The sequence below is a fragment of the Lepus europaeus genome, chromosome X (assembly GCF_033115175.1).
Source record: "Lepus europaeus isolate LE1 chromosome X, mLepTim1.pri, whole genome shotgun sequence".
NCBI lineage: Eukaryota > Metazoa > Chordata > Mammalia > Lagomorpha > Leporidae > Lepus > Lepus europaeus.
This window is the reverse complement of record NC_084850.1, coordinates 34,805,451-34,877,539: the sequence shown is the minus strand read 5'-3', so window position 1 is coordinate 34,877,539 and position 72,089 is coordinate 34,805,451. Positions and strand designations below refer to the sequence as shown.

At 36.5% G+C, this 72,089-nt stretch overlaps 1 pseudogene; it reads right to left on the bottom strand.

The window, feature by feature from the left end:
• Window positions 1–28,551: 28,551 nt before the first annotated feature.
• Window positions 28,552–57,931, bottom strand: LOC133752550 (large ribosomal subunit protein eL34-like; annotated as a pseudogene).
• Between the last annotated feature and the right edge of the window lie 14,158 nt (window positions 57,932–72,089).

Below are 72,089 nucleotides of genomic sequence, written 5' to 3'. Positions count from 1 at the left end.
AAAGTATTGACTTTATTTGTGACTGGTTGGAAATGCGAGGTTGTGAACATATGCCAGATCTACTAAACCAGAATATGCATTTTAACTAGATTCTCAGTTTAAAGAGAACTGCTTTAAATCACCACTTGATAGTAATAGAGTCTAGTTATCCAACACACGGATTATTGTATAACAATTCAAATGAACAGTGAAATATAACCTCAGAAAAAAGCATACCTAACAAAATGAAATAAGCAAAATTTTCATATGACTAAGAGCTAAAATAAATGTCTACTAGTTAAAGTATAGAACAGACTACATTGAGAATATGCACTTAGCACTTCAGTTCCTATTGAGATTGAAAATTATTTGCTAGCATAAATTAAGACAAAGTTATAGACAATCTACTCTGTTCTCAATGATATCCAAGAAAACATGGATTGTATATTTTTTTAAGAATGGGAAAATGAACTAGAAACTAACCTTCCCTCCTACTATAATGAAATATAAAAGGCTGATATTTTATAAAGAATGGAGGTTTATTTAGTTTACACTTCTGGAGGTTCAAGGGTTTGGTGCTTGCATTGGGTCAGACCTGGTGATGTCCTCATGGATGGCATCACAATGACTGGAGCATGTGTTTAAAGAGAATAAAACACATGGCAAGATATGAAGCTAGAGTACGGGGAGGGGCCACAGTTACTCTTTATATAACAATCCTCTTAGGAGATCTAACCATAATCTAATGAGAATTATATCAGCTTCTCCAGGGGTAGCGGTCCATGGTGATCTTCCACTAGGTGCCATCTCTTAACATTTTAAAAGGTAAACATCTTTAAAGATCACTACACTGAGAACCAAGCTTTCAGCACATCAACTCTTGTGGGACAAACCACATACAATCTTTATCAGGTTTATATACCCATTGGGAAACCAGTTGAGGAAATCAACTGTGGCTCTTGTTGGTGGAGAGGTAGAATTCAAATGAGGACACTCAACTTCATTCTCCGAGATAATTACGGTCTGCTTAAGCCCATTCCAGGGGTAGTGATATCTATACACATGAAAGTCTCATTTACCTGAAGACAGAGACACTCTAGTTTGCAGAAAGGCAGTTACTGATTAAAGAGAGAATTTTTCTGAAGGGTGATGTTTCTCTAGGGAAGACCAGCAAGGGTCTAGACTCAGGAACATGAAAGAAGGCCTGTGATAGCAATAAATAGCTATTGAAGGAAGAGATAATGAACAGAATTTAATGGAAATAGAAGGTTTACATGGGATGTCTTTGGAATTTGGAAGGCCTTTCCCTTGTGTGGTACAATAGAATGATGAAGTCTTATAAACTTACAATTTCTTTCTGCTCCCACACTGTGTTATTATTTTTAGATATATGTAACATGTAAGTTAAGAATTTTATATAAAAATAGTTTTAAAGGCATGAGGCATCAATGATGATTATAATGTGAGGTCCTAGTTTATTATAATTGGTATGCTACCCACTTATGAGAAGTCCCTGAGGAGCTAGCTGTATGACTGAGTTGCCTTGAGGGCTTACCAAATGCAGATTATTTAGACATTAAAAATAATTGCAATAACCAATATTTTTGCTTATATCCCAAAATTCATTCTATGCATTATATAGATATACATGTCATTTTATGCCAGAGAGAGGGAGAACATGTGCTTTTTCCACTGTTTTTTTCTTTTGAAAATGTGTTTACTCGAGAATTAAATATACACAGAAATGTGCCCAACTCCTAAATACACAGGTCTATTAATTTATGTGAAGTGTAAACTTATGTTTAACCACCTAAGTCAAAATAAAACATAAGGAGCCATTGCCATGGCACAGTAGGTTAATCCTCCACCTGCGGCGCTGGCATCCCACATGGGCACTGGATTTAGGACTGGCTGCTCCTCTTCCAATCCAGCTTTCTGTTGTGGCCTGGGAAAGCAGTAGAAGATGGCCCAAGTGAAAGCGATAGAATATGGCCCAAGTGCTTGGGCCCCTGCACCCACATGGAAGACCAGGAAGAAAAACCTGTCTCCTGGCTTTGGATCGGTGCAGCTCCGGCCATTGCAGCCTTTTAGGGAGTGAACCAATGGAAGGAAGACCTTTCTTTCTCCCTCTCACTGTCTGTAACTCTACATCTCAAATAAACAAATAAAATCTTAAAAAAGATATAGACCACAACCAGAATTGCAGAAGACTCTTACTACAGCTCCTCCCCTATAATCATTATGTTTCTAAAAGATAATCATTATTCTATGAGCCTATATTAATGTTGCCAATTTTAGAATTTTAATATTAATTGAACAATATAGTATGTGCTCTTCTTATTCTGCTTTTGTTAAATTTATTGTTATAAATTTATTTATTTTGTTATATATAACCATTTTTAATTCTTTTCCACTGTTCTTCCTAAAGTATTTCATGTATGGATGTATTACTCTCACATGGGAAGGATCTTCAAAAAGTTCGTGGAAGATGTATTTCTGAAAAAAATACATGAATTTCAAAATGTTTGGAACAAAATAAGCTTATGTCTTTAAAAAATGTTCTTTATTTGAGAGAGAGAGGAACTTTCATCTGCTGCTTCACTCTCCATATGCACACAATGGGTTGGGGAAGCCAGGAGCTGGGAACACAATCCAGATTTTCCATTTAAGTGGCAGAAACTCAGCCGCTTGATCCCTCACTACTTTCCTCCAGGGCCCACATTAGCAAGAAGCTGGGATGAGGAGCCAGAATCATATTGAACTCAGGCACTGCAGTGTGGGACACAGACACCATAACTGGTGCCTTGCTGCTAGGCCAAATACCTATAACAAATTTAGCATTAAATTCCATTTTCCAAGAACTTTTTGAAATCCCCTCATATAGGTTAGGGGCTCCTGAGTAACTGTGTTCTAAACAGTGGCTCTAGCTAGGGTTGACTCCTTAATCTGGCCTGTTCCATTTGTTGTTATTACAGGGCACAACCAGAATATGGGCAGATAGCATTTACATAGGAGAAGTTCTCATGGCAGTGGCAAAAGTTCACGAGGGCTAACAAAAACAACTAATGTACTTAAATCTTGGACTCAGAAATGTGGCAACATTATTTCTGACTCATTCAAGTCACATGGACACACTGATTTTTTTTTTTTTTTTTTGACAGGCAGAGTAGACAGAGAGACAGAGAGAAAGGTCTTCCTTTTCCATTGGTTCACCCCCCAATGGCCACTGCGGCCAGTGCGCTGTTGCTGGCGCATTGCGCTGATCTGAAGCCAGGAGCCAGGTGCTTCTCCTGGACTCCCATGCAGGTGCAGGGCCCAAGGACTTGGACCATCCTCCACTGCCTTCCCGGGCCACAGCAGAGAGCTGGACTGGAAGAGGAGCAACTGGGAGAGAATCTGGCGCCCCAACCGGGACTAGAACCCGTGGTGCTGGTGCCGCAGGAGGAGGATTAGCCTATTGAGCCGCGGCGCCAGCCCAAAAATCTTTAATGCAGCCATTAGAGCCATTATTGCAATATATTACAATATTTTTTTCTTCTTTTTTTTCATTTTTTGGTCATTCTGACTGGGATGTAATAGTAGTACATTGTGGGTTTTGTGTGTCTTTTAAAATTTTATTATATGAGAAAGAGAGAGAGATTGAGATTAAAATGCTGTCATTTGGGCCGGCACCGCGGCTCACTAGGCTAATCCTCCGCCTTGCGGCGCCGGCATACCGGGTTCTAGTCCCGGTCGGGGCGCCGGATTCTGTCCCGGTTGCCACTCTTCCAGGCCAGCTCTCTGCTGTGGCCAGGGAGTGCAGTGAAGGATGGCCCTAGTGCTTGGGCCCTACACCCCATGGGAGACCAGGAGAAGCACCTGGCTCCTGCCATAGGATCAGCGCGGTGCGCCGGCCGCAGCACGCCAACCGTGGCGGCCATTGGAGGGTGAACCAACGGCAAAGGAAGACCTTTCTCTCTGTCTCTCTCTCTCTCACTGTCCACTCTGCCTGTCAAAAAAAAATGCTGTCATTTGTTGGTTCACTTCCCAAACACCCATAATATCCACGATGCAGGGACAAAGTTGGGAGCTGAAAACTCATTCTAGATCTCCCCTTGTGGGTGTCTGGAACCTAACAACTGGAGCCATCATTGTTGCTTCCTCAGCTCTGCTTTAGCTGGAACCTGGAATCAGGAGCTGGATCCACAAATTAAACCTAGATAGTCTGTTATGGGATGTGGGTAGCCTAACCCATGACTTAATATCTAGGTCAAACTTTATCCTGCCTCATACTATGTTTTTGGTATCTTCTTTGTGGCTTTTCTATACCTATTGTCTACTTTAAAAGTATCTACATTGTCCTTATTTATATGTGGGTTTTTTTTTTATTCTGGATAGGAACCCTTCATCAGATTATCTATCTATCTATCTATCTATCTATCTATCTATCTCCATCTATATCTATCTATCTATTTATCTATCTATCTATCTATCATCAATGTATCTCCCAAATATCTCATCTCACATAGTTGATTATTTTAATATTGTCTTATTTGGTTTATTTGGATAAACAACAGTTCTTAAATTTTGATAAAATATAATTTATCAACTTTTGATGATTTTATGGTTAGTGCATTAATACCCTATTTAAGAAATCTTTGCTTACTGGAAATAAAGATATTTTCCTTTGTTATCTTGTATATGGTTTACCATTTTAATTTCAGTCAATGAAATTGAATTTTGTATCTGGGATGTTTTTTTTTTTTCATTTCAGTAGGTAACTTGAATAACCTCATTTATTGAAAATAAAATATTTTTCTGCAGTTTTATAAGTAGCTCTTATGTTTTGTGGAATATTGTAAGGCCCTATATCTATGAATTTGTTTGGCAGACAGTTTCAAAATGGTGCAACACATCAATGGATGCCTAACACCAATCCCTCATATCTGTGAATACACTCCCATAATTATGACATAGTAGACATATAATATTTGTATGGACTTGTTCTAATCCAATGAGTTCTTAAATTCAGAGCACTTTCTCCTACTGGTTGCAAAAGGAACACTAGGGAGATTCAAGTGTAAGAATGACTCAACATATCATTGCTATCATTGCTATTTTAATAATAGAAGGGACCACATGAGAAAGCACTGATGTAGCCTTGAACAGAGAAAAAAAAAGCAGCTCTCAGCTGATAACCAATAAGAGAACAAGTACTTCAGAACTATACCATAAGAAATTAGATTTTAACAACAACCTGAATGATCTTGGAAGCAGATTCTTGCACAAAGCCTCCAGATAAGTTTCCAGTCAAGCTAATATATTAATTCCAATCTCATGTGAACTTGAGTAGACAATTAGGTAAAACCCACCTTAGCTACAGAGCTATAAGATATTAAGTACATATTTAATGCTATGTCTGTGATCGACTGATGTACAATATTAAAAAACTAGCACAGTCTGCTTCTGGATTCAATAGTCTGTCCCATAAACTATTTTTTTCTTTTTTCGATGTGATAACAATATGAAGTACCTCAGTTACTGTAACTTTCATAGTATGCCTTTATTTATTTTTTTAAAAGTATTTGTATTTATTTTATTGATTTTAGGGAGAGAAACTGACTTCCGTCTTCTGATTCACTCCCCAAATACTGAAAACAGCTCGAGGCTTGGTCAAATTAAAGCTAGGAGCCAGGAACTCATTCTGGGTTTCCCACACGGGTGACAGGGACTCAAGTATTTGAACTATCAGCTGCTGCTTCCCAGGATGCACTATGTAGGAAGCTAGAATTGGAAGCAGAGTGGGTCCTCAAACCTAGGCCCTCAATATTGGTTGCAGATAACCCAAGCAGTGTCTTAAATTCTGTGACAAATTCCCATCAAAAGTAGACTTTGATTTCTGATAGTGTCATTGTATCTTCTTCTTCAAGATTATCTTCATTCTTCCTGATCTTGAATTTCACATAAATTTTGGGATCACTTTATAAATTTCAAAAAAATAAAATATAGCTATAATTTTATCTGAAATTATGTTGAAGATAGTTATCTTTAAAATTTGAGTTTTTCAGTTCATGAACATGATACATGCCCCATTAAATGATGTCTTTAATATTTCTCAGTAATGTTTTCTTACAGCTTCATTGCGGTATAATTTATATGCCATAAAATTCACTCATTTTAATTGTACAATTTGAAATTTAATTTATACAATTAAACAATTATCATGACACTTCAGATTTAGAACATTTCCATCACTTCAAAACATTTCCTCATGCCTGTTTGTAGGACATATTTACTACTACCCCCAAACCCAGCCAATCCTTCATATGCTTTCTGTGTACATGTTTTTGCCATTTCTTTTTTTTTAATTTTCTTAAATTTATTATTTGTTTTAAAGACAGAGTTACAGAGAGAGGAGAAGAGATGAGGAGAAAGAGAGAGAGAGAGAGAGAGAGAGAGAGAGAGAGAGAGAGAGAGAGAGGAGAGAGATCTACAATCCACTGGTTTACCCCCCAAAAATGGCTGCAATGGTCAAGGCTGGGCCAGGCCAAGCCAGGAGCTCAGAACTTCTGGGTCTCCCACATGGGTGGCAGAGGCCCAAGCATTTGGGCCATCTTACATCTGCTGCTTTCCTAGATACATTAGCAGGGAGCTGGATCAAAAGTGGAGCAGTGAGATCTGGCAGTAGCCCCCATAAGAAATGCTGGCATTACAGGAAGAGGCTTAATCTGCTATGGCACAACTCTGCCCCTGGTTTTGCCATTTATAAAAATTTAATATACTGTAGTCATCCCTATGAAGTCTTTTGTTTCTAGCATGTTTTTACTTAGAATGATGTCCCTTATATCTATGTTGTTTGTTTCCATCTATAGCTATTATGAGTTATATGACTATAAACATTTGTATGTATGTAATTTGTGGACATAGATTTTCATTTCTCTAGGATAGATACCAAGGGTAGGAATTTCTGAGTCATATAGTAAGTTTATATTTAACCTTTAAGAAGCTGAAAAATTGTTTTATAATATGACAGTACCATTTTACATTTCCACCAACAATATATGAGATTGTTTTTCCTCACATCCTTATTAACAATTCTACTGGTTGTATCATGGCAGTTCATTGCGATTTAATTATCACTTCCCAAATGGCTAATGATTGCAAGCAGTTTTTGAGCTGTCTACTTGCTCATTTGATTATCTTCTAAGATTAAGTGACTATTAGTTTTTGTTGGTTTGATTCATTATAAAGTTGGAAGAGTTGTTAATGTAGTCTGAATACAAGTACTTTATTATATGTATGTTTTACAAGTATTATTTCCCATTCTGTGATTTGATTTTTTTTCATTCCATCACTAGTCTTTTGCAGAGGAAAAATTTTCATTTTGATGCAGTCTAATTCTATTCAAAATTCTTACTTTATTTAATTATAATTCATGTTGTGTGACATTTTGAAAATATTTTATTAACCCAAGGTCCCAAATACTTTTTTCCTATGAAATTTATAGAAAGTTCATTATTTGGGATCTTATATATCTGACGCACTTTTTTTTACTTATTTATTTATTTATTTATTTATATTTAATGAATATAAATTTCCAAAGTACAGCTTATGGGTTACAATGGCTTCCCCCCTCCCATAACTTCCCTCCCGCCCGCAACCCTCCCCTTTCCCGCTCCCTCTCCCCTTCCATTCACATCAAGATTCATTTTCAATTCTCTTTATATACAGAAGATCAGTTTAGTATATATTAGGTAACGATTTCAACATTTTGTCCCATATAGCAACATAAAGTGAAAAAACTACTGTTGGAATACTAGTTATAGCATTAAATAACAGTGTACAGCACATTAAAGACAGAGATCCTACATAATATTTTTTTAAAATTGATTAATTTTCTATGCAATGTCCAATTTAACACCAAGGGTTTTTTTTTTTTTTCATTTCCAATTATCTTTATATACAGAAGATCGATTCAGTATATAATTAGTAAAGACCTCATCAGTTTGTACCCACACAGAAACACAAAGTGCAAAAATACTGTTTCAGTACTAGTTATAACATCACTGCACATTAGACAACACATTAAGGACAGATCCCACATGGGATGTAAGTACACAGTGACTCCTGTTGCTGACATAACAATTTGACACTCCTGTTCATGGCGTCAGTAATCTCCCTAGGCTCTAGTCATGAGTTGCCAGGGCTATGGAAGCCTTTAGAGTTCGCTGACTTTGATCTTATTCCGATAGGGTCATAGTCAAAGTGGAAGTTCTCTCCTCCCTTCAGAGAAAGGTACCTCCTTCTTTGATGGCCCCGTTCTTTCCACTGGAATCTCACTCACAGAGATCTTTCATTTAGGTCTTTTTTCTTTTTTTTCTTTTCCATGGTATCTTGGCTATCCATGCCTACAATACTCTCATGGGCTCTTCAGCCAGATCCGAATGCCTTAAGAGCTGATTCTGAGGCCAGAATGTTGTTTAGGACATCTGCCATTCTATGAGTCTGCTGTGTCTCCCGCTTCCCATGTTGGATCCTTCTCTCCCTTTTTTATTCCATCAGTTAGTATTAGCAGACACTTGTCTTGTTTGTGTGATCCCTTTGACTCTTAGACCTATCAGAGCCATCAATTGTGAACTGAAATTGATCACTTGGACTAGTGAGATGTCATTGGTACATGCCACCTTGATGGGATTGTATTGGAATCCCCTGGCACATTTCTAACTCCACCATTTGGGGCAAGTCCGATTGAGCATGTCCCAAATTGTACATCTCCTCCCTCTCTTTTTCCACTCTTAAATTTAACAGGGATCACTTTTCAGTTAAAATTTAAACACCTAAGAATAATTGTGTGTTAATTATAGAGTTCAACCACTAGTACTAGAACAACAACAACAACAAATACTAAAAAGGATAAAGTATTACATTGTACATCTAGAGTCAGGACAAGAGCTGATCAGGTCACTGTTTCTTATAGTGTCCATTTCACTTAATAGGTTTCCCCTTTGGTGCTCAGTTGTCACCGATCAGGGAAAACAAATGATATTTGTCTCTTTGGGACTGGCTTAATTCACTCAGCATGATGTTAATTTTGTATATAGTACAATGTAAGGTTTGAAGTTCCTTGTCTTTTTTAAATTGATATACAATATTTTAGTGCTACTTGTTGAAATGGCTATCTTTTTCTCATTTAGTTACTTTGGCATCTTTGTCACAAATCAACTGACTATTTATGTAAGGGCCTACTTACGAACCACCTACTTGTAATGGCAAGGCTGAACTTTATTAATTACTCTGGATATATTAGGAAGCCATGAAATCATGTGGTATGACTTCTCTAACATTTTCCTTTCTGTTTGTTTTGGTTATTCTAGGTAGCTATTCTACATGATGTTTCATATTAGCTTTTTAATGTCTATAAACACACCTTGGAACTATTTTTGGAATTGTGTTGAGTATATAATCCATTTGGGAGTAATGTTAAATCTTCTAAACTGTGGACTTGGAACACTTCTCTTGAAAACATGTTTCAATTTCCCTTGTATAGCTCTTACACTTTTGTTAAATTTAAATACTTTATTCTTTTTCATACTATGAAGAATGGGTTTTTAATTTTGTGAAATACCTTTTTTGTATCTGTTGAGATGGTGATTATAGTAACATTTTACAATTTCTGAGAAAAGTTCATGGATATCTTTCCTTCTTACTATGTTTCTTAAAGTGGTTTTCTGACTTTATTATATTTGCAGTACAATTATAAATAATACTGATTTTAAATTTTATATCCTTTTTTACTTTATTTTTTCAATTTTATTTAAGTTATACAAGTTTCATGTATTTTATATACAGACTTAGGAACATAGTCATGCTTCCCACCCTACCCTACCTCCCAACCATGCTCCAACCCTTCTTCCTCCTCTCTGTCTCATTTCCACTCTTAATTTTTACAAAGATCTAGTTTCAATTTACTTAATGATCATAGGGTTAATTGTTGGTAAATGCATTCTTTGTGAACTGATCTTCTGTCTAATGAACTTAATAAACACACGTAATTCTGTGTAGTGTTTTATTTGTAGATCCTTTTGAGTTTTATATGCATATAATCTTATTATATGTGAAATTACATTATAAATCATGCAAGTTTCTTCATTTGCATTCCTAAGTGTTTAATTCTCTTTTTTCATATTGCTCTGTAGAAGACTACCAAGATAATGTTGTATAGAAGATTTAGTATTAAATGAATTTTTCTTTATTTTTTTCATATAGCTAACTCACAACATTTCACCATCAGGTCTCTTATTTACTGCAATTCGCAGATCTCATTATTGTAGGGAAAATTCTTTCTTTTCCCAGCTTGTTCACAATTGCTGTCATGAATGGATTCCTGATTTTCTTATATTGGTTTTCTGCATCTGTTGAGCTGTCCTTGAATGTGATGAATTATAGTGATTGATTTTTTAATATTAAGGAAACATGGTGTACCTGAGGTAAATTCAAATTGATTATGAAATAGTATCCTCTTATTAATTTGGTTTAGTTTGATAATATCTTCTTAAGAGTGTTGTTACTATGTTCATAACAGTGACCATGATTTATTTTAAATTATATCAGCTTTTGGCAGCAAGGTTATTATGGCCGCATAAATATTTAGGGATTTATTTTTCTTTTGTATTTTTTAAAAAAGTGAATTTGTATTGTTTTTATCACATTTATTTTCTAAATACTTGGAAGATTTCACTACAGAAGATCTATGGAAATAAAAATTTCTTTTTGGAGGTAATTTTTTCTTAATGATGTATTTTATTTATTTTGGTGGGTTGTGTTTTAAAAATCATTTTTTCATTTTATATTAATATTCAAATATGTTGGAAAAGTTTTTTAATATCCCATTAACCTTTTCATGATTGAGGATCTGTTGTTATATCTCTTTTTTCTGATATTGGTAATTTATCTGATCCATCTTTATTTCTTGGTCATCTTATTTAACCTTTAGAATATTATTAGTGTTTTCAATGAACTGACTTTGTGTTGTTTATTTTCATTGGATTATTTTATTTTCTATTGTGTTTTTTTCTTCTATATTCCTTGGAATTAGATTACTCTTTTATATATAAGTTGAAATCATAATTATTGGCTATTTTCCACCAAAAGAGGTAGCTAAGGTTATATATTCCTTCTCTTTTAAAAATAATTTGTTTATTGTTATTTTTATATTACACAAGTGTTTATGATTAATTGACCACATGGTTTATTTAGTTTTCTGTTGGTTAATTTATATGCTGCTTAATTTTCAAACAGGAAATTTCTACTTAAAATTTTTAATTTATTTCAAGATTTTATTGTTGTAAATGTGTACAGTTTTTTAAATTTATTTAATTTATTTGAAAGGCAGAATTGCACGGAGAGAGGAAGAGACAAAGAGAAAGAGAGGAAATGAGAGAGAAAAAGAAAGATTTTTCCATCCAGTGATTCATTCCCCCAAACAGCCACAATGGCCCAGCCTGGGACAGGCCAAAGCTGGCCTGGAGCTTCTTCCAGGTCTGCCTCAGGGATGCAGGAGTCCAAGTACTTGGGCCATCTTCTGCTGCTTTCCCAGATGTATTAACAGGGAGCTGGATTGGGAGTGAAGCAGCCTGGACTCAAACCAATGCCCATGTGAGATGGCTGTGTCACGGGCAGCAGTTTAACCTCTAAGCCGCAATGCCGGCCCCAATATTATAGTCCTAATTTTGTAAATATTATGTTTTTAAAAGGATTTATTTATTTATTTGAGTGACTGTGTCAGAAAGTATGGGTTGTTAGTGTTGTTTCGTATCAGAAAAAAATCAAATACTACTCTGATGAATTCTTTCTAAATTTGAAAAATAAATTAATAATGATAAATTGTATTGTGCTAAATACAACATGCAGATTGTAGGAAAATATGCTTTCCTTCATTGGAAACATTCTCTACCGACAAAGGATTTAAAAGAAGTGGCTTAATTTTATGCATGACTAAAATCAGAAAATACTGGCTTGAGAATCTCTTTTTGTGAGAAAACTTAAAAATAAGTTTATATAAAAAAGGCAGCAAATGTTAGCTTCATTATACTGCTTCTGTTAATATTAAGTGTTTGTCTATTACCTCAATTGGAAAAAATGAGTTTAGCTGCATGCTGGCCATGCTTCTGTGCACACAAATAGCTTGTGAAAAATGTCCACTGGATTTTGGAGACCTGGGCCTCTTAGTCACTTAGGAATTCTAAAGCCTTCCTAAATCATGTTCTAATGAATACCCCAGCCTTTAGAGAGCTGGACTTGTTAAAGAGCTTGCTGTTAATAGTACCCCTACCAGATGTTTGTTAAGTTGGGATAAACTAATTGACTACTGACCTTTGGGCATGGTATTAAAATAAAGTGGTAGAAAGTAACAACGAATGGGATGGACTCTTAAAAACAATCAAAGAGCATTTATCATTAGTTCCTTGAATGTAGAACTTGTTTTTATTTCTATAATTTCTGTTAAGCAAACTTGACAGTTAAAATGGTATGTGTGCATGTGTATGTATAATATTAAAATTCCATTTTATATTTTTTTATTCTAAGGTGAAATAGTGCATTCAATAATGTGACATTTGGGAATGTTTAATTGGAATTTTTGTCTGGTATGAGCTTTCCAAAATTAAAATAATTCTGTTTTGAAAGAGATCTGGTTTTTAAACTCCTGAAACTCAGTGTTATTTAAATTTCCAATAAATTCTTTAATCTGTAAATTAGAATTGCCAATACCTCGGCCTTTGAGAATGATTTATTAGGAATAGATTCTATATTTAAACTTTTTTTCTCATAATCATGGTGTTGGATGTTAACTTTTACTTCTTTCTGTTCATTGTTAATATCTGGGAAGTACTTTGAAAGATCAATGGAAAGCTAAACATTCTAAGTTTATCATGAATACACTTCTCTGATTTAGGAAATAAATCAGGTTTTTCAAATTAAGGAAAAAGGAAAGAGAGAGAGAGAGAGAGAAAGAGAGAGAATGCTCCTTCCACTGGTTCACTCCCCAAATACCAACAAGAACCAGGATTGGGCCAGGCTGATATATGGTGTTTTTATTTCTTCCATTTTATATGTGATATGTATATACTTATGTTCTCTCTCTAATATATGTTTCATATAGTGCATAGATTATACATATATGTTATATATATATATATATATATCACAGATATACTGAGAAAATAATTATACAATTGCCAGATAGATATGATTACTGATAAAGATATGATGTTTTGGTATATCCAACCTGAGAATTTTTATATCTCCAGTAAATTGATACTTTCATAATTAGGAAATTCTATTTTATATTTCTATTGATTATCACCATTCCATCTTTCCTGTTCCCCTAAACAGATTTACTATTACAAAAGTATATTAAAGCAAATGAAATAGAAAGCCACAGAATGGGATAAAATATTGTAAAATGTGTATCTGACAAAGGACTTGTATCAACAATAATAAAGAACACTTACAAGTCAAGAATAAGAAGACAGATAAACCAACTTAAAAACAGGAAAAAGATTTGAATGGGTACATCATCATGTAAAAGATGGTAAACATATAACAATAAGCTCAAGCATTAGTCATTGGAAAGATAAAAATTAAAATCATAGTGAGATATTACTATGTACCTATTCAAATGGCTCATATTATAAACTCTTACCTTACTGATAGTGTTAGTAAGGATTTGGGGCACTGGAACTCACATATATTACTGGTGGGAGAGTAAAATTATACAACCACTTTAGAAAACATTTTTGCAGTTTCCTGAGATGATAGACACACATTCCATATGGACACACATCATTGCACTGCCAGTTTTTTCCAAAAGAGAAAAAGAAATCATACTTCCAAAGACCTGTACATTGTTGCTCATATAGAAACGATGCTAAAATCTATAAACAACAGAAATGTCTATCAACATGTTAATAGATATGTAAAATATGGTATATATGCAAAATAGAATACAGTTGAACAAAAGAGGGTGCACTAGTGATGATTGAAATAACATGGAAAATTGTCCAAATAGTTATGCGGTAAAAGAAGCAAGACAATAAAGAAGTTTATACTGTAAAATTTCATAATACAAATCACTAGTAAATGCAAATTAATCTATAGTGAGAGAAAGTGTATCAGTAGTGGCCTCCAGATAGGACTAGGGCAGAATGTACATTGACATGGGAGTAAGGGATTTACCAAGGGACACTCTGAACTGTTGAGGGGTAAGTACACAATCTGATTTTTGATTTTTTAAAATTTTTTTATTTTTTTTTAAATTTTATTTAATGAATATAAATTTCCAGTGTACAGCTTATGCATTACAATGGCTTCCCCCTCCCATAACTTCCCTCCCACCCACAACCCTCCCCTCTCCCGCTCCCTCTCCCCTTCCATTTGCATCAAGATTCATTTTCAATTTTCTTTAGATACAGAAGATCAATTTAGTATAAAGATTTCAACAGTTTGCACCCACATACAAACGCAAAGTGAAACATACTGTTTGAGTACTAGTTATAGCATTAAATCACAATGTACAGCACATTAAGGACAGAAATCCCACATGAGGAGCAAGTGCACAGTGGCTCCTGTTGTTGACCCAACAAATTGACACTCTAGTTTATGGCGCCAGTAACCACCCTAGGCTCTCGTCATGAGTTGCCAAGGCTATGACAGCCTTCCAAGTTTGCCGACTCTAATCATATTTAGACAAGGTCATAAAAGACAGAGTGAGGATAGTAACCAATGATCCTAAGAGTGGCATTTACCAGGTTTGAACAATTATACAGCATTAAGTGGGGAAGAGGACCATCAGTACACACAGGTTGGGAGTAGAGCCATTGGTGGTAGAGTAGAGGTTATGATTACAAAGGAATGAGGCCAAGTGTGCTAGACCGGGTCTAGAACAAAGGACAGAGTCATTATTAGAGGAGCTAAGAAAGGTGCTGTCTAAGCTACAATTAAGTTTTCTGATTGAGAGGCAAATAGAACCTGATAGAAGGGGCTTGATAATAATCTGGTGGGCTTTAGGCCTTGTAAGTTAAGAGGCCCAGACCTATCTATCTCTTCACATGGGGTATATCCTAAGGGAGGTGTGAACCTCCTAGGGGAAGGCCCTCTGTTGACTTTCATTACTTGGCTGGCCTGGGAGGAGAGCTGGCCAGGTAAAGGCAGGTGCCTGCAATGTTGCTGACCCTACTTGGCCGTCCCCTCAGCTGCAGTGGTCACTTTGGAAGTTGGGCTGAGTGAAGGGCTTTTCAGCTTAGAGCCAATAAGATCTGTGGCTCTGACCTGGGCATCCTTCGACTCCAGGGCAGGTCCATTTCCAGTGATCCAACTCTTGGCTGGCAGAGCTGCCAGGGCTCTTCACAAGCTGACTTCTGCTGAAGCCCAGGCTTACCACATTGAAAGCCACTGCAGTGGACTGGCCTGTTGGGTCTCCTTGAGGGCAGATCACTGTACAGATCAGCCATTAATAGGCCTGCCACCCATTGCTTCCGATGCCTAGCTTTCTTTTCCTCCTGGTTTGTGTTCAAGCAGACCAGAGGATGCAAGTCAAGGGAGTGCCCATGTCCCATCTCTAATCTTCTGTGGCCTGAACTACAAGTCTATAGTCACAGGCATGTTCTGTAGTAGTTTTTCTAAGGTAGACAATGCCCATGAGGAAAATTATATTCTCACTTTAAAACTTTCTTTCCCTTTGGTCTGAAAGGGAGGTTTTTTTCTACTTACTGTATACTTCACTGATGGCGAAGTAAATCTAGCTATGAGATTATAATTTAAGCTCTTATTTTGCTATGCTATTACAGAAAAATGTTAGCCATCTTTTTTATAAGGTCTAAAGATTAAATTGTGCGTCCTACAGATTCCTTCATAATAGAATTAGTTTCCTACCTTGAGGAGAATAGAGAAAAGAAAGAACAAGTTGGGCTTAGAATAGAGAAATGGAGCAAGTCCTAGATCGCTTGCTGACAATAGCAATATTACATGAATACTTAGCAAACAGTTTCAACCATTAGATAACAACTTAAGAAAACATTTACCAGAAGGTCCAATGCCTTCTATAAATTTTAAGAATCATGTGTTTGGAAACACCTCTTAAATATCTAACATGGTGTAGTTTGTTTAACCAGTAAACTTAAGCGCAACCATGTAAAATGTTTTTATTTTCTTTCTACCAACGAGTATAAAACATATGATGCATAGATTCAGGTCACACAAATTAAAATGTATCTTTGATTGATTTTAGCAGCTTAAATTTATGGACAATCTTATCTATAAGCCATTTAAAATAAAACTCTTAATAAAATTTGTTTTGTGGACATACAATATGTACACACATATAACATAGCATAGTAGACCAATATAGCAATTTTAATAATAGCTTTTAAAATCTTTAACTCTTTTTGTAGATTGCCAATTGATTTGAATTGCTTTTTCTTTTTAGTAACCTCAGTGAACCATACTTTCTCTCAGTTGGTACTCTTAATACATTATTGGCTTCATCTGTTTACAGAGCCATCCCAAAGTACTGAATACAATAGAAGTGGCTGGAATAAGTCCATAGGAACCTATAGGAGGACAGCAAAACACAGAACCAACAATGCTTTAGTTTTATGAGCAGCAAATCATATATAACTGTGGATGACAAAAGACTTTAAGTCGCCATTTTTAAAATGATAAACTCATCAACCAACAAGAGGCACTTGCTTACGTCACAGTATTTTTGAAAGCACCTGTAGGATTTTACAAGTATTTAACCCTTTAGGCCTCTGGGGCTTTCTCATTAAGATAACTATCATGTCTAGTAACACAATACCATTAGACTTTTTAATTCTCAAACATTTGTATTAATAGCATTTTCCATTATAGAAACTTAAAATTTAGTACCACATCACATCTTGACAGTACTTCTAATATAATCCAAATAGCCTGATTAGTTGGTGTCTCTATAAGATGACAGACATAGGTCCTTTGATTTTTTCAGTTGGGCCCAAAGTTGAAAAACCAAAGTCCAAGATTGACTGGAAATTTTAGAGACCAGATTGTTTGAAACTTTTATTTTATTTTTTTTTTTGAATGCCTTTGAAGAACGCCAAGAAGGCTCAAAATCCAAAATATCTGGTTGAAATAAGATTCCTTAAAATCATGACATAACATAGACCCAATTTGATCATTGGTACAAGGTGATTATTCAAATCCTTGAAAATAAGCACATATTTAAATAACCCATAGCTCTTAATAAAAATTCAGCTGTTTTTGAACAATTAGAATTTAACAGACATCAAGAGAACATAATAGATTACTTTAACACATTGCTTTAACAGAGAATCAGATTTTAATTCTATGTCAAAGAGAAATTGAGCTTCCTGTGATCTTTTGCTGTGAGGTTTCCTTCCTTTATCTTCTTTCATGTTGAGGACCATGTTTCTGTGTTTCTGTGTGTAACACATCTTTAAGCATCTTTTGCAGGGCAGGATGAGTGGCAACATATTCTTTTAATTTCTGTTTGTTATGAAAAGTCTTAATTTCACCTTCATTCACAAATGAGAGCTTTGCAGGTTATAATATTCTAACTGGCAGTTTTTCTCTCTTAGTACCTGGGCTATGTCTCGCCATTCCCTTCTAGCTTGTAGGGCTTCTGATGAGAAGTCAGCTGTGAGTCTAATTGGAGATCCTCTGAGAGTAATCTGGCGTTTCTCTCTTGCACATTTTAGGATCTTTTCTTTATGTTTCACTGTGGTGAGTTTGATTACGACATGTCCTGGTGAGGATCTCTTTTGGTCATGATTACTAGGGGTTCTATGAGCTTCCTGTACTAGGATAGCTCTGTCCTTCTCCAGACCCGGGAAGTTCTCTGCAAGTATCTTACTAAAAAGGCCTTCTAATCCTTTCTCTCTCTCCATGCTTTCAGGAACTCCTAGAACCCGAATATTAGGTTTTTTAATAGTATCCTGTAGATTACTGACAATATTTTTTAGATTTCTAATTTCCTCTTCTTTTTTTTGGTTTGACTGTATACATTCCTCTGCTCTGTCTTCTAAGTCCGATATTCTCTCTTCTGTTTCCCTGACTCTGTTTTTAAGGCTGTCTAATGTGTTTGTCATTTGATCTATTGAATTCTTCATTTCATTATGATTTCTCGTCACTACCACAGTTTCTTGTTCTACTAGTTGTTTCATTTCATTTTGATTCCTCCTTAATATTTCATTTTCACGGGAGAGATTTTCTATCTTGTCCATTAAGGATTTCTGTAGTTCAAGAATTTGTTTTTGAGAACTTTTTAATGTTCTTATTAATTTTTTGAGATCCACTTCTTTCATTTCTTCTATCTCATCATCTTCATAATCTTGAATTGGGGTGTCTTTTTCATTTGGGGACGTCATAGTGTCTTCCTTGTTCTTGTTTCCACGATTTTTGCGTTTGTTTTGCATATTGGAGATATTCTTTGATTACTTCACTGTGGTGTTTTTTTCTTTTTATACTATGACTCTAGATTAAGTGGACCCTTAGAGGCTTGAGATGGGTTTGGCCTGAGTGCTCTGTTTGGTTCCTCAGGGTTGAGGGTGTGCCAAAAATGACACTCCCAGATTAGGTGTGGTAAATCTCTCTTTTTTTCCTTCTTTTTTTTTTTTTTGATTCAAAGGGAAAATAATTAAGCACAGCTGAACTGAATTGGAGGTAGTTAGCAGGGGAATGATATACCCACAGGAGCCAGAGATCAGAAGCTCTTTCCCAAGGACCATACAGGGAATCTCTGCTGCCCTCAGTGTGGGCTCAAATTCTCCTGCAGTCTCCCACTGGGTTGCCAAGGCTACCGAACTGTAGTGTCTCTGGAGAGCACTCAGGTGAATTCCGTGAGTTATCTCCCCCACCGTCTCCTTCTTCACAGTCTCAGTTCACTAGCACCACACATTCACCAGGTCCTAATGTAAGACCCCTGCTAAAAGTAAATATTAAAATAATATTATAGTAAAAGGTTAAAAAGTTTAGCTGCTGGCAGTAGATATCCCTTAAGATATCTGTGTCTCCACCTGCCTGCAGAATAACCTTGGGAAACTGCCTTGTGTAACTGCTCTTTGTAACTGTCTCACTCAATAATGCTTGCAGATGTCCGAAAAGAGCTGCAATATGTTTCTGTAACTTAGTGACCATTGTATAAACCTACCCCCTCCCAACACGGGTGCAAATGTACCCTAGATTAGCGAGCAGAACATTTTGAGGCTTTTCCAGGAAAGACCATCACCCCTTCCCTTGCCCTTCAAAATAGCTAATCACCAAATGCTCCGCATACATATGTTAATCAGGTGGCTATTGTCTTTAAAAACTGCCTGTAACCCCTGCTCCTGGTACTCTCTCTCGACTGCCTGTGGTGCTGAGGAGCCCATTTGCACAAACATTCAATAAACCCAATAAACAGCCTCCTGTTCTTTGCATCGTCTGGTCTGAGGTCTGGGTCTCTGGGGTCGCCATCCTGATGACCACGAAATTGGGGTCGTTCACTAATTTCCTGTTATTTCACCGCCCCCCCCCAGAGTCAGGCTCAGGGTCGGTGCAGACCTGAGGTCGCCCTGCTTATGACGTATGTCCAACATGGTGCCTGCTCTTTGTCTTGCTCGCCTTTGAGGGGTGAGTGGAGAGAGAGAAACTCTGTCTGTATCGGTCACTTTTTTTTTCCTCTCTCTCTTCTAGTTAGCCTGGTGAATTTTCCCCACGGAGTTTCAAGCCTCGTTCCCTCTAGTCTCCTCTTTCCGCTTGCCCACTGGTGTCTCAGGCTATTGAGGTTCGGCTCACCTCGCGTTCCAGTGCTGGTGTGTTGAGTCTGCCGCTGGTGTCCCGAACTTGGGCTCCCACGCTTCCACCCAGGTCCACTGTGATTCACTATTTCCGGAAGAGTTTCCTCTGCTGTTTCTTCACCTACTCTTCCTTGACCCTGCAGTATCTCCACTTTTATTAAACTGTCTCTTCCCAGACTATCAGTGTGCTCCTTCCTATTCCACCATCTTGCCACTCCGAGTAATCAACTTTCTAAGAAGTAAACAGTCCCATGTAGCTTTACAGGTGAATTATAACAACATTCAAGCAAAATGTTTAGCAAACACACATAGAAAGAGCAACTTCTAGGGTTCCACAGCACAGAGGGGTGACTATAGTCCACAATAAACAATTATATATTTTATGAACAAATATAAGAGAGGAGATTAAAAAAAGAATTGAATAGGTAAAGTCCACATGGGGATTTTTAAGGAGGTGAAACTGTTGTGCATGATATTTTAACAGCAGATATTTGGTCTGTACATTTGTCAAAAGCCATAGAACTGTACAGCACAACTTATACAATAGTGTAAGTGCAAATTATGAACTTAGTAAAAATATACAATTTGGGTTTGTTAATTGTAACAAATGTACCACACTAAACAGAATGTTAATAACAGAGGAAATTATGGTTAATGTATATGAGTGCTATTATCTGCTCATTTTTCTCTAATGAATAAATTAAAAAACTGAACAAGTTTTTAAATGAATAGCCATAAGATTATAAGGGTTGCCGACGCCGTGGCTCAACAGGCTAATCCTCCGCCTAGTGGCGCCGGCACACCGGGTTCTAGTCCCGGTTGGGGCGCCGGATTCTGTCCTGGTTGCCCCTCTTCCAGGCCAGCTCTCTGCTATGGCCCAGGAAGGCAGTGGAGGATGGCCTAAGTGCTTGGGCCCTGCACCCCATGGGAGACCAGGAGAAGCACCTGGCTCCTGCCTTCGGATTAGCACGGTGCACCGGCCACAGCATGCCGGCTGTGGCAGCCATTGGAGGGTGAACCAATGGCAAAGGAAGACCTTTCTCTCTGTCTCTCTCTCACTGTCCACTCTGCCTGTCAAATAAATAAATAAATAAATAAATTTTAAAAGAAGTTTATAAAAAAAGATTATAAGGGTTAGTAAGCTTGTCATTTTTCTCTGAATGAAGGAGAAAGAGAAACTTTATAATATGACTATCATATCTATAAAATCATGACAGAAAATTATTGAAATGTGATATAATTAATAAATTAAAAGAAATGTTCAGAATTTCATGTGTCTTGGAGACCAGAAATAGATAGCTTGACCATTTTCCTTTTTGTCTTTCAGGGCTCTAATTTTTGTTTTCTGAAATGTGGGGTATGATATACATGATCACAATGATACTAGGGAATATGGTCAGTTTTGCTTCCACTGACATTAGTCCAAGCTGTTTCTTTCATTTTCCCCTTCTATGTAAAATTTATCTGTAAAGTGAGCCAGTGGGTCTACTCTAGATAATTGAAGAGAACCTGCTAAACCTGAGTTCTAAAATTTATATGTAGTCAATTCAATATTTTTAAAGCAAGCTACTGTGATTCCCCAGAAAAGCACTTAGAAATCACATAAGGGGTAATTACATAATATTGGTTGAGTTTATTTACTCCAGACTGCTTGGTAATATGAATACACTAAATATAATTGTTTACCTAAAAACTTTAGTGGGAACCAACTAATTAGGAAATTGAATTAACTTTTATTTTTAAATCTCTGGTAGTTGTAGGAGGAAGTAAAATATAAAAAAAACTCATAGGAGAGTTTTATTTAATTTGAGGAAAATAAAGGTAAGTATATTGTATTTGTATTTTTACTCCAAAACATAATGCTACTACCTCAATTTCCACTTATAATCCTGCTAATATTGAAAAGGACTTTCAAATGATCTTGTAATTCAGTAAAATTTCTGAACTGCAAGGAAAGTTTTAATTATGTTCACTTGACTATTTATTATGGCAAGTTAACATATTAATGAGTTTATTTTAGCATCTATAATTAAAGAAATAGCCTTTCAATTTAATATGCTATTCTTTACAACATGAATTTACCTGGGTAGTTTTTGTGTTTTAAAATTAATCTCACCATTTGAATGGCTCCAATGACCCTTATAGAATACTCCTTGGCATGAAATGTGTTTGAATATTTTCATACATATTTAAAGTTTAAACACTAGAAAATCTCAGGCATATAACTTCTGAGTCATGTGTAAGTATACACTCAAATGCAAAAAGATGCATATTTGGGCTTAATTATTTTAATTACATATATACTTTTATTTACTAGTACAATGTTTATGAGATGAATATATACATTTTAAGGAGTCTTTTACTTCCTATGTTCAAACTTTTAAGATAAATTCATAAATAACCATCCCAAGATTTTTTTTTCTTTTAAAGGTTTATTTTATTTACTTGAAAGGCAGATCTACAGAGAGAGAGAGAGCGAGAGAGCGAGTGAGCGAGCTTGCATCCAATGGCTCACTCCCCAAGTAGGCACAAAGGCCAGGGCTGGGCCAGGCTGAAGCCAGGAGCCTGGAGCTCTGTCAGGGTCTCCCACGTGGGTGGTGGGAGCCCAGATACCAAGGCCATCTTCTGCTGCTTTCCCCATGTACGATAGCAGGTTCACAGGCAGAAGCTTAACCCACTGTGCCACAATGCTGGCCCCTGGACCATTTAATTTTGAATGACCCATTTTCTTCTGAATTCATTTATGTTCTTTGTTGGTTTGCATTTCTAATTAGAACGTACTTTTAGATTCAAATTTCCATGTAGAACTTTTGGTCTCATAATATGAAATGAATATTCCATTTTTGCTCATGTGTCATAATTGTAACCATTTCCCCATTGTTGGACACCTGGAGGAGTTACTTAGTTTTGCTGTATTATAACTAGTGTTGCTGGGAGCAGTCATTGAATAATTTTTTTTTTTGACAGGCAGAGTTAGACAGTGAGAGAGAGAGAGACAGAGAGAAAGCTCTTCCTTCTGTTGGTTCACCCCCAAATGGCTGCTATGGCCAGCACACTGCGGCCGGCGTGCTATACCGATTCAAAGCCAGGAATTCTAAGGATACTTTATATTATCACCTAATTTCATGTTCTGAAATTGATTTCTGCAAGTGCTTCTGATACCTGTATTCATGAAAGCAAAAAATGTAAATTGGAAACTCGATTCACCATCTAATTAATTGCAGGCACTTTTAACAGACTACTGTTGACCTTGACTATGGTCATGTGAGAGCCTTTTCTGATAGAGTAAGGGACACTCTGATTCAGTTATCTTGTGATTTAATTCTGCTCTGATAAGCAGAAATTGCTAAATACTATCAAATTCTGCTAATGTTTCATCTCCTGAGGCAGGCCTGTTCATCTTACATCACTTGGTGGGAACATGGTATCAATTGTTCATGAAGCTCAGGTTGTAGCTTTCCTTCAACCAATATTTATGGTTATCATGTAAAGAGGAAAAAGTAATCTGTTCTAGAGATGAGTGAACTCTTCTTTCACTGCCCTTTTATATTTTATGGAACTAAGTGAATATCATGTGAATATCTCCATAAAACTATTTCATCATTACTATTTCATCATTAAAAGCATTTTTTAACTTTAATGAGGTAGTAGAAACATCTATAGACATGATGCTTATCTGAGAGAAATAAACAACAGGGGAGAGGTCACATCTTTGTGTTAGTCATTAAGGGTCAACAGGAATTTTAAGCTGCAATTACTCAATTAATTAGGTTTTTATTACTACAATGAAATATCTAAGACAAGGTACTTATGGAGGAAGTCTGATTCAGGTCAGTTTTGAAGGTTCACAATCCAAGATTGGATGGGTCCCATTGGTTTATCTATTTGATGAGGTCAGAGGATGGACGTGTTACACTGTATGTGGAGGAAGGATTACATACTAAGCGAGGTAGCATGGAGAGATACAGGACATGCACTCTGGTTTTGTAAAGGACACTCTCATAAGAACTCCCTTTCAAGGGCAAGCATCCAATGAGCTTAAGACTTCCCACTAGGTCTACATCTTAGACATCATAATTGTTTTATGTTTCTACCCTGTTAATTTCACTGATTTATAATTCATAGAGTTTAAATGTCTGCATAATTCAAAAGCAAAATCCTGTACAAACCACAGAATAACACCAGGGATAGGATTAGTTACAAGCCTAGATCACAAACATTAAGAAGCTATTCATGTTCAAATCTGTTCTTTTTTTAAGATTTTATTTATTTATTTAATTGAAAACCAGAGTGAGGGGGTAGAGAGAGAGAAAGAGAGAGAAAAAGCTTCCATCCACTGATTCACTCTCCAAATAGCTACAATGGATGGGGCGGGGCCAAATTAAAGCCAGGAGCCAGGAGTTTCCTCCAGGTAGGGGCCCAAGCACCTGAGCCATCCTCTGCTGCTTTCCCAGGCATTTTAGCCAGGACATTGGATTGAAAGTTGAGCAGAAGGACTTGAACCAGAGCCCATATGGAGTGCTGACATTACAGGCAGCAGTTTAACCCACTGCACCACAATGTTGACCCCAAATCTTTGCTTGTTTCACTGAGTTCCTCTTAAATTTATTTCATATGTACCTCACTCAACTCATTCTAATCTTGGCAATAACCAATAGCAACCTATCTATAAAACTAATAATATGTAATTGGATTTAACTCAAACTGGAATAAGAATCCAGTTCACTTATGGACCATCAAATGGTTTTGAAATATTGTGTTAATTTACTATTCTATAAAAACATAAAATTTTAAACTAAAACAATATATAATAAAGCCCAGTTGGGCCACTTCTGACTATATTTTCTAAAATGTTAGGAATTGAATAATATCAGAACATGAATATTGCTTAAACCAATAGGAAAATAAATCATAATTGCATTTGATTTGAATCTCTAATTTCCTATAAAAGTTTATTTGTTTTATACATGGGAATAAGCCTGAAGCAAAGTGGATGGCTTTGCTTGAAGTCAGCAGATTTTGCTGCTACAAAATTTCTGGTATTCTATACCCCAGTATCCAGGAGATGAGTGCTGGGGCTACACTTGGTCTGAAAAAAACACATGTTTATCTATAACTCTAGAAACTTGGAAAGGTTATTTACCCTCTGTAAATCTTGGTTTATACATCTAAAAAATTGATTCACAACTATGCTGTAGGTGTATTAGGGATAATGAAAAAAACAAAAGTAAAGCAATTAACATGGGGCCCAATAAATGACAATTTTTCAAAATATTGTAACTATTATAATAAATTATGCTAATAATTTGTGAGATGTGGTATTAGGGGATGTCACTAAAAGGTAAGATTCCTGGAACCATGTGTTTTACTTTAGGGAAACACTGCAAATATAGGACAGTGGGAAGATCATTATTACTATTTTTTTCACATGGATCCAAGTTTAATTTATGTCATTTTCAAAAGTGTCTGTGCTTATTTAATTGGTTTTTTATACAGGAAGCCATTTAAGCACTTACCTTTCAGAAGAAGGAGAAGGCCTTATAGAAAGGGAATCATATAGTAAAAGCATATTCCAGGGAGAAAACTGTTTTTAATCTCTCACAATAGTTTGTTTATTATAGAGACTTCAGTGTTAGAAAAGCACAAACCCTTATAATTGTTTTCTCTCAACTAAACATGATTCATTAACTTTGATTATATCCAAGAGAAAATAGAATACATTTCACAACTTTTGTTGTCAGGTTAAGAGTGGTCACTACTGATTTGTGTTATGCATTCATCTTGTATATCATACTTTTGCTATGAAGACCTCTACATGGGATTTGAAGCTTGATGATTGTATTGATTTCATACCCTGACTAGTTTACTGCTCTAATTTTGGTTACTTCTATGACTTTGTAGAACTTACAACCTTTTATACGCTCTCTGATTGGAATGCAGTGTGTTTTGCAATGATGGCAAATTGCAGTGGTGTATGTTATTGATTTTAGTTAATGAAAATCTTGTTACTCTCTTATTTTAATGGGCTATTGACAGAATTTTTTTAACTCTTAGCCTCTGTTTCCTTATGAAGATTCCAAGTACTTTGATGGAATGGGCAAGCATAAAATGTTATAGTGAAAATATTGAAGAAAATGTATCCACATTGCCGCCAAGAACTATGCTTATAAACTAAGTAGTTTTTTCATAACAACATTGAGAAAGCAGAGTCCATTTTACCAATAAGCATTCCCTTGCAGTTTCTTTCTATTAGTGTGCTTTTACAGATTCTTAATATGTGATAAGCAATGGGTTATATTTCCTTAAATGTATCACAGTATCAATTTTGTTTACCCCATTTAAGGGGAGACAGAAAAATATTATAGTAGTTTCTTCCTGATCCAGCTTTGCTTTCCAGGTCTTCAGTTACCCCTGGTCAACTGTGATCTGAAAATATTAAATAGAAAATTCCAGAAATAAACAATTCAGAAAGTTTAAATTATGGGCCATTATTAGTAGAATGATGAAATTTTATCTTGTCCATTTCCATACTGCTGGAACATGAATCATACCTTTGAAGAGTGTATCCATACTGTATATGCTATCTGCCTGCTAATCACTTATAGCTAATAAGTTATCAGATTGTCATAATACCACAGTGCTTTGCTTAACCCTTAACTAGTAGCCTAATGCGACACAACAATTCCATGTCACTTACCTCACTTCAGCTCATGTCCACATTGTATCATCTAACATTATCACAAGACAAAGGATAATATAGTACAATAAATTATTTTATGAAAGATCACAATCACATAACTTTTGTTGCAGTGTAATGTTATTGTTCTATTTTATTAATTATCAGTATTATTGTTTCTTACTCTGCTTAATTTATTAATTAAACTTTATCATAGATACATACTCACATACATAGGAAAAACAGTATATTTTGGTTTTGATACTGTCCATAATTTCAAACATCTGTGGAGGATTTGGGAACACATCCCTGATAAGAGGAAACTACTCTAAGAAGGTGACTTTCCCTAAATGGGACCCCTAAGTCAGTATCTGAAAATGTGTCTTTTGTATCATCTATACCACATGAAGGAGAGTTAGTTTTCCTAATTAATAGTTATGTCCAGTGCCAGCTCTAAGTACTGTTTCCCAATCACCAAAGTTTCCTTTTGGTACTGTCTCACTACCCCTTCAACTCCTTTCACTTTTTAGATGCCTAGTACCCAGACCACAATCCTCAGTTGCCCAAAAATCTTCTATTTCAGGTCATGCTCTACAATTTGGATGGATTCTTAAAGATATCCCAGTACTGTCCCTGCCCTGTACATTCATAATCAAAACTTTCTATTCTGTTATTGTATTGTCCCATAGTAAATTGAGAGAGCTGGTTATGTCCTTGTCTGTTGAGGAAACATGGGCCACAATTTGACATGGGATAAAGGCATTTCTGACTTTTCCTTTAACATATTGCCCTAGATCAACATTGTTGGCCCAACTACATATATTATAGTAGGAGTTATGTAAGAAAGCATCAGCATGTGTATTTACTGTCCCACCATTATTCTTTCTCTAGGAGATGAATGATATTCTTGTAAAGTATATATATGGCATGTGATAGTAAAACAATAAGGGTAGAGAAAGTATGTATATCAATGTTATTCTTCCCAATATATACTATAAATATTATAAATTCGTTTGTTTTTTTATTTTTAATTACTCAAAAGTTTCATGTTTTTTTCTTTTTCTTTTTTTTATTAAACTTTTATTTAATGAATATAAATTTCCAAAGTATAGCTTATGGGTTACAATGGCTTCCCCCCTCCCATAACTTCCCTCCCGCCCGCAACCCTCCCCTTTCCCGCTCCCTTTCCCCTTCCATTCATGTAAAGATTCATTTTCAATTCTCTTTGTATACAGAAGATCAGTTTAGTATATATTAGGTAAAGATTTCAACATTTTGCCCATATAGCAACATAAAGTGAAAAAGCTACCATTGGATTACTAATTATAGCATTAAATAGCAATGTACAGCACATTAAAGACAGAGATCCTACATAATTTTTTTTTCAAATTAATTAATTTTCTATGCCATTTCCATTTTAACACCAGGTTGGTTTTTTTTTTTTCATTTCCAATTCTCTATATACAGAAGATCACTTCAGTATATAATTAGTAAAGACCTCATCAGTTTGTGCCCACACAGAAACGCAAAGTATAAAAATACTGTTTCAGTACTAGTTATAGCATCACTTGGCTTTAGACGACACATTAGGGACAGATCCCACATGGGATGTAAGTACACAGTGACTCCTGTTGCTGATTTAACAATTTGACACTCATGTTCATGGCGTCAGTAATCTCCCTAGGCTCTAGTCATGAGTTGCCAGGGCTATGGAAGCCTTTAGAGTTTGCTGACTTTGATCTTATTCCGATAGGGTCATAGTCAAAGTGGAAGTTCTCTCCTCCCTTCGGAGAAGGGTACCTCCTTCTTTGATGGCCCCGTTCTTTCCACTGGGATCTCACTCACAAAGATCATTCATTTAGGTCTTTTTTTTTCCATGATATCTTGGCTTTCCATGCCTGCTATACTCTCATGGGCTCTTCCACCAGATCCGAATGCCTTGAGGGCTGATTCTGAGGCCAGAGTGTTGTTTAGGACATCTGCCATTCTATGAGTCTGCTGTGTATCTGCTAATACTAACTGATAGAATCAAAAAGGGAGAGAAAGATCCAACATGGGAAGCGGGATACAAAAGTTTCATGTTTTTTATTTAGCTTTCTGACTCAGTGCTTGTGCCTTCAACACTTTCACAACAATTTTCTGCTCCTCAATAAGGAAAGCATGCTTGATCCTGTCACAGACACATTTAGCACACATGGAACCACCTTAGGCCCTGATGACATGTTTTTTCGTTTTAGACAATCTCATCAGGACTTTAGGTCTCACAGCGCGAACCCCACTAAGTCTTCCTCGGCACACACCACATGCAGATTTTGGTGCTTTCCCAACCTTCTTAGTGTAAAGGTAAACAATTCTGTTACCAGGAGTTTGGGACAGTCTGGTTTTGTTGGAGGCTGTATTGTAGGAGAGCCTCCGGTGATATGTCAAACGCTGGACCACTGTGGCTGCCTCTAAGCACCATCCCAGAACAGGAAGAAATTCATTTGTTTTTTAGTTGATTTTTTAATATTTATTTATTTGAGAGGTAGAGCCTTAGGCAGAGAGAGGGAGAGACAAAGAAAAAGGTTTTCCATTTGCTGGTTCACTCCCCAAATGGCTGTAATGGCTGGAGCTGGGCCCACCCAAAGCCAGGAGCCAGGAGCTTCTTCTGGGTCACCCACATTAGTGTAAGGCTCCAAGGACTTAGACCATCTTCAGCTGATTTTTCAGATCATCAGCAGGGAGCTGGTTCAGAAGAGGAGCAAACGGGACATGGACCAGCACCCATATGGGATGCCAGAGTCTTAGCCTACTAAGCCATAGCGCCGGTCCTTAAAGTCATTTGTTTTCAGGGCAAATGATATCCCTGCGATTTACCATGGAATAGAAATAAAAGATGCTTGGGTGGGACTGATAATGGAAATGGACTTTTCTGGGGGGGCAGGGGTTGTGAGCAGAAGTGTAATAAAGCTAGATTATAATGATGATTGCAAAAACCTGATAAATATATTAAAAATGATTGGGATTTAATTCATATACCAGGTATGATTAGTATAGTATATGAAATAAATTTAAATAAAGCTGTTTTAAAAGATATATCTCAATAACTAGAATTTTAAGGATTATTTAAAAAGATGCAGATAATAATGTACATTCTAGCTCCAGCTTTCAAATAAATCTGACATAGTTTTGAATCTTAGCTTCACCAAGTACTTCGTAACTGCATGATGTTAGGGAAGTTACTTGAGTTCTCAGAGTCTTGCTCTCTTCACCTGTAAAATAAAGTCAGTATTTTCCATGGTCATTTTGGGATCCTATAGAGTTTATGCTTCTAAAATGCTTAGCACAATGATTGGCACAATTGTTATTATTATATTGATACATTCTTTTTCTAATTTATGTCATCACTTTTTAAAATAACTGAATCTGTTTACTGCAATTATCATTACACAGGTAGAAAAACATCGAGTGAATTGCAGAACGAAATAAAATACACAAAAAATTCTTGTATTTCTTAGTTGATTTTCTATCTGTAAAATAATAATAATCACCTGCCATAGGAGGTGTAAGTTTAGGATAAAGTAAATTTTGCCAGTAAAGTTACTTGCCCTGTGCCTGGCATATCAGTTGTAGTGAATAAAGACAAATCCATTCTTTATTCATCTCTTAATAATGCTGGATTATGTTAAGCAAGATTGGTTTTGAAAAGGCTATCAGGTATTGGGCATAAAGCGTTTTTGTTCAATCATTATTTATTCATTTCTATGATAAATACTTATTGTTTCAGGAATTATGTAAAATGCTGCAGCCCACAATGGCAAATATGTGCTAAAATTATGTTACATGTCAGATACAAGGATGGTGAATGAGACAGAAATAGATACATTCACTTATAACTTAATTTCATAATTTAGGAATAATTTCTGTAAAAATAGGAATGGTTAGATAAAAATGAAGGGTGCTCTTGAAGCCTAGTTGAAGGATCCCTAATACAGAGAAAGAAAGAGAGGTGGGAAGTTCTGCAAAGAATATAAAAATGTAGCATTAAATATAAAATCCATGTTCCAGATGGAGAGCGCAAAAGGGTATTTTGTTTACCAGTACCATTCTTGGCCAAATGCCAATTCCTTCCTAGCATTTTACTATAACCCTTCTTATTACCATTTTTGGTAGATAATTGCTACTGAAGAAATATTTCCTGGGTCTGTATTGAAAGAGAAAGAAACATAAATTGGAAAATATTGATAATGATGATGAAATTGCCATTGGAGTTTGGGATGTGGTAAAATGAATTCTTTTATTTGTGTACCTAGAACTGTATATAACCAGTGTAATCTAGCAGGCGACTAATCAATATCTTCTTCTAGTTTTCATATTGAGCTGGACAGAACCGATCCTGAATGTAGGAGAATGTTTCACCCTTTTTTTAAGCAGATCTGGTCATATCAGGCAACCCAGAAAGTTCAGATGTGGCCTGACTGCTTGCATTATTTGTGAGATGAATAAGCAAGCAGGCATCAACAACTGGTATGAAGATAATTTATTTTAAAACATTATAACTAAGTTTATGTGACTATGACAAAAACAGATATAACTGAAAAATAGAATAATGGAACATAGATCTATTTATAAAAATATACAAGAATTAACCCAGCTTCTTCTGATGTCTCTTGGCTACCTTAAATATTTGTGCAATGTAGGTTAAATAAATTTTTGAGGTTTTAGACATTCAAGGTGATATTCTTTGGAGTCTAGGCCAAAATGACTAACAAATATTTGAAGAAGACATGTTTTTAGGTATTTATTTCTTCTATGACCTATTTCACAGTGTTCCTGCCTCCTTTGCACTTAATTAACATTTCTTCCTTATCCTCTCCCATTCTCCCCTCCCCTCTCATTTCTTTTCTTTTGGTGTAGGATATCCTGAACAAAATTAAATAACAAAAACAACAAAAAATTCTATCACCTTTACTGGGTGCTTAGCTTGGGAGATTTGGCATTACAATTTCTATAATTGAATTCTCATATGCCAACGTCATCTCTATCTTGTGTGGTTTGAGGTGTAATACCTGATAAGTTCTATTTGAAATGGAATTATAAATAAGGTGATTTTGTTATGCAGATTTATTTATATTGAGCTAAGAGTAATGGTATATTAAAAAATCTGTTTCTTCCATTAAAATCCAGGAATGTTAAAATTGAAAAAAAATTCTTCATATTTCAAACAAAATTTATTTAGGAATTCATTCAGAAAGAAAAATAAATATAGGTCCTGAACATATTTGGGCTTCATTTGAAATTCTTTTGTGTCACTTGAAATGAATATTATTGAGGATTAGTATAAAATATTTATTTTTATAAATTTTATCACTGGTTATTAAGGCTAAGCTCTAATCAATTTAAAGTTTATAGACCAGAAGGTCCAATATAATTTGACTTACTTTGAACTAAATTAGACACTTTTCAGGAGACCTAATGAGTGATTATAAAATTTCATGAGATAATAAGCTTCAAACTGTGTATAGAAATTCAGCCTTCTGTGATTTTGATTTTGAACAAAATTCCTAGCAATTAAGTCAGCCTGCTTTGGAGAGGAAATCTTCAATTTGTTAATTTTGTATTCATTGCATTTTTTCCTGCCTCTCTCTCTCTCTATATATATATATATATATATGTGTGTGTGTGTGTGTGTGTGTGTGTGTGTGTGTTTTCATGAATATCTCTGCCTATGCCCTAATTTTTAAAATATTTTTATTTATTTTATCTATGAGAGAGAGAGAGACAGAGAGACAGAGAGAGAGAGAGAGAATGAAAAATATGCATTCCTATCTACTGGTTCACTCCCCAAAACCTTCAAATATTTTTAATAGCTAGGGTTGGGCCAAGACAAAGCTGTGAGCTGGGACCTCAATCCAGGTTTCCCACATGAGTAGCAGGAACCTAATTATTTGAGCCATCATCTCCTGCTTCCCAGAGTGTACATTATCAGAAAGATCAAATTGAGGGTAGAGGTGGGACTTGAAAAAATTTGCTCTGCTATGGCATGTGGGTATCCCAAGTGGCATCTGAATTGCTAAGCCAAATGCTTGTCATGTGACCAATTTTATATTTTTGTGTTGGTTTCCTTTTCTCTTATAACTAGAAGAGAGGAAAAAAAAATAAAAGGGACTGGTACGGACACAATTTTCTCTCTCCACTCACCTTAAAAAGGTGGGGAAAACAATATATATGGCGCCATTGTGGACATATGTAACAGCTGCGCCAGCTCAGGGCTTTTCCCACCCTCAATGAAGCAGAAAAACCTGACTCTGGTGGGGAGAAATAACAGGAGGTTAAGACCTAATGAATAGTGAATGTGTGGAGCCTATGAACTGGGACTGTGAAAAAAAAAAAAAAAACTGAGGATGCTGAGGGTGTGTGGGAGAACTCACGGTGTGGCTGAGACATGAGTAGTCTTGGTGGGAGATTCCACAAACTTGGTAACCTTGGCAACCCATTGGGAGACATTGCAGGGGAATCTGAGCTTACACTGAGGAACGCACAGATCCTTTGTGTGGTCCTTGGGACAGAGCAGACAAATATTATACCCACTGGGGCTAGCACTCAGGCAATGATTCCCATCAAGGAGAAAAGCTCAGCTGAGCGGAATTACTTCCCTTCTGAATAAAAACAAAAGAGAGAGAGATTTACCATGCCAAACGTGGGTCACTTTTGGCACACCCTTAACCCTGAAGAACTGAAAAGAGCTCTCAAGTCACACCCACCACAAGCCTCTAGAGATTCACCAAAAGCAGACAGTCCACTTAATGTAGAGTCATGGTATAACAAGAAAAGCCACCACAGTGAGGGAAAAAAAAAAGAAGAAGAAGAAACCAAAGAATATCTCCACAATGCCAAGCAACAAATGCAGAAACCGAGGAAATAAGTACAAGGAAGACATAATGACGCCCCCTAATGAACATGACACTCCAATCCAAGATTATGAAGATGATGAGGTAGAAGAAATGCAAGATACAGATTTCAAAAAATTTATGATAAGAACATCCAGAAATTCTCAAAAACAAATTCATTAACTACAGAAATCCATACTGGACAGGACAGAAAATCTCTTTCATGAAAATGAAATCTTAAGGAGGAATCAAAATGAAATGAGGAATTTAGTAGAACATGAAATTGTGATATTAGAAATCAATATGTGATGAGAAATCAAAATGAAATGAAGAATTCAATAGAACCAATGACAAACTCATTAGAGAGCTTTAAAAACAGAATCAGTGAGACAGAAGAGAGAATTTCAGACTTAGAAGACAGAACACAGGAAAGTATACAGTCAAACCAAAGAAAAGAAGAGAAAATTAGAAATCTAAAAAATATTGTCAGGAATCTACAGGATACTATTAAAAAACTCAACATCCGGGTTCTAGGAGTTCCTGAATGCATGGAGAGAGAGAGAAAGATTAGAAGGCCTTTTTAGTGAGATACTAGCAGAAAACTTCCTGGGTTTGGAGAAGGACAGAGACATCCAAGTACAGGAAGCACATAGAACACCAATAAACATGATCAAAAGAGATCCTCACCACGACATGTTGTAATCAAACTCACCACAGTGAAACATAAAGAAAAGATTATAAAATGTGCTAGAGAAACGTCAGATTACTCTCAGAGGATCTCCAATTAGACTCACAGCAGACTTCTCATCAGAAACCCTACAGGCTAGGAGGGAATGGTGAGACATAGCCCAGGTACTAAGAGAAATGAACAGCCAGCCCAGAATATTATATCTTGCAAAGCTCTCATTTGTGAATGAAGGTGAAATAAAGACCTTTCATAGCAAACAGAAATTGAAAGAATTTGTCGCCACTCATCCAGCCCAGCAAAAGATGCTTAAAGGTGTGTTACACACAGAAACACAGAAACACAGCCATTAATATGAAAGAAGGTAAGGGAAGAAACCTCCCTGTAAAAGATCACAGGAAGTTCCAAGCATATATTAGAAAATATCTTCGGGGAAATGGCAGGCAAAGTCACTACTTATCAATAGTCCCAATGAATGTTAGTGGCCTCAACTCTCCAGTTAAAAGACACAGACTGGCTGAATGGGTTAGAAAGCAAAACCCATCTATTTGCTGCTTACAAGAAGCACATCTTTCCAACAAAGATGCATACAGACTGAAAGTGAAAGGTTGGCAAAAGATATTCCATGCCAACAGAAACCAAAAATGAGCTGGCATAGCCATCTTAATATCAGACAAAATAAACTTTAACACAAAGATTGTTAAGAGACAAAGAGGGGCACTATATAATGATTAAGGTATCAATTCAACAGGAAGATGTAACTATTATAAACGTATATGCACCTAATTACAGGGCATGGTTTTATTTAAAAGATATGCTAAGGAACTTAAAGGGAGACTTAGACTCGAATACAACAGTATTGGGGGACCTCAATACTCTATTTTCAGCAATACACAGATCAACAAGACAGAAGATCAACAAGGAAACATCAGATTTAATCAACACTAAAGCCCCAATGGATATAGCAGATATCTACCAAACTTTCAATCCTACATCTAAAGAATTTACATTGTTCTCAGCAGTGCATGGAACATACTCTACGATTGACCACATACTAGGCCATAAAGCAAGTCTCAACAAATTCAAAAGAATTGCAATCATACCATGCAGCTTCTCAGACCACAGTGGAATGAAACTGGAAATTAGCAACTCAGGAATCCCTAAGCATATGCAAACACATGGAGAGTGAACAACATGCTCCTGAATGAACACTGGGTCATAGAAGAAATCAAAAGAGAAATCAAAAACTTTCTGGAAGTAAATGAGGATAACAGCACAACATATCAAAACTATTGGATACAGCAAAAGCAGTGTTGAGATGAAAGTTGACAGCAATAGATGCCTACATCAAGAAATTGGAAAGGCGCCAAATAAATGAGCTTTCAATGCATGTCAAGGATCCAGAAAAACTGCAGCAAACTAGACACAAAACTAGTAGGAGAAGAGAAATAATTAACATTAGAGCAGAAATCAACAGAATTGAATCCAAAAAACATTACAAAAGATCAGCCACATGAAAAGCTGGTTGATTCCAGGTCTTAGCTATTGTGAATTGAGCTGCAATAAACATTGAGGTGCAGACAGCTCTTTTGTTTGCCAATTTAATTTCCTTTGGGTAAATTCCAAGGAATGGGAGGGCTGGGTTGTATGATAGGGCTATATTCAGGTTTCTGAGGCAAAGATTTCTTGGAAAAGACACTGGAGACACAGGCAGTCAAAGCAAAATGAACAATTGGGATTACATCAAATTGAGAAGTTTCTGTACTGAAAAAGAAACAATCAGGAAAGTGAAGAGGCAACCAACAGAATGGGAAAAAATATTTGCAAACTATGCAACAGATAAAGGATTGATAACCAGAATCTACAAAGAGATCAAGAAACTCCAAAACAACAAAACGAATAACCCACCTGAGAGATGGCCAAGGACTCAATAGGTATTTTCCAAAGAGGAAATCCAAATTGCCAACAGAAACATGAAAAAAATGTTCAGGATTGCTAGAAATCAGGGAAATGCAAATGAAAACCACAATGAGGTTTCACCTCACGCCAGTTAGAATGGCTCACATACAGAAATCTACCAACAACAGATGCTGGCAAGAATGTGGGGAAAAAGGGACACTACCCCACTGTTAGTGGGAATGCAAACTGGTAAAGCCACTGTGGAAGTCAGTTTGGAGATTCCTCAGAAACCTGAATATAACCCTACCATACAACCCTGCCATCCCACTCCTAGAAATTTACCCAAAGGAAATTAAATTGGCAAACAAAAAAGCTGTCTGCACCTCAATGTTTATTGCAGCTCAATTCACAATAGCTAAGACATGGAGTCAACCTAAATGCACATCAAGAAAAGACTGGATAAAGAAATTATGAGATATGTACTCTATAGAATATAGTCAGCAGTAAGAAAAATGAAATCTGGTCATTGCAACAAAATGAATGATACTGAGTGAAATAAGCCAGTCCCAAAGGGACAAATATCATATGTTCTCCCTCATCAGTGACAACTAACTGTGCTCCTAAAAGGAAACCTGCTGAAATGAAATGGACACTTTGAGAAACAATGACTTGATCAGCCCTTATCCTGATTGTCGAGGGACAAGTTAATAATTTATCCCTTTTAATATTTTTTGTTCTACTTAATACTAGTGGTTGAACTCTGTAATTAACACACAATTATTCGTAGATGTTTAAATTTTACTGAAAAGTGACCCCTGTTAAACATAAGAGGGGGAATAAGAGAAGGAGGTGATGAACAGTTCGGCACATGCTCAAATTGGACTTGCCCCAAACGGTAGAGTTAGAAACACACTAGGGGATTCCAATACAATCCCATCAAGGTGGCATGTACCAATGTCATCTCACTAGTCAAAGTGATCACTTTCAGTTCATAATTGATCATAATGATATGACTAAGTGCCTAAGTTACCACATAAACAAAACTAGTGTCTGCTAATGCTAACATATAGTTAAAAAGGAGAGAACGATCCAGCATGGAAAGTGGGATACACAACATACTCATAGAAGGGCAGATGTCCTAAACAGCATTCTGCCCTCAGAATCAGCCCTTAAGGCATTCGGGTCTGGCTGAAGAGCCCACGAGGCATGGAAAACCAAGACATTCTGGCAAAAAAAAAAAAAGACCTAAATGAAAGATCTCTATGAATGATAGATATCCTAGCAGATAGAACGGGCCATCCAGGAAGGTGGTACCTTTCTCTGAAGGGAGGAGAGAACTTCCACTTTGACTATGGCCTTGTCTAAATTAGATCGTATTTGACAAACTCAAAAGGCTTCCATAGCCTTGGCAGCTCATGACAAGAGCCTCGGGTGATTGCTGCCATAAATAATAGTGTCAAATTGTTATTCAACAAAAGGAGTCACTGTGCACTTACTCCCCATGTAGGATCTCTGTCCTTAATGTGTGAATTAATGGTATAACTATTACTTAAACAGTACTTTACACTTTGTGTTTTTGTGTTGGTGCAAACTGTTGAAATCTTTACTTAGTTATACTAAATTGATCTTCTGTATATAAAGATAATTGAAAATGAATTGATGTGTATGGGATGGGAGAGGGAGCAGGATATGGGATGGTTGTGGGTCGGAGGGAGGTTATGGGGGGGAAGCCATTGTAATCCATAAACTGTACTTTGGAAATTTATATTTATTAAATAGAAGTTTAAAAATTGAATGAATTACTCAGAAGAAAAAAAAATAGTCACCTTGAATGTAAATACTCTCAACTCTCCAGTTAAAAGATATAGAATGGCTGAATGGATTAAAAAACAAGACCCATCTTCTTGCTGCATACAAGAAACACAACTCACCATCAAAGATGCTTGCAAACTGAAAGTGAAAGGATGGAAAAAGAGATTTCATGCTAACAGAAACGAAAAAAAAGAGCTGATGTATCCATCCTAATATCAAACAAAGTAGACTGTATATAAAGATAATTGAAAATGAATCTTGATGTGTATGGCATGGGAAAGGGAGTGGGAGATGGGATGGTTGCAGGTGGAAGGGAGGTTATGGGGGAAAAGACAATATAATCCAAAAGCTGTACTTTGGAAATTTATATTTATTAAAGTTAAAAGTAAATGAAATTTAAAAAATCAGTTAAAATGAACAAAATTACAAAGTAAACAATTATAAACCTTAAAAAACAGATTCTGGCACTGAAGAACACAATGAGTAATCTGAAAAATTAAATAATGAACTGCAACATCAGGCTTGATTAGGACAGTCAGGGTTGGGTGTTTTGTATGGCAGGTTAAGTCACTGCTTGGTTTGTCTGCATCCCATATTGGAGTGAGTGAATTGAGTAGTGACTACTCTGCTCCTGATCTACCTTCCTGCTAATGACATCCTGAGTGGCATCAAATGATGGCTCAAGTACTTGAGTCCTGCTACCCACCTGGGAGACCCAGATGGAGTTCTGGGATTCTGACTTTGGCCTGGTCCAACCCTGGCTATGGTGAGCATTTGGGGAGTGTACCAGCAGATTGAAGCTATCTTTCTTTATCTTCTCTTCAAAATAAGTGAAAATAAATGCATAAAAATTACAAAAGAAGAACAAATAGAGAGTTCAGAGACATGTCATTTGAAATGACTCAGTGGAATTAAAAGAAAATGATAAAAAAAAATAGCAAAGCATACTAGCCTTATGTCCCAGTATAAAATTAAGCTATGAATATGTTAATTCTAGAAGGTGAAGAAAGAAATAAAGTAGTAGAAGCTTATTGAAGAAAATAGTGACAGAAAATTTCCCAAATCAGGGAGAGAAATAAATAAATATGTCCATGGTGGCCAAATAATGCTAAATAGAATGCACTTTCATAAATACTGTCTGAAATGGCAAGGTTTTCTTCATTTTTGAGGGAGAATGATTTTCCATTTTTAAAATCTCTTTTTGTTATCCACTCATCCATTAATGGGCATTTGTGTTGTTTCCGTATCATGGCTTTGTAAATAATATCAATCATAGTTCAATAAAGTAATTTTAAACATAAAGAACATGAATCTATTAAAGGATATTGGGTAGTTTATGAAATTATTGTTAAGGGCTATAAAAACAAACTTGAGGCTAATTTTTCATGATTAATTCCTAGAAATATGTTACAGAAATAGCTTAATGAGCAAAACTGTTGTTACCCAAATTATCTCCGATATTAACTTTGCAAACAAAATGTATACCTTGCCAAAAATTCTTTTATCTTGTCTACTTATGAATCATTGTTATCTGGATGTATCTGCTTGGCAGAAGCTAGGGCACATGCTCACATCCAACTGCAAAAGAAGATAAGGAAGCTGATTTTCTGATACCTTATAAAAGAAGGCCTTAGAATATGAGAAAATATTACATTGCAGGAAATATATACAGAGGATATTGGGTTATCACAATGGCGGAATACCACATGATGGCAGACTGAATTGCACAGGAAGCAGACGCTAAGGTGGACATTTGCATGCAAAAAAGCGTACTGAGGAGTACTCTTGGGACCAAAATAGATTGGAAGTGCAAGAATCATGTTTGGATGGTGGTAGTAGAGCTATGATGTATGAAGGTACTTCAAAAAGTTCATGGGTGTTTAGCTTAGTGGCTTAAGAAACCAGTGTCCCACACTGGTGTAGCTAGGTTCGATACCCACTTCTGGATACTGATTCCAGGTTCCTGATAATATAGATGCTGAAAGTCAGTGGTGATAGCTCAAGTAACTAGCTTTCTGCCACCCACATGAGAGACTTGGATTGAGTTCCCAGATCCTAGCTTTAGCTCAACATAATCCCAACTTTTGGCCCTTTGTGGGTTAACCAGTGACTGATAACTCTTTCTCTCCTTCTGTTTCTAACTTTGTCTTTGAAGTTTTAAAAAGTTCAGAGAAAAAATGGGATGAAAATATGTTTATTTTGATGCAAAATTTTACATATTTTTTCATAATATCACTGATTAATTATAGCAATATGGTACCTTTCAAATAAATAAATTAAAAAAAATCCATGTTTTCTATGTCAATAGCTGCATACCATAATGTATGGGATGCCAAGCTTTTACCTCTGAATTCATCTGTGATATGTAAGAGTCCTGAGCCAGTAATATAGGAGATTTTGAATTTGATTTTGTGTTGTCTATATGAAATTCACCTTATTCAGAGTTAATGAACCCTCTGGAGGCTGGGCAGAAATTACCATACAACTGCCATCTAGAAAGGCCTCCACAAATATGGACATGTATTAGAAGAAGCTCTAGTGAAAGGCGAATATGTTAAGATTAACTTACAACCTAGAATTCTTATATGATCCAACAGTAGTCAATTAATTTTTAGATGAGTTCAGATGAAATAGAATTTTTTTATCAATTTGGGAGCTCAATGAACACTTGGACAAAATACAATTAGATATACATCATGATTTTCTAAAACATATCAATTATAGGATATTATGAGTCACACACAAACATACCTTTCTGTGCAGGAAAATCATAATTGCCATACACTTCTCAACATAAGTTGCTTTCTGATTTTAGTGAAATAGGAAAGAGCTTCCATTTCAGTGATAGAATGGAGAGAATTCTGCCAACAAGTTTTAATTTTGGTACTCCTTCATTCAAGTACTTGACTTTTGATTGGCTCTCCTTGTTTACTTCATAGATTTTTGATCTTGTGATAAGATTATTTTAATATATATATATATATATATATATATATATCTCACAAGGCCAATGCTTATTCTGTTGAGTTGAAAAATCCAGATTATCCATTGATTTTTCAAGTACTAAAGTGTTCTTAGGTTGATTGGCTAGAGACCTGGAATTTGCAACAGTTTGATGAACTTCATAAGATCACTTATGGATTTGTTTAGACACATTCAAATCTAGTAGATGACAACCTACAAGCCCACTTCTTTTTAATTAAAAAAATATTGATTTTATTGCAAAGGCAGAGAGACAGAGAGATAATAAACAGAGTGGCAGGGGAGGGAGATTTTCCTGCATTGGTTCAGTCCATTATAAATGCCCATAAATAGTCAGGGCTAGCCAAGGCTGAAGGTAGAAGATAGTAACTCAATGTAGAACTTCTCCATGGTAGCAAGGACTCAATTTCTTGAGCCTTTACCTGTTGTCTTCCAGGGTGTAAATTAACAGGAGGCTGGAATGGAGAGTGGCACTAGGACTCTAATCCAGTCACTCTGTTATGGAATGTAGGCATCTCAAGAAGTGACCTAAATGTTGCAGCAAATGTCACAAACCCATTTTGAAGTAATTTTTAATCTAATGAAGTTTTGGACCAATATCTCCATATAATTATCATATTTCCACAAGCTAAGATACTAAGGATTGATGGGAAGATGCAATACTAAATTTAATAATAAAATGTAAGAAAGAAATGACAAAATAGAATTTAATAAATAAACTCTTTATATTGATTGTAAGAAGTATTCTGATTTCAGAAAATATAAAAAAAGTGAAAATATAGATATGGATAAGATGTATTACACAAATGCACATACACACATTTATTTAGTTATCTAGTGAAAAATATTTCTATTGATTCATAATAAAGCACCCAAAATCTTGGTATCTTGAAAGAATAGCCATTTATTTTCCCAGAATTCTGTGATTTGGCAATTTGTGCGAAGATCACCAGTGGCTACTCTTCTCTTATCCAGTAGGCAACAGCTGTGTTGACTAGAGCATTCAGACCATAACTGGAGTAGCTGGAATACTTTGGCTGACGAGAGCTTCTCCATATATATGCTCTCGTTAGTTTCAGGAGGCTTGCTATTGCTTTTTCACATGCTGGCTCTGGCTTTTTCACGTGTTGTTAGACTATTTCCAAGCAGCACGAAAAGTAACATTTGACTACACCAGCACTTTTCAAAGCCTCTAAGTGTCTAATGTTTAGGATTTTCTGTGTCCAAGTCACACAGTAAATTCAGAATCAATATTGGAGGATAGAACAAAAGAGCATATATACAAGAAGGGTGATCCATGGGGACCATTACTGTAATAATCTACAAACATTGCATTCTCTTTTTATGGCTCAACATATTATAAAATAATACTGAAATTATCATTAAAATTTGTTGTTATACATTATTGTCAACAAATTCTGTTTAAATTATCATTTTTATAATTTTACCCATGGTGTTTTACATTCATTAATTCACTTATTCACTTGTTTATTGAGCATCTATTATATATACAATTCACTGTACTGGATGGGTAAATTGTAATACAGCTATTTTATATGTTTTTCTAAAGCAGTTCCAATTTCTGGTATGTTATGCTTTCACCAGATCATGGCACCTTTTTTATGTGCATGGTACAATATGAATATTTTCACATATTGCTGATACAGAAGCAAATACATTTGTAATTTATACAAATATAATTCACATCATTGTTCAATATAAATCTTTTTTCTTCTCTTCAGAACTTATCTTTAAAACTTGTTTGCCCTTCCATCTACTTAATCTTTAATAACTTAGTGATTCTAATTTCCTTGGAACAATGGTGGAAATACTTGACTTTACAGAAGAATACATATTTGAATAACAGCTTCTGCAGATTTAACATATGTGCGGCTCTGTGTGTGTGTGTGTTAATTGCTTCTCTCCTATTATTTATGTTATAATTTTTACAAAATTATGGCTAATTTATGATAGAACAATCATTTTCAGGGATTTCAAATAATTTGAGTTACTTAGAAAAAATCCAATTTGGAGCCGGCGCCGCGGCTCACTAGGCTAATCCTCCGCCTTGCGGTGCCGGCACACCGGGTTCTAGTCCCGGTCGGGGCACTGGATTCTGTCCCAGTAGCCCCTCTTCCAGGCCAGTTCTCTGCTGTGGCCAGGGAGTGCAGTGGAGGATGGCCCAAGTGCTTGGGTCCTGCACCCCATGGGAGACCAGGATAAGCCCCTGACTCCTGCCATCGGATCAGCGCGGTGCACCAGCAGCAGCACGCCAACTGCGGCAGCCATTGGAGGGTGAACCAACGGCAAAAGGAAGACCTTCCTCTGTCTCTCTCTCTCACTGTCCACTCTGCCTGTCAAAAAAAAAAGTTAAAAAAAAAGAAAAAATCCAATTTAGTGTCAACTCTTCAAAAAGCTCTTTCCTAAAATTTACCTAATGAGCCACCTCATGTTATTCTCTATAATGGCTAGTTTTTATGACTTACAGCGATTCTTAATTTAACTACTTATTATATGTCTTCTCCCAAATAGAATAGTTAACAGCATGTTCATGGAGACTGCTTGTTTTTTTCCGTACTATTAAAAACACTTCACTCAGTGGCTGGTACACAGTCAGCTCTTTGATGAATAAATGAATTAGTAAATGAAAGGAAGGAAGGAGGGGGGAGGGAGGGAGGAAAGAAAAAAATGGATCAATAACTGTTAAGGTGAATTCATTTCTGAGAGGAAGAGCGTGGTGCGGGCAAGAGGTGCGGAGTCACCACACAGACCCCGGGAGTCAGGTGAAAGCAGGCCAGAATCGAGCAGCCTGCAGACTCCTTTATTTCAGTTGCTACAGCTGCTTATATAGCCAAGGCAGCCAATCTGGTCAAGTGGCAGTCTATGCCCTAACCAATCACACCCTGTTGCCAGGCAGTTTCTGAAGCCATCTAATCACAGCCTGTTGCCAGGCAGTTTCTGTTGCCAGTGGACATCTTGGCATGGCCTTCTCATTCCACCATATTTCTCCCTTTTCATTTATTTTTGAACAACGGGAGGCATGATTTTTGGCTATACCATTGTTGACCCCGATTCTATGTGGTCTCCGTAGGTGGCTGTTCCTGTCTTAGGTTGTCCCCCAGGGGATCTTACCCGTCATTGACTAACCAGCACTCACAACGGGAGATCACAGGAGTGCTTCCTCAGATGGTGGTAGGAATGAGGAACAATGGTAATCAGGAATGGCATGACTGTACACAGGCTGTGGGCCATCTGAGTGGCTGACAGAGCTAGTGGGGTATAAAACAGTCATGGATGTGGCTATGGGCAGTTCCTCAGGTTAGGATGATAGGGCAGGTGCATCCACTAACAAGGCAGACTCTCAGTCTTGTTCAGCTGGCTCTGGTTGGCTGTCAGTTGCAGGCTTGTTGTTTCTGGCTGGTACCCAAATGGGCTGTCCTGCATTCTCTGGAAAGACAAAAGCATATCCTCGACCCTTGGTTAGCAGAAGCCTTTTTAACGGTGTTGGAATACAGGGCCTGAATTCTATGTTCACTTCGACATTAACGGCAAACACGTGGGTGGGATGGGGTCTAGTGGCTGCCCTGAGAGCCTGGGGTGCCTGGGGACTGCCACAAATGTGGGGATCCTCACTGGGTGCAGATGAGATGACCTTGCACGGGTCATTGTCTTGAGGTCATCTAAGTTTATCCCACGGGTATTTGGGGGGTGCCTTAATAGGCATTGCTGCATTGTCTGCTGTCATGTCATGTTCACTGTCGGAGCTCTCTCTCCCTAAGTCATCAACTGTTGTCTGTGAGGCAGAGACCTGGAATGACAGGCTCTTATCACTCACAGATTCACTATGTGTGGTTAATCTCTGTGGGTTTCTGAGAAGGGGTCATCTTTTCCATGTTTGAGTGCTTAAGAGCAGCATGCCATGCCAACTCTAGCAAAAGGAAAGACACCCACAGCACTACTGCCATAACAAAACAAATTCCTAGCACCTCAGCAGCTGATGGCATTATGCAGGGGGTTACCTACGTTAGAGGAACAGACAGTGGTGTATCAGATCGTACGTATGTCCTGTGCTTAGTGGGGGACTTCCTTGATTCATTAGGTCAAGACCATATGCCCACACGGTGTCTCTGGAGCATCACCTCTCTCGAGTGAGGGAAGATGACTTGGTTCCCAATTCTGGGATGATCAGTCCCTTATGTGAATTCACCAGGTGAACTAAAAGTAAAAGGAGGAGCTGAGAAGCGACGTACATTTCTGGGTGGTGTGTGCCTAACCCTGGGTTCTTAGACTGAGGACAAGGACAAAAAGGGGGTAGGAGGGGGTTCTGTGCTCACCCTTTCAGAACCGAACAGCACACAAAACACCAAGGTGCCTACTTGCCGAAATCCAGGGGGTCCTTGCTGAGTCTGACATGCTGGCTGTCTCTCTCTCAGTCACGTTGCTGTGCCAGATGTTGAGGTTGATTCCTTCTGTGAAGAGGAGCATGGTGGGGGCAAGAGGCACAGAGTCACCACACAGACCCCGGGAGTCAGGTGAAAGCAGGCCAGAATCGAGCAGCCTGCAGACTCCTTTATTTCAGTTGCTACAGCTGCTTATATAGCCAAGGCAGCCAATCCGGTCAAGGGCAGTCTATGCCCTAACCAATCACACCCTGTTGCCAGGCAGTTTCTGAAGCCATCCAATCACAGCCTGTTGCCAGGCAGTTTCGGTTGCCAGTGGCCATCTTGGCATGGCCTTCTCATTCTACCACAAATAACCAAGCAAATGAAAGATAAAAGGTTTAAAATGACAGTATTTTCATTAAGAAACAGTAGTGTGATATAGCTGTAAAAACACAAATAAGAGTGCTGTCATAGAGTACATGAATTAAATTACTCCTGATGAATTTCAAGGGCTCAGAGGCTGATATTTGGCCTAGCAGTTAAGATGCCAGTTAGAACACTAGTGTCCCATATCAGAGTACCTGTGTTTGATACCCAACTTTGGCTCATGATTTCAGCTTCCTACCAGTGCAGACCCTGGGAGGCAGCAGTGATGATTTATACAATTGGGTTCCTGCAACCCACCTGGGAGACCTGGATTGAGTTCCCAGCTCCTGGTTTTGCCTGTCTGTTATGGTCATTTGGGAGTGAATTAGCAGATGGGAGCTTTCTGTCTCTATCTCTCAGTAGGTGGTTAGATAGGTAGGTAGAAAGGAAGGAAAACCAATTGGTGAGGTGCATATACATAGTAATTAAACAACAAATAAACTTCAAAAATATATTTTCAGAGCCAAAATGTTGTCAGCTCCCTATCATTAACTATTTCCAAGTAAGTGTTGTTAAAGAGGACGCAAACATCACATGGTTAGTTCCCCAAGTGATTTTATGATGTTAATATTCTCTGCTATCAAAAGTGTTTTTCTCCTTTGCCAAAAACACATTCAAAATAATTGAGTGAATTTGTAGTATGTGACACTTAGGAAAATTGAAGGATAATTTAGCAATGAAGCATGTTATGTCTCAATTTATGTTCCTTAATTTTTATTTATATTTTATTAAAGCAATCAATTACTTTAAGTAACCTGGTCCTTTCTCCTTTGCTATCACACATAATCAAAGTTGAAAAGAATGTCCCACGGGCTTTGTCATGGTCAACCTTGTATCTCTCCTGAATTCCATTTAAGTCCTAAAATGTAGAGGATATGTTTTCTGAGGTTTTTGTTAATCTCACATCATTTTGTCCTTACCATTAGAATAGGAGAAAACCTATGCCCAGGTATTAAGCCTATTAGGAGGTCTAAAAAGTATCTGTCTCTACTGAAACAAATAAAATAAGAAATTAAAGAGTAGAAACACATCAAAACTTGTACCACAGAAATACAAAGGATCACAATAGGCAATGAACAATTATAGAGCAAGAAAGTATACAACCTGGAAGAAACATAAATTTCCAGAAACAACTCACCAAGACTGAAATCATGAAGAAATAGAAAAATCTGAACAGACAAACATTGAATTTTTAGCAAAAAAATCTCCCAACATAAAAGCCCAGGACCAGATAGCTTCACTGGAGATTTCTACCAAACATATAAGGAAGAGTTAACACCAATCCTTCCAAGAACTTGCAAAAAAATTGAAGAGAAGGGAATACTTCCAGACCTATTTCAGCATCTCCCTGCTACCAAAACCAGACCAGAACACACACAAAAAGAAAATTAGATAGCAATATTGCTGATGAATTTAAATACAATCATCAACACAATACTAACAAACCAAATTCAGCAGCATATTAAAATGACCATAATACAACCAAGTGGGATTTATCCCTAGGATGTAAGGATGGTTAAGCATATACAAATCAATAAAAGTTATATGCAGTATTAATGGAATGAAGCATAAAAATCATGATCATCTCAGTAGATGCAGAGCAAAAACATTTGAAGAAATTCAAATTATTTTTATGATTAACACTTCCAACAAAGTATAAATGAATGTACTTCAACATACTAACGGCCATATATGGCAAGGCCACATCTAATATCATCATTCTCAGTGGTCAAAACCAGAAAATATTTGCTCCAAGATTAGGAACAAGATAAGATTTCCCACTATCAAAATTTCTACCCAACATTGTATTGAAATGACTAGCCAGAGCAATTAGGGAAGAAAATAATTAAAAGGAATACCCAAATCAGAAAAGAAAAAGTAAAATTGTTTCTGTGTGTAGATGACATGATCACATATATAGAAAATGCTAAAGACTTCACAAAAGAGTTGTTAGAACAAATACATGATTTAATTACAGTTGCAAGATACAAAAACAACATGCAAAAATCAATTACATTTATATACACTACCAATGAACTACCTGAGAAAGAAATTTAAAAAAAGGAAAAGCATCAAAATGATAAAAATTATTGAATATATTAATTCAACCAGGTAGTAAAGATCTGCCCATTAAAAACTATGAAATATTGATGAAAGAGGCTGAAAAATATGTACATAACTGAAACAGCATCCTGTGTGAATAGATTGGAAAAAAATTATTATCGTGAAATAGTTTGTAGAAACAAAAGCAATACACAGTTTCAATGCAATACCTATCAATAAGGTCAATGGCATTTTTCAAAGAAACGGAAAACACAATCCTAAAATTTGTATGTGATTACCAAAGATCACAAATAGCTAAAAAACAAAAACAAAAACAAAAAAACAAAACAAAACAAAAAAACAACCCTGAAGACTCCATATTCCTGACTTTAAATTATATTGCAAACCTATGGTATACCAAATCAATATGATACTGGCATAAAACAGACACTTATACTAGTGAACAGAAGGGAGAGCCCATCATAAGTCCACCCATATAAGTCAGCCAATTATCTACAAAGGATGGGAGATTCTCTCTCTTTCTCTCTCTCTCTCTCTCTCTCTCTCTCTCTCTCACACACACACACACACACACACACACACTCTGCCTTTCAAAAAATAAATAAATCTTTTTACAAAAAAGGAAAGGAAAACCCAGAATAAGATAAAAAGTTTGCAAACCATCTTTGTATATTTGATAAAGGGCTAGTATCCAAGATATATAAATAATTCATACAACTCAATATCAAAATACACTATTTTTTAAATAGGCAAAGAGTAAAATAGACATTTTTCTAGGCATACAAATAACCAACAGTTGTACAAAATGTGCTTAATATTATTAGGGAAAGCAAATAAAAAACAAAGGGATATTTCTACACAACTGTTAACATGGCTCTTATCAAAATGTCAAAAGATAACAAGTATTAGTGAGTATGTGGAGAAAAGCGAACACTTTCACACTATTAACAGTAATATAGGTTGGAACAGTCATTACAGCAAAAAGAATGGAGGTTCCTCGAAATATTAAAATTAGATTAATCATATCTCACAATTCCATTTCTGGGTATATCTAGACAAAGGAAATAAAATCACTATTTCAAAGAAGTGTTCATACTCCCACATTCATTACATTATTATTTATAATGGCTGAGGTTGAAAATCACCTGTCTATAATCAGATGAATTGATTAAGAAAATGACTCATATATATGTAATGAAATATTATTCATCTAGAAAAGAAGGAAATTCTACCATACGTGACAACATGGATGGGCCTAAAAGACATTACATTAAGTAGAATAATCTAAATACAGGAAGGAAAATACTATGCAATCTCAGTTATATATGGAATTTTAAAACATCGAATTCATAAAAACAGAGAGTAGGAGGGTGGTTACCAGGAGTTTTTTAGGGAGTAGGTGGGAAAAATGAGATATTGATCAAAGTACTACAAACTTTTAGTCATAAGATGAGTGTCTTCTAGGGACCTAGGTTACTACATGCTGACTATGGTTAGTAGCAATGAATGCTTGAAATTTGTCAAAAGAGTAGATCATTAGCATTAATACCACATGTACCAAAAAAAACCTGCCTACTATATGTGGTGATGGATATTTTAATTAGTTTGATTGTGGTAATTTCACAATGTATATGTATTTCAAAAAACATGTTATACATCTTGCATATATACAAGTTTTATTTGTCAATTATACCTCAGTAATGCTTGAAAAAATATAAGGTTTCTATCTCTAGTATTCCTCAGTCAAGTCTTCAATTGAAATGAACTTTTGGGTTCCTCAAATATATTTTATTATTAATTTATGTTAAATTATAGAGAACCTGAATATTGACAGAATAAATGTATCTTTTGGATCATGTTGCAGTGTAAACTAGGAAGCTTGAGTTGTGACTTGCTGAAGATTAATTTAGTAATAGCTAAATCTTATAGAGTAATTATGTGCCAGGTGCTATGCTAGGTACTTTTCACATATCTTTGCATTCAGTTTTCATGGCAACCTCATGAAGTACACACTGTTATTATCACCAGTTTATAGATCTACACGGGTTACATAATTTGCCCAAAGTCACACAGATGGTAAGAAACAAAGCTAGGATGTAAACTCTGATATTTTTTATTCCAAACCTCTCTTAACCTCTTTCTACATTTTTATACTTCCTGTCATCCAAACACTGTAGTAAATAATCTACCAGATCATGTTATTGAACGATCATAAAAACCTAACAAACTGAGTGACATTATTAGTCACATTCTATGGCTGAGAAAACTGAAGCTCAGAGAATTTAATTTGCTTTAATACATTCTGAAAATTAGTTATGAGTTAAGTTTCTCAATGAAAGGGTGGGTGTTCTGGTTCAGAGAGTTAAGCCATAGCTTGCAAGACCACATCTGACATTGTAGTGCCAGTTTAGTCCTGGCTACTTTGTTTCCAATCCTGCTCCCTACTAATATGCCTGGGAGAGCAGCAGTTGATGGGTCAAGTACTCAAGTTTCCACCAGCCACCGGGGGAGATCTGGGTGCAATTTCTGACTCCTGGCTTAAGTCTGGCCCCTGTCCCTGCTATTGAGGCCATTTGGGGAGTGAATGAGTAAACAGAATCTCTCTCTCTCTAATAGAATCTCTCTCTCTCTCTCTCTGCCTTTCAAGTGTCACTATTCCGAGTGTCTTTTTAGTGTGGCTTTAGTATGGCTTCCTTTTAATATTGTACATACATTGTATCTTTATTTTATGGTAATAAGTAATAAAAATGTAGACTTCATATTTTGTACAAAATGTCCTATGTACAGAATAATAAAAAAGTTCATAGAAAAAAAAATCTCAAAATATTGTCCCTATTGGAAAGTGAGATAAACGGTCTGTTATACCACTCAGAGCCCCCTCAGGAATTAAGGACTTGGTCACTTAGCTACTAAAAGGTAAAAAATAAAAATCACTCACTCAAGGGGATGCTTAAATCAAAGATGATTTACAAAGGGTTTCAAGGCTTTTTGCCCTACCCAGGACCAATAATGAAAACCAATTTCAGTGGAATTCACTGAGATATTTATTAGAACTCTGTGGTACTCAACCTTTCTTTTTGCCTAACCACATTTCCTTTCTATTCCCTTCCATGGATATTGATCTGGATAGCACTCTCCTATTCTCATATATATGCTGTATTTGAATCTTTGTCTCTGATTTTAATTACTAGGCAGCACAATTTTCAAAGGAAAGCTAGGGATAGGACATGAGAAGGCAAGAGAAAATGTGGGAGATGAGAAGAAAGACAGTAGGCAATGTTGCAAGTTAAATATATAGCATACAACCAATTAATGAAGTACCAAGTAATTTATGGGATATAGGAGGACAATGTATAGTTCACAATTTTTTTTGATAACTAACTCTGTTTAAACAGTGTAGGGCTTTTCAGGGTGTACTTACACAATCCCCACCCATCAAATATTTAGACTACACAATTTATAGAATCTGTGTCTATGTATGTATATGTATGTACTATATATATGTGTGTGTGTGTGTGTGTCTTTATGCATATACATATACGCACATATAGTCACACAGAGAGATGCATACATACATGTGTGAAATCAACTTATTTTATTTGCATACCATGTTGGCAGAACACCACGTTAATTGATATATTACTTTTCCACCAGGTGTTCTATTTTGGCTTCATATTACCATTCTTATAAAAGGAAGTTTTTATGACCATGCAGTGGGGAAAATAATTGTTTCATTTTGCTGAGTAGCCATGTCAGTAGCACTCAGTGATAATGCAGGGTAAGATAAAAGATATGAAAATTGTAATATGCTAACAAATGGAAAATCTTCCACTGTCAACAAAATTAGAGAGCTCCAGAATCCTTCCAAGTGCATCATGATTATTTTTGCCTTCTTTATTGAATTCTGCAACTAGTCTGAAATGAGGACACAGGAAGCTAAAGGAGAAGCAATGAACCATATTTTTTGTCCTTTAAAGAAAACTGCCATACAGCTTTTTGGAACATCCTGTCATGATATATGATTTTCTGTCTACTTTGTGTCAGTCTATTGGGCTAGCTAAGATCTGCCAGAAGCAGATTTTGCATAAATATACATGCATTTTGGCAATATGTACCCATCACTATTTATAATGAGATAAACTCTGTTAAGGCTGTGACTTGTCATCTATCCAGTAGAGTCAGGTATCACCTTGAAAAAATTGAGAAAAATTAAGAATTTATACTTGAAGGCTTTACATAAAGAGCTCTAATAGGAATGCTAAAGACATAGGAAACACAGTCCTTACCCTTTTGGGGATTTATTCTATTTGGAAACATAAAGCATATATACACATGATGAAAACTGAATAGAAGATTATTACTTAATGTCATATTTCTCAAAAGAAAATGAAAGTTAGTTTATACACCATGGAGTCTTTGGGAGCTTATTTTAAAGAAAACAAGGGGTCAGCATTGTGGTGCCATGTTTAAGCCCCTGCTTGTGATTCTGGCAGCCTATATTTGAGTGCTGATTCAAATTCTGGCTGCTTCACTTCTGATCCACCTCCTTGCTAATGTATCTGGTAGGCAGTAGAAAATGGCCCAAGTGCCAAAGTTTCTAACTCTTGTCTTTGGCATGGCCCAGATCTGGCCATTGCAGTCATCTGGAGATTGAATCAGCAGATGGAAAATCTCTCTCATTCACTTGCTTTCTCCTGCTGTTTGTCTCTGTCTCTCTATTGCTCTTACAAATGAATAATTACATTAATTAATACAAAAATGTACAAGTGAAGTGTTTTTTAATATAACTTGTTTCATTTTAAATATGTAAAATTCAACCTGTTTCAGGCATAAGTAAGTACATAATAGAACAAAATCATGTTTTCTTTTTTAAAGATTCATTTACTTATTTGAAAGAGTTACAAAGATAGAGGGAGATACAGAAAGAGATCTTCCATCCACTGGTTCATTCTCCAGATTGCTGAAATGGCCAGGACTGGACAGACCAAAACCAGGAGCCAGGAGCTTCATCTAGGTCTCTCACATTTGTGGCAAGGATCCAAGGACTTGAATAACCTCCACTGATTTTCCTAGGCCATTATCAGGGAGCAGGACTGGAAGGGGAACACTTGAGACTCAAAGCAGTGCCATGTGGGATGTCAATATTATAGGTGGTGGCTTTACCTGCCACTCCTCAATGCCAGCCCCTAAATATGTTTTTATTAATTCTCAAATCTTAAAGAGAAATTGAAACTCTGGGAAAGTGTAGTATTTATGAAGTCCCTAAAACACCCTTTATTCTAGATATCCTTTGGGAGGTAAGATTGAAGGAATCTGACAAAATGAGAGTATCAGCAAGTTTAGGCAACATCACAAACCAGAGTGCCAGGCTGCTCTCCTCATTCTAGCATCCTGATTGTGTGATCAATGGGAAGCAGCAAATGTTGGCTCAAGTATTTGGGTCCCTGCCACTTACATGGGAGACCTGAATTGAGTTCTCCACTCCACTTCGGTTTCAGTATGGACATTAAAGATTTTAGGGAGTGAACAGGCAAATTCAAACTCTCTCTCTCTCTCGCTCTCTCTCTCTCTCTCTCTCTCTCTCCCCCTCTACCTACTCTCTATCTCTCCACTAAAATAAACATCAACAGAAACTGCTACCACAAAAGCATGTGAAGTTAGAAGTGGATACAACATGATTTACATGAGGCATGCTACATGCTCTAACTCATGATTTTTTTTAACTTTTATTTAGCAAATATAAATTTCCAAAGTACAGCTTATGGATTACAATGGGTTTCCCCCCCATAACTTCCCTCCCACCCACAACCCTCCCAAGTCCTGAAACCTCTCCCATTCCATTCATATCAAGATTCATTTTCAATTATCTTTATATACAGAAGATCAATTTAGCATATATTAAGTAAAAATTTCAACCGTTTACACCCACACAGAAACACAAAGTGTAAAGTACTGTTTGAATACTAGTTATAGCATTAATTCACAATGTACAGCACATTAAGGGCAGAGATCCTACATGAGGAGTAAGTGCACAGTGACTCCTGTTGTTGACGTAAAAATTGACATTCTTGTTTATGGAGTCAGTAAACTCCCTAGGCTCTTGTCATGAGTTGCCAATGCTATGGAAGCCTTTAGAGTTTGCCGACTTCACTCTTATTTAGACAAAGTCATAGTCAAAGTGGAGGTTCAAACCTCCCTTCAGAGAAAGGTACCTCCTTCTTTGATGGCCCATTCTTTCTACTGGGATCTCACTCACAGAGATCTTTCATTTAGTTCTGTCTTTTTTTTCCAGAGTGTCTTGGCTTTCCATGCCTAAAATACTCTCATGGCCTCTTTAGCCTATTGAATGCCTTAAGAGCTGATTCTAAGGCCAGAGTGCTGTTTAGGACATCTGCCCTTCTATGAGTCTGCTGTGTAACCTGCATCCCATGTTGGATCATTCTCTCCCTTTTTGATTCTATCAGTTAGTATTAGCAGACACTAGTCTTGTTTATGTGATCCCTTTGACTCTTAGACCTATCATTATGATCAATTGTGAACTGAAACTGATCACTTTGATTAGTGAGATGGCATTGGTACATGCCACCTTGATGGGATTGAATTGGAATCCCCTGGCATGCTTCTAACTCTACCATTGGGGGCAAGTCAGCTTGAGCATGTCCCAGATTGTACATATCCTCCCTCTCTTATTCCCACTCTTATATTTAACAGGGATCACGTTTCCATTAAATTTAAACACCTAATAATAATTGTGTGTTAATTACAGAGTACAACCAATAGTATTAACTAGAACAAAAAAAATACTAAAAGGGCTAAAGTATTAAATCATACATCAAAAGTCAGGACAAGGGCCAATCAAGTCACTCTTTCTCATAATGCCTATTTCATTTCAACAGGTTTCCTTTTTAATGCATGGTTAGTTATCACTGATCAGGGAGAACATATGATATTTGTCCCTCTGGGACTGGCTTATTTCGCTTAGCATGATGTGTTCCAGATTCCTCCATTTTGTTGCAAATGAACAGATTTCATTGTTTTTGACTGCTGTATAGTATTCTATAGAGTATATGTCCCATAATTTCTTTATCCAGTCTACTGTTGATGGTCATTTGGGTGGGTTCCAGGTCTTAGCTTTGGTGAACTGAGCTGCAATAAACATTAAGGTGCAGAGAGCAGCAAGATGGCAGAATAGGAAGGGAGCACACTGATAGTCCGGGAAGAGACAGTTTAATAAAAGGGGAGACACTGCAAGTTCAAGGAAGAGTAGGAGAAGAAACAGCAGAGGAAACTCTTCAGGAACTGGTGATTCACAGTGGACCTGCGTGGAGAGCATGGGAGCCCACAATTTTGGACACCAGCGGCAGACTCAACACACCAGCACTGGAACGTGAGGTGAGCCGAACCTCAATAGCCCGAGACACCGGCGGGCAAGTGGAAAGAGGAGACTAGAGGGAACGAGGCTTGAAACTCTGTGGGGAAAAGTTCACCAGGCTAACTAGAAGAGAGAGAGAGAGAAAAAAAGTGACTTATATGGACACAAGTTTCTCTCTCTCCGCTCACCCCTCAAAGGCGAGCAAGACAAAGAGCAGGGGCACTATATAATGATTAAGGGATCCGTTCAACAGGAAGATATAATGATTATCAATGTATATGCACCTAATTACAGGGCACCAGCTTATTTAAAAGACTTGTTAAGGGACTTAAAGGGAGACTTAGACCCCAATACAATAGTACTGGGGGACTTCAATACTCCACTCTCAGAGATAGACAGATCAACAGGACAGAAGATCAACAAGGAGACAGTAGATTTAAATGATACTATAGCCCAAATGGATCTAACAGATATCTACAGAACTTTTCATCCTACACATAAAGAATTTACATTCTTCTAATCAGTACATGGAACCTTTGCTAGGATTGACCACATACTAGGCCATAAAGCAAGTCTCAGCAAATTCAAAAGAATTAGAATCATACCATGCAGCTTCTCAGACCACAGCGGAATGAAGGTGGAAATTAGCAACTCAGGAATCCCTAGAGCATATGCAAGCACATGGAGAGTGAACAACATGCTCCTGAATGAACAACAGGTCATAGAAGATATTAAAAGAGAAATGGAAAACTTTCTGGAAGTAAATGAGGATAACAGCACAACATACCAAAACCTACGGGATACAGTCAAAGCAGTGTTAAGAGGAAAGTTTATATCAATAGGTGCCTACATCAAGAAATTGGAAAGGCACCAAATAAATGAGCTTTCAATTTATCTCAAGGATCCAGAAAATCTACAGCAAAGCAGACCCAAATGTAGTAGGAGAAGAGAAATTAATAAAATCAGAGAAGAAATCAACAGGATGGTATCCAAAAAGAGATTACCAAAAATCAGCCAAATGAGGAGCTGGTTTTTTGAAAAAGTAAATACAATTGACACCCCATTGGCCCAACTCACTAAAAAAAGAAGAGAAAAGACCCAAAAATACATCAGAGATGAAAAAGAAACTAACAACAGACACAACAGAAATAAAAAGAATCATCAGAAATTACTACAAGGACTTGTATGCCAGCAGACAGGGAAATCTATCAGAAATGGATAGATTCCTGGACACATACAACCTGCCTAAATTGAGCCAGGAATACATAGAAAACCTAAACAGACCCATAACTGAGACAGAAATTGAAACAATGATAAAGCCCCTCCCAACAAAGAGAAGCCCAGGACCAGATGGATTCACTGCTGAATTGTACCAGACAGTTAAAGAAGAACTAACTCCAATTCTTCTCAAACTATTCAGAATAATTGAAAAAGAGGGAACCCTCCCAAATTCTTTTTATGAAGCCAGCATCACCTTAATTCCTAAGCCAGAAAGAGATGCAGCATTGAAAGAGAATTACAGACCAATATCCCTGATGAACATAGATGCAAAAATCCTCAATAAAATTCTGGCCAATAGAATGCAACAACACATCAGAAAGATCATCCACCCAGACCAAGTAGGATTTATCCCTGGTATGCAGGGATGGTTCAATGTTCGCAAAGCAATCAACGTGATACACCACATTAACAGACTGCAGAAGAAAAAACATAGGATTATCTCAATAGATGCAGAGAAAGCATTTGATAAAATACAACACCCTTTCATGATGAAAACTCTAAGCAAACTGAGTATGGAAGGAACATTCCTCAATACAATCAAAGCAATTTATGAACAATCCACGGCCAGCATTCTATTGACTGGGGAAACGTTGGAAGCATTTCTGCTTAGATCTGGTACCAGACAGGGATGCCCACTCTCACCACTGCTCTTCAATATAGTTCTGGAAGTTTTAGCCACAGCTAGCAGGTAAAAAAAAAAAATTAAAGGGATACAAATTGGGAAGGAAGAAGTCAAATTATCCCTCTTTGCAGATGATATGATTCTTTATTTAGGGGATCTAAGGAACTCTACTAAGAGACTATTGGAACTCATAGAAGAGTTTGGCAAAGTAGCAGGATATAACATCAATGCACAAAAATCAACAGCCTTTGTATACACAGACAATGCCACGGCTGAGGAAGAACTTCTAAGATCAATCCTCTTCACACTAGCTAGGAAAACAATCAAATAGCTTGGAATAAACTTAACCAAGGAAGTGAAAGATCTCTACAATGAAAATTACAAAACCTTAAAGAAAGAAATAGAAGAGGATACCAAAAAATGGTGACCTTTTTACACCTTTTTACAAGTTAAACTTGTTTTTTTAAAAACCTCTTTTTACAACTGAAACCGGTTTTTTTGTTGTTGTTGTTTCTCCTTACCAAGAACAGTTTTATACTTGTGGTCTTTTTATCTGCTGAATTCTAGATTTATATCAAAATACTCCTTTAAAATTCTGTAAATTAAGGCAACATTTTTAAAATAAGATAACACATCAAATTCTAACTTTAGTTACTTTTAAGCAGTCTTGATTTTTTTTTAATATATGGGCCCTAATGAAAACATTTTTGTTAGACATTTATCTCATTTAACTTTTCCTATTTTATATTTAGCTGTTATACCTCAGTGACTTAACATGTTGATATTGTATCATACCTTTATCTGAATTAAGGTCAAAATTGCATTTACATGGAATTTTACTCTTTTTATAAAACTCCAGCTAGAAATCAATGACATAAATCAGAGATTGAAAAAATCCACTTCAGGGCTGATCACCCATTGTTATTTTTCAAGCAGATCTGTAAAAATGAAGCCACAAAACGTTGGCAAGTTACAAGGCAATTTTTAAGGCAGCAATCTTTTTAGATTTAAAAGAGAGAAAATTTTGAACATACCCTGAAAAGGTGTCCACGTAGACTGAGCAGAGCCCATGCTCAGGGAAGGAACAGAGACTCCAGAGACAAGGGAATAAAGGAGACAAACAGGCAGGACAGGGAGAGTTTTCCTCCCAAGATTGAGGATGCAGACAGTGCATCAGAAAGTGGCCACAAAACAGGAACAGAAACCAGTACATCCAGGATAGGCCTTTCTTTAACCAGACCAGAGTCTCCCGTCCTAATGCCGTCACGCTCAAAAGGAACGGAGACTGTATTGGTGTCTTATCAGACCCCCAATACTCAGAAGGCGCCACCAGAAAACAGGAGTCGACTTACCAGAGGACCTAAGGCCAATTGGTCGGTGAAGAGGTCGAGCCGAGCCTTCCAGGTCGATGAATCAGGACACGGGGCCCTGGAACACCATCAGGGGGTGCCTTCCTTATGGCCAGAGCACCAACCTGGAAGAATCAGAGCGAGGTCTTCCCGGGGGTGGTCTCCATATCTCGCTGGGGCCTCCAAAATGTTGTACCTGAGCGAGTGCAAACAAAGGAGCTCCACACATTGATAAAATTTGATGGTCCTTTATTGCCGGCGGTGGAGAGTGGGCTCATGCCCTAAAGAACTCTTGACCCTGAAGCCCAAAGCAACAGGGTTTATAAAGGCAAAAACCATAAAATCGGGAGGGGAATACATGGTTGCTAGGATCGGGGGGAATACATGGTTACTGGGGTCAAGCTGACCTAAAACTTATACAAAACTAGTATCAATTATAATCTTCACAATACCAGTTACAATCTTAACAATTCCAATTATAATCTTGACATTAATCCAGGTATTGGTTTTAATCATATGTAGGACATAGACAAATTACATTTTTATCATTAACCCAGGTGTAGCCTATCCACTTCCAAGCTTGAGCGATCATGCTGGGTGTTTCTATGCTCTGCCAAGTGTGATGTAGTGGACTGCTATTGTTTAACTGTTTTAGATCATAGTTTCAGACCAGAGTCTCACGGTGGGGGGGGGGGGGGGAGCACCTTCCCAGAATGGAATCTCAGGTTCTCCAAAATGGAGTCCCTACTTCAGCATGTGTTCAGGAATCTATCCATTTCTGATAGATTTCCATGTTTGCTGGCATACAAGTCCTTGTAGTAATTTCTGATGATTCTTTTTATTTCTGTGGTGTCTGTTGTTACGTTTCCTTTTTCATCTTTGATTTTATTGAAATTACTCCTACAGAAAAAAGGTTTATCCTAAATTTTTATATGTTTAAATATATTATTTTTATCTTTCCACTAATAATATTCGAGTTCCTACTTCATGCTAGATACGTTTCAATATCCAGAAGATGTAGAAATTAAAAGGCAGAAGCCATTTCAGTGATTATGTGACAAGAAAGTGTGCATGACTCAGCACAAAATAATCCTCATCACAGGACAAACCTCAGGCTGTGTGTGTGTGTGTGTGTGCATATGTCTTTACATGCACAGTGGTTTCCAGTCTGTAATATCTTTACTTGCTCAAATTGCAGATGAGCTGATTACATTCAGAGTTAGAATGAGTCGGAATATGTGGGTGAAGGTATTAAGAATCGACCAAGAAGTCATTGAAAGTAGTGGTATGAGATTGTGAGTAGGGAAAACTTTCAGCATGTCAGCAGCTCATTAGCCTCCTAGCAGCAATACAGCACATACTTGCCTTCACCTTTCACAGCCTTATACTCTTCTTGACACAGCGATTAGAGCCAGGTCTTTGAATACTCTGTCTCAGAGCATAAAAACTCAATGTCTGATTTCCTGACATTCAAAGTATATATGATCATGTGTGGTGCATGTGCAGGCATCCGCGTCTATATTGTAAAGGATGAATGATAGACAAAGGTCAGATGTGCTGGAATACTTAATCTGTTGTTCATGGTTTTTTTTGTTATTCATTATTCAATAGTAGCAGAAATCTCAGTGATGTATTTTTGTATTAGTTTGAAATGTGATTTCAAAGCTTTACCAACCTGTTCAACCTGTTCTGTTCTTATGCAAAAGAAAAATAATTGATTGTGTGACTTCAAGAATGCTGGAAAAAAATCCTCCTTTCAAAATAATCTGTTTCACCAAAGTATTGCACTACTTTAAAATTCATCTTTAGCCATTCCTTCTTTTCCTGCCAGTGTTCTTACTGCTTAAGCCCCTAATATGCTTAGCTTGTTAAGAGAGACAACATGGTAAAATTAAGAGTAGGAGATATATGTTCAGAGTCTCTGGCTTTGTATATACTAGTTGTCATATTTACTGTGTAACCATTAGACAGTTTACTATTCTTTCTAGGAAGACTCAGTTTTTCAATCTTTATAAACAAAATCGATCTTACCTGGTAGTCAAACTTAGTAAGAGTATTAATGAAATATTTTTAGTGCAAGTGCTTAGTTCAGTGCCTTTACAGTAAGTCTTTAATAAAGGTTAGTAATTTCTATCCTCCAGTCTATGAAAAGAAGGCTGAGAACGGTGTAAGGGTTGCTGAAAGAGTGAATAATGAGCACAGAAATTAGTGATTCTTCTCTTACAGAGGGCTAATCCTCCTTTTCATCTATGATAGTGGCCAGTATTGCTGGCAGAAGTGTTGTTTATAAAAGATATAGTCTCAAAAACATTTTGCCTTTTTCTGCCTATTGAATTTTTTCTCTGAGCTTTTCACCTCAGTTTTTTTTAATGATCAAGATTTGCTGTACATGAGTGAAATAGATATATTTTCATTTGATTATTGTTTTTTTCCCTTGCCTATGAGAAACATAAACTCACTAAGGTGCATTTTAGCAAAATGTGAAAAAAAATGACAATCTATTATTTCACTATTATTTCAATGCAAGCTTTGTATAATATACCGGAGATGGTATATCAGCTGAACCTTGAAAGTCCTGTACAAGCTGAAAGCTGGGTGGAATCATACACGACAATAACAGCAGCAGCTCAGCTGCAGTTTGTTGCTTTCCTTTCCCTCAACCCTTGCCTTTCTTCTATAGGCTTGCAATGTGTGTTCATTTAAGAAAAGGTCAGGGAATAAAGCTTCAAAATTTTGGTCAGCCAACTCCAATTAACTCAAAAGAACCAGACACCCTACTCCTCATTATGCTGAGCAGTCATCAGAGTTCTCTGAGGTGAGGACATTCTAATACACTTGACAGGATTCTCTGAGTCAGTTCAGGCTTGCAATAGACAGATAAGGGCCGCAGTAACAACAAGAATTAATTTTAGCTATCAGGGGTGAAGGGATATACATAAACAAAGAGAAAAAAATATTATTTAAAGAGTAGGCTAATACAAAATAATTTCCTAAACTATTGAATTTTGTTTAGGATGTATTTATATATTATAAGACAAGAAGCAAGTCATAGGCAATTTGGAGAGGAAATACTGCTCTGTTGCTTAGAAAAACAGTTTTTACTGAAAAGAGCCCAAGATAGAAAGTAGGTTTCCTGACAGGTATTATTAAAATTCTTCTTGATTTTGAATATGTTAGAGTAGATAAAAAAATTGTGGCTTACAAAATAAACTTCATATAAACTGGGTGCCAATTCCTGATCTGCTCATGACTAACTATGTAAATTTGATCAAATAATTTAATGTTTAAGGGCAAAATAAAGATATTTATAACAGATGACCTCTAAAGACTTTTTATGTATATCATTCTGTAGCTCTGTCTTAGTCAAGAAAATTGTGGGTCAAAATAAGATTTCGTGTGGATTTGCAAGATATTATTGAGAATTCCATAGTTAAAGGAACCCAGAGTTAGTCTTTATCAAGTTAATTAACTGTAAGATATTTTCAAGGAGGCTTGTATTATTATATTTTTAAAATAATATAATCAAAATATTAAAAGTGAAAACATAGAAACCATCAGAAGAGAGATGCATATTTAGGAAATCTTGGCAATGTTAATATCACTGGTTAAACATGAAATTTTGTTTGAACATCCTGGCAGCTTAGGAAAAGCAGTAAAATGAATTGGGTAAAATTTATTTCATTATTGCAAAAAAATGAAATTAAATACTGGGGCTCATCTTGAGAAAGTGATTGTTTTATCTTAAAAAATAAAATTTTACAAGGGTCTTACTACCTGGATCCCCATAAAAGGAACACTGATAATATCACACAATGGATTATTTATTTATTTATTTATTTGAGATGTAGATTTATAGACAGAATAAGAGACAGAGAAAGCTCTTCCATGCACTGATTCATTTCAGCTGCAATGGCTGGAGATGGGCCGATCTGAAGCCAGGAGCCAGGAGTTTCCTCTGGATCTGCCACATGGGTACAGGGACCCAAGTACTTGGGGCATCTTCTATGGTTTTCTCATGCCATAGCAGAGAACTGGGTCAGAAGAGGAGCAGCTGGCACATGAAACGGCACCCATATGGCAGAGGCTTAGCCCATATACTACACAGTGCCGGCCTCAATGGATAATATTTTTGAAAACAGTTTTTAAAAACATAAAATGTTCTCTCATGTTATCTCTACCATCTGAAATTTGGAAATAATGATAAAATAAATAGATATAAAGTTGGGTGCAGGAGCCAAAGGCGTCAGGACATCTTCTGCTACTTTCCCAGGGGCATTAACACTGAGCTTGACTGGAAATGGAGCAGCTGAGCCATGAACCAGTGCCCATATGGGATACTGGTCGTGCAGGCCGTGGTTGAACCTTCTACATCCCAATGCTAGCCCAAACATGGTTTCTATAGGACATCTGACTTAGAATAAAAATGCATCTGAATGTAGCTATCAAGCATAATTGTCTATACAATGACCAGATTAATTTCTGTGATGGAGTTTATATTTCCATACTGTTTGATCAATTAAAAGAATGGTTTATGAAATTTATTATTCTTATATATGTTCATAATATATTGATCTAGAATTATGTACCTGTCTGTTTTAATTCTATTGCTCAGTTCAAAGATGAATGGAATAAAACTCCTTCCCTGAGATCTATTAAGGGAGAAAAATATTATACAGATGGTATAACAAGATGCATAACAGGATACGGGGTAACAAAAGTGCATTTTTAAATAGAAATGGTGTTGATATTAACTTCAAACTACATGTCAATCATAGGTTTGGTTTTCAGATTCTAACACCGGTGCAAGGCCTATTCATCAAAAAATGCTTTATCATACAATTTTATTGCTATAGATATTCTAATATAAGTTTAAAGTAAAACATATCTTCATATATATTTATTATAATACCTTGTATTCATATTACATGAAAATCAGAAAATACAAACTCCTCCGAAAACCCACATCATTCATATATATAAATACATGTATACATGCGCAAATATATATACATTCTTTATTTGTGTATGTGCATACATGCATGGAAATTATATCACAAGACATGCTATTTTGTAATGTGTTATTAGCTTACTCAAGAGTAAGTAGACTTTTCATTTGATTGACGCTTTACTAGCATTTTCATTCCTGATTAGAAATATCTGATGAGTGATATAGAGATGTTGGGTTTTTTGCAGAACATTTTATTATATATTTGTTTAATATTTATGTTTTATATATTTTTCTTGGTTTTCTTCTCTCAGCCTTTTTGGGTTGGTAATATTGTTTGCCAAATCATCCTCATATTCCTCAACAGCACTAATATGATTCAAATGTGTACTACATGTTAGATACTATTATAAATTTCACAGATGCTCATCTAATACTTTAAATGTAGCTATAAAGTAGTTACTATAATGAATCTGTTTTATAGATGGAAACTTGATTCTAGAAATGATTATCCTGTATAATTGCTCTACACTGGAATATATGTCTTAGTTTCTAGCTATAACCTCTCCTGATGGGATTTATCTGATTGCAGAAAAAAAAAAAAAGCATTGATTGCTTTCTTACTTCAGGCTAAGTTGGTTTTAGTGCAAAAAGAATAGGCATGGGATGGAGAGAGAGAAAGGATTAGAAGGCCTTTTTAGTGAGATACTAGCAGAAAATTTCCCAGGTTTGGAGAAGGACAGAGACATCCTAGTACAGGAAGCTCATAGAACCCCTAATAAACATGATCAAAAGAGATCCTCACCACGACACGTCGTAATCAAACTCACCACAGTGAAACACAAAGAAAAGATCCTAAAATGTGCAAGAGAGAAACGCCAGATTACTCTCAGAGGATCTCCAATTAGACTCACAGCTGACTTCTCATCAGAAACCCTACAAGCTAGGAGAGAATGGCGAGATATAGCCCAGGTACTAAGAGAGAAAAACTGCCAGCCCAGAATATTATATCCTGCAAAGCTCTCATTTGTGAATGAAGGTGAAATAAAGACCTTTCACAGCAAACAGAAACTGAAAGAATTTGCCGCCACTCGTCCAGCCCTGCAAAAGATGTTTAAAGATGTGTTACATACAGAAACACAGAAACACGGTAACCAATAAGAAAGAAGATAAAGGAAGGAAACCTCAAGCAAAAGATCACAGGAGTCTCAAACCATATATTAGAAAAAATCTTCGGCAAATGACAGGGCAAAGTTACTCCTTCTCAATAGTCACATTCAATGTTAATGGCTTGAACTGTCCAGTTAAAAGACACCGACTGGCTGATTGGGTTAAGGAACAAAACCCATCTTTTTGCTGCTTACAAGAAACTCATCTTTCCAACAATGATGCATACAGACTGAAAGTGAAAGGCTGGAAAAAGATATACCATGCCAACAGAAATGAAAAAAGAGCGGGCATAGCCATCTTAATATCGGACAACATAAACTTTACCACAAAAACTGTTAGGAGAGACAAAGAGGGGCACTATATAATGATTAAGGGATCCATTCAACAGGAAGATATAACGATTTTCAATGTATATGCACCTAATTACAGGGCACCAGCTTATTTAAAAGACTTGTTAAGGGATTTAAAGGGAGACTTAGACCCCAATACAATAGTACTGGGGGACTTCAATACTCCACTCTCAGAGATAGAAAGATCAACAGGACAGAAGAACAACAAGGAGACAGTAGATTTAAATGACACTATAGCCCAAATGGATCTAACAGATATCTACAGAACATTTCATCCTACATCTAAGGACTTTACATTCTTCTCAGCAGTACATGGAACCTTCTCTAGGATTGACCACATACTAGGCCATAAAGCAAGTCTCAGCAAATTCAAAAGAATTAGAATCATACCATGCAGCTTCTCAGACCACAAAGGAATGAAATTGGAAATTAGCAACTCGGAAATCCCTAGAACACGTGCAAACATATGGAGGTTGAACAACATGCTCCTGAATGAACAATGGGTCATAGAAGAAATTAAAAGAGAAATCAAACATTTTCTGGAAGTAAATGAGGATAAAAGCACAACATACCAAAACCTATGGGATACAACAAAAGCAGTGTTAAGAGGAAAGTTTATATCAATAGGTGCCTACATCAAGAAATTGGAAAGGCACCAAATAGATGAGCTTTCAAGTCATCTCAAGGATCTAGAAAATCTGCAGCAAACCAAACCCAAACCCAGTAGGAGAAGAGAAATAATTAAAATCAAAGAAGAAATCAACAGGATTGAATCCAAAAAAACATTACAAAAAATCAGCCAAACAAGGAGCTGGTTTTTTGAAAAAGTAAACACAATTGAAACCCCATTGGCCCAACTCACTAAAAAAAGAAGAGAAAAGACCCAATTCAATAAGATCAGAGATGAAAAGGGAAACGTAACAACAGATACCACAGAAATAATAAGAATCATCAGAAATTAGTACAAGGACTTGTATGCCAGCAGACAGGGAAATCTATCAGAAATGGATAGATTCCTGGACACATACAACCTACCTAAAATGAACCAGGAAGACATAGAAAACCTAAACAGACCCATAACTGACACAGAAATTGAAACAGTAATAAAGGCCCTCCCAACAAGGCAAAGCCCAGGACCAGATGGATTCACTGCTGAGTTCTACCAGACATTTAGAGAAGAACTAACTCCAATTCTTCTCAAACTATTCGAAACAATAGAAAAAGAGGGAATCCTCCCAAATTCCTTCTATGAAGCCAGCATCACCTTAATTCCTAAGCTGGAAAAAGATGCAGCATTGAAAGAGAATTACAGACCAATATCCCTGATGAACATAAATGCAAAAATCCTCAATAAAATTCTGGCCAATAGAATGCAACAACACATCAGAAAGATCATCCACCCAGACCAAGTAGGATTTATCCCTGGTATGCAGGGATGGTTCAACATTCGCAAAACAATCAATGTAATACACTACATTAACAGACTGTAGAAGAAAAACCACATGATTCCCTCAATAGATGCAGAGAAAGCATTTGATAAAATACAACACCCTTTCATGATGAAAACTCTAAGCAAACTGGGTATGGAAGGAACATTCCTCAATACAATCAAAGCAATATATGAAAAACCCATGGCCAACATCCTATTGAATGGGGAAAAGTTGGAAGCATTTCCGCTGAGATCTGGTACCAGACAGGGATGCCCACTCTCACCACTGCTCTTCAATATAGTTCTGGAAGTTCTAGCCAGAGCTATTAGGCAAGAAAAGAAATTAAAGGGATACAAACTGGGAAGGAAGAACTCAAACTATCCCTCTTTGCAGATGATATGATTCTTTAGGGGATCTAAGGAACTCTACTAAGAGACTATTGGAACTCATCGAAGAGTTTGTCAAAGTAGCAGGATATAACATCAATGCACAAAAATCAACAGCCTTTGTATACACAGGCAATGCCACAGCTGAGGAAGAACTTCTAAGATCAATCCCAGTCACAATAGCTACAAAAACAATCAAATATCTTGGAATAAACTTAACCAAGGTCGTTAAAAATCTCTACGATGAAAACTACAAAACCTTAAAGAATAGAAGAGGGTACCAAAAAATGGAGAAATCTTCCATGCTCATGGATTGGAAGAATCAATATCATCAAAATGTCTATTCTCCCAAAAGCAATTTATACATTCAATGCAATACCAATCAAGATACCAAAGACCTTCTTCTCAGATCTGGAAAAAATGATGCTGAAATTCATATGGAGACACAGAAGACTTCGAATAGCCAAAGCAATCTTGTACAACAAAAACAAAGCCGGAGGCATCACAATACCAGATTTCAGGACATACTACAGGGCAGTTGTTATCAAAAGAGCATGGTACTGGTACAGAAACAGAAGGATAGACCAATGGAACAGAATAGAAACACCAGAAATCAATCCAAACATCTACAGCCAACTTATATTTGATCGAAGATTCAAAACTAATCCCTGGAATAAGGACAGCTTATTCAATAAATGGTGCTGGGAAAATTGGATTTCCACGTGCAGAAGCTTGAAGCAAGACCCATACCTTTCACCTTACACAAAAATTCACTCAACATGGATTAAAGACTTAAATCTATGACCCGACACCATCAAATTATTAGAGAGCATTGGAGAAACCCTGCAAGATATAGGTACAGGCAAAGACTTCTTGGAAAAGACCCCAGGAGAACAGGCAGTCAAAACCAAAATTAACATTTGGGATTGCATCAAATTGAAAAGTTTCTGTACCTCAAAAGAAACAGTCAGGAAAGTGAAGAGGCAACCAACAGAATGGGAAAAAATATTTGCAAACTATACTACAGATAAAGGGCTGATAACCAGAATCTACAAAGAAATCAAGAAAATCCACAACAACAGAACAAACAACCCACTTAAGAGATGGGCCAAGGACCTCAATAGACATTTTTCCAGGGAGGAAATCCAAATGGCCAACAGACACATGAAAAAATGTTCAAGATCACTAGCAATCAGAGAAATGCAAATCAAAACCACACTGAGGTTTCACCTCACCCCGGTGAGAATGGCTCACATTCAGAAATCTACCAACAACAGATGCTGGAGAGGATGTGGGGAAAAAGGGACAATAACCCACTGATGGTGGGAATGCAAACTGGTTAAGCCACTATGGAAGTCCGTCTGGAGATTCCTCAGAAACCTGAACATAACCCTACCAATCAACCCAGCCATCCCACTCCTTGGAATTTACCCAAAGGAAATTAATTTGGCAAATAAAAAAGCCATCTGCACATTAATGTTTATTGCAGCTCAATTCACAATAGCTAAGACCTGGAACCAACCCAAATGCCCATCAACAGTAGACTGGATAAAGAAATTATGGGACATGTACTCCATAGAATACTATACAGCAGTAAGAAACAATGAAACTCAGTCATTTGCAACAAGATGGAGCAATCTGGAAAACATCATGCTGAGTGAATTAAGCCAGTCCCAAAGAGACAAATATCATTTGTTTTCCCTGATCGGCAACAACTGAGCACCAAAGGGGAAACCTGTGGAAGTGAAATGGACACTATAAGAAACTATGACCTGATCAGCTCTTGTCCTGTCTCTAGATGTACAATGTAATACTTTATCCTTTTTAGTAATTGTTGTTGTTGTTGCTGTTGTTGTTCTAGTACTAGTGGTTGAACTCTGTAATTAACACACAATTATTCTTAGATGTTTAAATTTTAAGTGAAAAGTGATCCCTGTTAAATTTAAGAGTGGAAAAAGAGAGGGAGGAGATGTACAATTTCGGACATGCACAATCTGACTTGCCGCAAATGATGGAGTTAGAAATGTACCAGGGGATTCCAATACAATCCCATCAATGTGGCATGTACCAATGCCATCTCACTAGTCCAAGTGATTAATTTCAGTTCACAACCGTTGGCTCTGATAGGTCTAAGAATCAAAGGGATCACACAAACAAGACAAGTGTCCGCTAATACTAACTGATAGAATCAAAAAGGGAGAGAAAGATCCAACATGGGAAGTGGGATACACAGCAGACTCATAGAATGGCAGATGTCCTAAACAGCACTCTGGCCTCAGAATCAGCCCTTAAGGCATTCGGATCTGGCGGAAGAGCCCATGAGAGTATTGTAGGCATGGAAAGCCAAGACACCATGGAAAAGAAAAAAAAAGAAGAAGACCTAAATGAAAGATCTGTGAGTGAGATCCCAGTGGAAAGAACAGGGCCATCAAAGAAGGAGGTACCTTTCTCTGAAGGGAGGAGAGAACTTCCACTTTGACTATGACCCTATCGGAATAAGATCAAAGTCAGCGAACTCTAAAGGCTTCCATAGCTCTGGCAACTCATGACTAGAGCCTAGGGAGATTACTGACGCCATGAACAGGAGTGTCAAATTGTTAAGTCAGCAACAGGAGTCACTGTGTACTTACATCCCATGTGGGATCTGTCCTTAATGTGTTGTCTAATGTGCAGTGATGCTATAACTAGTACTAAAACAGTATTTTTACACTTTGTGTTTCTGTGTGGGTATAAACTGATGTGATCTTTACTAATTATATACTGAATCGATCTTCTGTATATAAAGAAAATTGGAAATGAAAAAAGGAAAAACCTGGTGTTAAATTTGAAATGGCATAGATAATTAATTAATATTTTTAAAAAAATATATTATGTAAGATCTCTGTCTTCAATGTGCTGTACACTCTTATTTAATGCTATAACTAGTACTCCAACAGTATTTTTTTTTCACTTTGTGTTACTATATGAGGGCAAACTGTTGAAATCTTTACCTAATATATACTAAACTGATCTTCTGTATATAAAGAGAATTGAAAATGAATCATGATGTGATTGGAAGGGGAGAGGGAGCGGGAAAGGGGAGGGTTGTGGGTGGGAGGGAAGTTTTGGGAGGGGGAAGCCATTGTAACCCATAAGCTGTACTTTGGAAATCTATATTCATTAAATAAAAGTTTAATTAAAAAAATTGTTAAGTCAGCAACAGGAATCACTGTGTACTTACATCCCATGTGGGATCTGTCCTTAATGTGTTATCTAATGTGCAGTGATGCTATAACTAGTGCTGAAACAGTATTTTTACACTTTGTGTTTCTGCGTGGGTACAAACTTACGTGATCTTTACTAATTATAAACTGAATTGATCTTCTGTATATAAAGATAATTGGAAATGAAAAAAAAAGCCCCTGTTGTTAAATTGGAAATGGCATAGAAAATTAATTAATTTTTAAAAAAAATATTATGTAGGATCTCTGTCTTTAATGTGCTGTACACTGTTATTTAATGCTATAACTAGTACTCCAACAGTATTTTTTTTTCACTATGTGTTGCTATATGGCAGCAAACTTTTGAAATCGTTACCTAATATATACTAAACTGATCTTCTGTATATAAAGAGAATTGAAAATGAAAAATGATGTGATTGGAAGGGGAGAGGGAGCGGGAAAGGGGAGGGTTGCGGGTGGGAGGGAAGTTTTGGGAGGGGGAAGCCATTGTAACCCATAAGCTGTACTTTGGAAATTTATATTCATTAAATAAAAGTTTAATTAAAAAAAAACAATAGGCATGGGAAAAATAGACATTCAAAATAATGATAATCATCTTTAGGAAACTTTAAGAGGTAATATAATTATGAACTATAAAATATGTAAATGGCAATCAGAATCATGTAATAATTAACAACATGGACTTTGAAATAGATGTCTGAAATTTAAATGTTGTTTCTACCACTAGTTAGCTTTTTGACTTTAGACACATAATTTCATCTACCTCCTCACCAATTCTTCATCTGTAAAATGGGAAAGTAAGAACACATACCTCAAAATCTTTGTGTGAGAATTAAATGAGCTGTCACATGTAAAGCAATTAGAATGACACCTAAAATGTTTCAAGAGTTCTCAGATGACTACAGTTATGGCATGCTGAAAATATGATGAGAACGAGTGACAGAAATATTCCACTAATAAATCACAATCCATGAGAGAACAAGCAGACAATAAATGATACTATGTATGTTCTGAATAATATAATGGATTTGATATAATTAGACATATACGCAATTTTATGTACTGCAAACCAAGAGGTTTTAGTAATGTACACAGTTGTGCTATGTAGAATGAATTTGCAAAGATGTGTTTATAACTTAATCCTAGGAATCTGTGAATATGTTATGTTGCATGCTGAAGGAGACAGCATAAAATTGATACACGGACTTTTTTTAAAGGTTTATTTATTTATTTGAAAGGCAGAGTTAGGGAAGCAGAGAGAGAGAGAAAGAATATGAATATATCAGTCTTCCATCCACTGGATCATTCCCCAGTTGGCCACAACATCCGGAGCTTCACTGACCCAAAGATAGGAGCCAGGGGCCTCTTCCAGGTCTCACATGTGGGTGCAAGGGCCCAAGGACTTGAGCCATGTTCTACTGCTTTCCCAGGCCATAGTAGAGAGCTGGATCAGAAGTGGAGCATCTAGGACTTGAACCGGCACCCATATGGGATGCTGGCATTGCAGGCCACGGCTTTACCCATTACACCAAAGCATCTGCCCTGATACATGGACTTTATGATAGGGAGATTATACTGTACTATCCAAGTGGTTTCAACCCAATCACAAGAACCCTTTTAAGCAGAGAACTCAGAGAGATGAGCAGGAGTTGGATTTGGAGTATGAGAAGAATGTAACAGTACTATTGATTATTGCTGTCAGCAAGTGTATGAAGACCTTGATTGTACAATCTCAAGGAAATGAGTTCTGCCAAACATCTAAATGATCTTGTAAAGAGATTGTTCTTAGAGAATCACAATATGAGAGCCCAGCCTGACCAACACCTTGATTTTGGCCCATCAATACCCTAAAAAATAACTGGCTGAACCATCTGTGCTTAGATCTTTTCCCACAGCAAATAATAAATTGATTAGTGTATCGAGCTACTAAATTTTGAAAAATTTGTCAAACAGCAATAGAAAACTAATGTGACATCAGGATATGTTTATTAGACTAGATCACAAAGCATACATCAATGATTTCCCGAGTACAAACATTACAAATCAGATTCTTTACCAAAAAGCAATAAAATAAGAAATAATTTTAAATGAAAGTATAAAAACAACTGCTTAAAAATGTTAATAAAAAGAGAAATTCTCTCTTTAAATAAAGATGTTGTAATAGGAAAGCCAAACCATGATTATAGAATATAGAAGGTATACTTCATGGGGAATGAAAATATTACATGCTAAAAAATTTGAAAGAAAATAAAAGCTGAATTGAAAAGAAAGTTAAAATCGCTAAGCATCTTCATGAGGAAATCAAAAAATGGATCAGTACTATAACTTAATAAAATGGAAAGACAATAAGAAAGCATATATGGGGAGAGGTTCCAAGA